Source organism: Sturnira hondurensis, unplaced genomic scaffold (genome assembly GCF_014824575.4).
Source record: "Sturnira hondurensis isolate 20B ecotype Veracruz unplaced genomic scaffold, ASM1482457v3 Scaffold0023226, whole genome shotgun sequence".
NCBI lineage: Eukaryota > Metazoa > Chordata > Mammalia > Chiroptera > Phyllostomidae > Sturnira > Sturnira hondurensis.
In genome coordinates this window covers 178808-250896 of record NW_028095857.1, presented here as the reverse complement: position 1 = coordinate 250896, position 72089 = coordinate 178808, and the positions used below count along the sequence as shown (strand labels likewise).

General features: G+C 39.7%; 1 pseudogene; it reads left to right on the top strand.

Annotated features, from left to right (window-relative positions):
- The first annotated feature begins 17757 nt into the window (after positions 1 to 17757).
- LOC118980728 (ATP-binding cassette sub-family F member 2-like) lies at positions 17758 to 68048 on the top strand (annotated as a pseudogene).
- Positions 68049 to 72089: the final 4041 nt, after the last annotated feature.

The following is a 72089-nucleotide window of genomic DNA, read 5'->3' as shown; positions in this document are numbered from 1 at the left end:
GATTGATGAGCTTTGCCTGTATTCCTAAGCAAATTAAACCCAATAAAGCCCATTGAAGAAAAGGCTCAAGGCCCTTCTCCTCTAAGAGACTGGCTACCTTTCCTCCCCAAGCAGATCATGGCTTGGTAGACTTATTCTCATCCACAAAAGATGGAGGTGGGCTCTGTGGGCAGAGCCCTCCCACACCCCCCACTAGTTGTCATTGTGCTCTCCATCTATGAGTTTGTCTCTATTTTACTTGTTAGTTCAGTTTGTTTATTAGGTTCCACATATGAGTGTAATCATATGGTATTTGTCTTGCTCTGACTGGCTTATTTTTCTCAGAATTATGATTGTTATATGGGGTCTTTTGTGGTTCCATGTAAATATTTGAAATATTTCTTCTACTTCTGGGAAATATGTCATTGGAATCTTGATAGTAACTGTGGTAAATCTGTAGATTGCTTTGAGGAGTATGGACATTTTACTTGTGTTAATTTTCCTTAGCCATGTACATGGTATGTGCTTCTACTTACTTGTATTTTCTTCGAAGTCTTTCTTCGGTGCCTGATAATTTTCTGAGTACAGATCTTTTACATTCTTGGTTAGGTTTATTTCCTGGTATGTTATTCTTTTTGAAGCAATTATGAATGGGATTGTGTTCTTAATTTCCCTTTCAGTTAGTTGGTTATAGGCATACAAATATACAAATGATTTATGAATATTAATTTTGTATGCTGCTACTTTTCTGAATTTATTTATCTTCTCACATTTTCTTGGTGGAATCTTTGGGATTCTCTGTGTACAGTATCATATCTTCAACTACTGATAGTTTTACTACTTCCTATACTGTTTTTCTGCCTTTTATTTCTTCTTCAAGTCAAATTGCTATGGATAAGACTTCTGGTGCTATGTTGATTAAGAGAGGTGAAAGCTAACATCCCTGTGTTGTCCTCAATCTTGTGGGGAACATCTGTAGTTCTTTCCCACTGAGTATGATACTGGGAATGGGATTGTCATATATGGCCTGTATTGTGTTTAGGTATATTCCTTCTACTCCAACTTTACTGAGAGTTTTTGTCATAAATGTGGACTTGTTTTATCAAATGTGTTTTTCTACATCTATTAATATGACCATATGGTGTATCACATGTATTGATTAGCGAATGTTGTACCAAACTTGCATCCTGGAATAAACTCCACCTGATTATGGTATATAATCTTTTTGATGCATCGCTGTATCTGTTTTCTAATATTTTGTTGAGGATCTTAGCACCAATGTTCCTCAGGGACATTGGCCTATAATTTTCCTTCTCTATAGTGTCCTTATCTCATTTTGGAAATAGGATAATGCCGGCCTCACAAAATGAGTTTGGAAGCCTTCCTCCTCTTAAATTTTATAAAATATTTTAAGAAGAAGAGGTGTTAATACTTCCCAGAATGTTTGGTAAAATTCACCTGTGAAGCCATCCATTCTAGGGCTTTTGTTTGTTGGGAGGTTTTTAAGTACTGCTTAAATTTTACTATCTGTAATCTTTCTATCCAGATTCTCTCATTCTTCCTGATTTGGTTTTGGAAGACTGTATGTTTCTAAGAATTTTTCCATTTCATCCAGGTTGTCTAGTTTGTTGGCGTACAACTGTTCATGATATTTACTTACAACCCTTTGTATTTTTTGTGTCAGTAGTTATTTCTTCTTTATGGTTTCTGATTTTATATATTTGTGTCCTTCTTCTTTTTTTCTTGATGAGTCTAGTAAAAGATTTGTCAACCTTGTTTACCTTTTCAAAGAACCAACCCCTGTATTCATTGATCTCTGTTATTATTTTTTAGACTCTATTTTGTTTATTTTTGCTGTGATTTTTATTATTTTCTTCCTCATACTCACTTTGGGCTCTGTTAGTTGTTTTCTTTCAAGGTCCTTTAGGTGTAAAGTTAGATTGTTTATTTGAGCTTTTTCTTGTTTTGAGATAGGCCTGTAATACTATGAATTTCCCTATAAGGACTGCTTTCCCAGTATCCCACAGACATTGGATTGTTGCGTCCTCATTTACATTTGTTTCAAGGTATCTTTTGATCTCTTCTTTGATTTTGTTATTGACCCATTCATTGTTTAATGACTTGTTATTTAGCTTTCATGTCTTTGTGTGCTTCTCACTGATCCTCTTGTGATTGATTGATTTTTACTTTCATAGCATTGTGGTCAGAAAAGATGCTGGATATGATTTTAATCTTCTCAAATTCATTGAGACTTGTTTTGTGTCCTAAAATGTTGTCCATCATAGAAAACGTTTCATGTGCACTTGAAACAGATATATATTCTACTGTTTGGGGATGAAATTCTCTGAAGATATCAATTAAATCTATCTGATCTAGTGTGTCATTTTAGGCCAACATTTTCTTGTTGATTTTTATCTAGAAAATCTATCCATTGATGTCAATGAGATATTAAAATCCACACCTATGGCTCTTTCTGCTGTTTTCTCCCTTTATGTCCATCAAGATTTGCTCTACATATCTAGGTGCTCCTATGTTAGGTGCATAAATATTTACTAGGGTTACATCCTCCTGTTGGATTGTTCCCTTTATTATTATGTAGTGCCCTTTTTTTCTTTTACTATAGCCTTGGTTTTAAAGTCTGTTTTGTCAGATATAAGTACTGCTACCTCAGCTTTTTTCTTCCTTTCGATTTGCATGAAATATCTTTTCCCTTCCTTTTACTTTTAGTTTGTGTACATTTTTAATCTGTGGTGGGTCTCTTGGAGGCAACATGTATGTGCATCTTATTTTCTTATCCATTCAGCTACCTTATGTCTTTTGGTTAGACCATTGAAACCATTTACATTTAAGGTGATTATTGATAGATATGTATTTATGACATTTTCTTATTAGATTATTTTTCTGTTTTATTTTCTTTCTCTTTCCTACTTCTTCTTTTTAATGCCAGACCTTAATATTTGTTGTAGTACTTGTTTGGTGTTAAACAACTAAATTTCTGCAGCTTTTACTTGTCAGGGGTGTTCCTTATTTCTCCTTTGATTTTCAGTGATAGCTTTGCTGGGTAAGGTACCTTAGTTTTAGGTCCTTTCTTTTCACCAGCTTGAATATTTCATATCACTCCCTTATGGCCTGAAGTGTGTGTCTTGAGAAATCAGATGACAGTTTAATTGGTGCTCACTTGTACCTAACCACCTGCTTTTCTTTTGTAGATTTTAGGATTCATTCATCTATCTTTAGGCCTTTTAATTTACTTATGATGTGTCTTGGGATAGGTCTCTTTGGGTCATACGTGTTTGGGACTCTCTGAGTTTCCTGGATTTCTGTCACTTTTCCTTCACCAGATTAGAGATATTTTTGGTCATTATTTCTTTAAATAATTTCTCAATCACTTGCTCACTTTCTTCTCCTTCTGGTAGTCCCATGATGCATATGTTGTTATACTTCATGTTGTCCAAAATGATTCTAAAGGTCTCCTCATTTTATAAATTCTTTTTTTTTTCTTTTTGCTGTTCTGCATGGGTTTTTTTCTACCTTCTCTTTCAAACCACTGTTGTGATCCTATGATTCATCTAACCTACTGTTTATTCTTTCTAGTGTATTATTTACCGTAGATAAAACATTCTTTATTTCTGGCTTGTCTTTTTCATGGTTTATGTCTTTTTTCATGTTTTATGTCTTTTTTTGTCCTTTTGAGTATCCTTATAGTCATTACTCTAGACTCTCCTAAATTGCTTGACTCCATTTCATCTAGTTTATCTTCTAGAGAATTCTCTTGTTCTTTTATTTGGAGTCCATTTCCTTGCCTTCCCATTTTGGCTACCTCTTTGTATTTTCCACCTCATTTGTTAAACTGATCAGTGATACAGTTTCAAACTGTAATAAGCAGTCAGGCTTAAGCACCACAGGGTTCATAAGAGTAATTTCTATAGGCAGAGCTATTGCTTCCCCTCAGATTGATGCTACTTGGTGAAGAGTTATCTATCTGAGAACAATGACTTATGCAGTATGTGAAATGATTCAGCACAGGAATCCTGGTGGCTATTCATTCAATTCTCTCCCCAGACCTACAAGTTACAAAGCCTCTTCAAGCATCTGTAGTCTACTCTGCTCTTCCTCTGCTGGACCCTGGAATAAGTGGCCACAAACGAAATTTTATACATCAGCCCTTTAAGAGGCTCTCTGCTTCTCAAATCATCTCTCCCTGGCAGATAGAAACTGTGCTCCTTTTTTAGTTGGACATTATTTGGGTTCCTTTCTGCCTCTGGCACTGTAGGCTGGGGAGACCAACTTGGGGTTTAGACCCCACAGTTCACAGGGGGAACTCCTAAACCACTGAAATATTCATGTGGCAGAACTTCAGCTACTACATGTGAACCCAGCAAGCCCTCTTGTGCTTCCTCCACACTCCCTACCAGCCTCATTGTGGTGAACTGTTTCTTTTCTGTCTGTCCTTTGTTAGAAGGCTTCTCTGTAGCTCATGTTCAATTGGGTATTCTGGATGATTTTTATACAATTTAGTTATAAGTCCAGATTGAACCTAGAAGGGGGTTAGTGTAGATACCACTTACTCCTCTGCCATTGTGTAACTCCTCCAATATTTTTAGTTTAGATGTAATGTTGTATATGAACTGCAATACACCAAAATGAAGGTTTTTCATGAGTGTTTAATTGGCCTAAATGCCAAACATTTCACACAGAGGTGCCAGGCTAAGCAACTGCTTCCATAAAACTATAGTTTATACCAAGATAAAAAGCCTTGTTTTCTTTCCTCTGGTTACTAGCAAAACTTGCTTCTCTCCCTGGGTATTTTCAAACTGACCACCACATGGCACACAGCATTTATTATATTTTTAAAATTTATTTATTTTAATACTTGTTCAAGCACAGTTTTCTATCTTTAACTCTTACCTCAGCTCAACAGCCCCCCCAGCACTCCCAACACCTTCCCACTTCCACCCCTATTAGTTTCTGTCCATGTGTCCTTTATACTTGTTCCTGTAAACTCTTCCCCTTTTCCCCTGAAATTCCCTCCCCTGTCCCCTTTGGACACTATCAGTGTAATAGTGTAATACACTATTACAATGTATTTGGTTATATTTTGCTTGTTTGTTTGTTTTGTTGTTTAGCTTCCTGTTAAAGGTGAAATCATATGGTATTTGTCTTTCACTACCTGGCTTATTTCACTCAGCATAATGCTTTCAAGTTCCATCCATTCTGTTGCAAAGGGTAGGAGCTCCTTCTTTCTTTCTGCTGCATAAAACTACACTGTGTACATGTACCATAATTTTTTGATCCATTCATTTACTGATGGGCACCTAGGTTGTTTCAAACTCTTGGGCATTGTAAATTGTGCTGCTATGAACATTGGGGTGCATATGTTCTTTGGGATTGGTGTTTCAGGGTTTTTAGGATATAATCCTATCAGTCGAATTGCTGGGTCAAGAGGCAGGTCGATTTTTATTTTTCTTAGAAAATTCCATACTTTTTTCCATAGTGGTTGTACCAGTCTGCAATCCCACCAACAGTGAACTAGTGTCCCCTTTCCTCTACAACCTCTCCAACACTTGTTTCTTGCTTTGTTTATGATGGCCATTCTGACCACTATAAGGTGGTACCTCATTGTGGTTTTAATTTGCATCTCTCTGATAGCTAAGGATATTGAGCATCTTTTCATCTTTTCCTCTGTATGCCCTCATTGGAGAATTGTCTGTTCAAGTCCTTTGCCCATTTTTTAATAGGGTTGCTTGTCTTCTTAGAGTGGAAACAGTAAGTTCCTTGTATATTTTGGAGATAAAACACTGTCTGAGGCATCATTGGCTACTAAGATTTCCCATACAGTTGGTTGTCTTTTTATTTTAATACTGTTTTCTTTAGCTGTGAAGAAGCTTTTTATTTTGATGAGATCCCATTTGTTTATTCTTTCCTTTATGTCCCTTGCTCTAGGGGACATATCAGTAAAAATGTTGCTGCATGAAATACCTGAGATTTTCCTGCCTATGTTCTCCTCTAGGACTTTAATGTTGTCACAGCTTATATTTAAGTCATTTACTCACCTTGAATTTATTTTTGTGTATGGTGTAAGTTGGTGCTTGAGTTCCATATTTTTGGCATGCTGCTGTCCAGTTCTCCCAATAGCACTTGTTGAAGAGGTCCTTTTCACTACATTTTATGTTGCCGCCCACTTTGTCAAATATTAATTGCCCATTTAAACTTGCGTTTATTTCTGGGCTCTCTGTTCTGTTCCATTGGTCTATGTGCCTGTTTTTATGCCAGTACCAGGCTGCTTTGATTACAGTGGCCTTGTAATATAGTTTGGTATCAGTTATTTTGATCCCTCCTACTTTCCTCTTCCTCCTTAAAATTGAAGCTGCTATTCAGGGTCATTTATGGTTCCATATAAATTTCTGAAGTGTTTTTTGTATGCCTATGAAATATGGCATTGGTACTTTAATAGATATTGCATCGAATCTTTAAATTGCTTTGGGTGGAATGGAGATTTTGATTATGTTAATTTTTCCAATCCATGAACACGATATATGTTTCTATCTGATTTTGTCTTCCTTTATTTCTTTCTTCAGTGTTGTGTAATTTTCTGTGTAGAGGTCTTTTACATCCTTTGTTATGTTTATTCCTAGGTATTCTATTTTTCCTTTTCCTATATAAAATGATATTTTTTTCTTGATTTCTGCTTCTGCTGTTTCATTGTTATTATACAAAAGTGCCTTTGATTTCTGTATATTGACTTTGTATCCCGCTGTGTTCCCAAATTCATTTATTAGGTTGAGCAGTTTTTGGATGGAGTCTATATGGTTTTCCATGTACACTATCATTTCATCTACAAACAGTGACAGTTTTTTCCCCTTCTCTTTGATTTGGATGCCTTTTATTTCCTTTTTTGTCTGATTGCTGTGGTTAAAACTTCCAGTACTATATTGAATAGAAGCTGTGAAAGTGACAACCTTGTCTTGTTCCTGATCTTAGTGGAAAAGATTTTAGTTTTTGCCCATTGAGTATGATGTTGGCTGTAGGCCTGTCATATAAGGTCTTTATTATGTTGAGGAGTGCTCCCTCTATCCCCACTCTGCTGAGTGTTTTTATCATTAATCGTTGTAACTTATCAAATGCTTTTTCTGCATCTATTTATATGATCATATGATTTTTGGCTTCACTTTTGTTTATGTGATGTATTACATTTACTGATTTGCAAATATTGAACCATCCTTGCATCCCTGGGATTAATCCCACTTGATCATGGTGTTTGAACTTTTTAATGTATTGTTGGATGCGATTTGCCAATATTTTATTGAGGATTTTAGCGTCTATGTCCATCAGCAATATTGTCCTGAAGTTTCCTTTCTTTGTTGTGTCTTTATCTGGTTTTGGGATTCAGATGATGCTGGCTTTATAAAAAAAGAAAACTTTGGGAGTCTTCCAGCATTTTGGATATTTTGGAATAGTCTTGAAGAATAGTGATTAGCTCTTCCTTAAATGCTTTGTAGGATTCTCTGGTGAAACCTCTGGCCCAGGGCTTTTGTGTGTCAGGAGTTTGTTTTTTTATTACTGCTTCAATTTCATCTGCTGTTATTGGTCTGTTCAGGCTTTCTGCTTCTTCTTTATTGAGTTTTGAAAGATTATATTTTTCTAGAAATTTCTCCATTTCACCTAGGTTTTCAAATTTCTTGGTATACAGTTATTCATAGTAATTTATTACAATCCTTTGTATTTCTATGGTGTCAGTTTTAATATCTCCTCCTTCATTTCTGATATTGTTTATTTAGGTCCTCTCTCTTCTTTTCTTTTTTTTTAACATTTATTTATTTTTAGAGAGAGAGGAAGGGAAGGAGAAAGAGAGGGGGAGAAATATCAATGTGTCGTTGCCTCTCATATGCCCCCTACTGGGGACCTGGCCTGCAACCAAGGCATGTGCCCTGACTGGGAGTCGAACCAGCGACCCTTAGGTTCACAGCCCACGTTCAATCCACTGAGCTACACCAGCCAGGGCCTCTCTCTTCTTTTCTTGATGAGCCTACTTAATGGCTTGTTGATTTTGTTTATCTTTTAAAAAAACAGCTCCTGGATTCATTGATCCTTAGAATTGTGCTTTTAGTCTCTATGTCATTTAATTCTGCTCTAATCTTGTTTTTTTCCTTCCGTATACTTCCTCTGGGCTGTGTTTGTTGTTGTTCCTCGAAATCTTGTAGGTGTGGGGTTAGGTTGTTTCTTTGAAATGTTTCTATCTTTTTAGGTAGGCCTGTATTGCTATGAACTTCCCTCTCAGGATTACCTTCTCTGTGTCCCATAAGTTTTGGGTTGTTATGACTTCATTTTCTTTTGTTTCAAGATTTTTTTATTTCTTCCCTAATTTCATTCTTGACCCATTCATTGTTTAGTAGCATGCTACTCAATCTCCATGATTTTGAGTGTTTTGGGCTTTTTATTTGGGGGTAGGTTTCTAGTTTCAGTCCCTTGTGGTCAGAGAAAATGCTTGGGATGATTTCAATTTTCTTGAATTTCTTAAGGCTTGTTTTGTGTCCTATCATGTGGTCTATCTTTGAAAATGTTACATGTGCATTTGAAAAAAATGTGTATTTAGCTTCTTTGAGATGAAGGACTCTCTACATATATATCAGTTAAGTCCATTTCATCTAGGGCTTTGCTCAATGCCACAATATCTTTGTTCATATTTTGTTTGGGAGATCTGTCCATTTTTGACAATAGGGTGTTAAAAATTCCCTACTGTATTTGTGTTGCTTTCCATATCTTTACTGAAGTCCTCTAAGATTGTCTTTATATATTTGGGTGCATATATATTTACAAAGTTTATATCTTCATGGTGGAGTCTTCCCTTGAATATTATGAAGGGACCTTCTTGGTCTTTTTTTATGGTCCTTTCTTTGAAGTCTACTTTGTCTAATATGAGTATCGCTACCCTGACTTTTTTTATCCTGTCTCTTTGCTTGGAAACTATTTTTCCAGCCGTTCACTTTTAGTCTTTGTAGGTATTTTGTCCTGAGGTGGGTCTCTTTTAGGCAGTGTATATGTGGGTCATGCTTTCTTATCCATTCAGATATTCTATGCCTTTTGATTGGAGCATTTAATCCATTTACATTTAAGGCTAGTATTAATAGATACTTATTAATTGCCAAGTTTGTACCTGTGTTCCTCTCTGTCTTTCTCTTTTCCTTTTCCTTAGAGTAGTCCCTTTAGCATATCTTGCAGAGCTGGTTTGTTGGAGGAGTATTCTTTTAGACTTCTTTTGTCTTGGAAGCTCTTTATTTGACCATCTATCTTGATTGAGGGATTTACTGGGTAAAGTAGCCTTGGTTGCAGGCCTCTGGTTCTCATTACTTGGAATAATTCTTGCCATTCTTTTCTTGCTTGGAGCATTTTCATTGAGAAGTCAGCAGCTAACTTTATTGGGGCTCCCTTGTATGTTACTTCCTGTTTCTCTTCTGTTGCCTTTAAGATTATCTCTTTTGAGATAATCTTAGAATTTTGAGATAGAATTTTTTGAGATAGTCTTAGAATTTTGCCATTTTAATGATGATGTATCTTGAAGTGAGCCTCTTTGTGTTCCTCTTAATTGGATCTCTCTTTGTTTCCTGGATTTGTGTGACTTTTTGTCTCATCAAATTAGGGAAGTTTTCCATCATTACTTTTTCAAATGGGTTTTCTATTCCTTGCTCTATTTCTTCTCCTTCTGGTATCCCTATTAATCAGATATTATTACAATTCATATTGTCTTGCATTTCTCTTAATTCCTCTTCATTATTTCTGAGGCTCTTTTACTTTTCTTGCTCTTTCTGGCTGTTTTTCTCTACTTTGTCCTCCAACTTGCTGATTGAATCTCCTGCTTCATCGATCCTGCTTTTGATTTCTTTCACTATGTTCTTCAGTTCAGTAATTGTATTCTTCATTTTCTCTTGGCCCTTGCTGATAGTTTGTATTTTCTTTTTCATGTTGGTATAGTTTGCAGTGAGCTCATTGTAGTTCCCCTGTAGTTTCTGGTAGCTCATTGTGAGCTCTTTGAACTTTCTGATAACCAGTGCCTTGAATTCAATATCTGATAGTTGACTTGCCTCTATTTCATCTAACATTCTTTCTGAGGCTTCCTCCTTTTTTTCATTTTAGGATTGTTTCTTTGTCTTCCTATTGTTTGTGAGACTCTTTTTGTTAACTTAAACAAATTAAATTTATTTGTTCTGGCTCCTTGGGTTTATTGTGTGAAATCTGTTGTCAAATACCTGTGACATTTACTGGTGTAGTCTCCTTGATCTCCCAACCTCACTGGTCTTGGGCTATCCTTTAAGTTGGCTCTGTGTTTGTCTTTGGGTTTTTATCATTTTGGGGTCTTTCTTCTGTGGATCCTTCCCACCAGCTAGTGAACTGGTGGTCACTCTGTCTATTACCTCTTGTATTTGTTTTTTTTTTTTGTTTTGTTTTTTTTTTTGCTGGTGAGGGCAGGTGGTGTTGAAGCTATTTCTTTTATGGGTACAAGGTTTTCAGGATTCTCTTTTACTCTTGTTCAATTGTTTGAACTGGGTAGTTTCTCCACTATTTAGCTGTATTTCTAGATATGTTGTGGATAGAGGTTTGTATGGGTTCCACTCCCTCCTTCATCTTCTTCTGTTATTATCTATTGGTGGTTCCTTTATTGTTGTGTTTCCTCTTGCAGTGAGTACCCTGGTGTTTATCATTTTTACTTACTCTTTTTTTGTGGTCAGTTGGAGGGAAAGCCAAAATGGTTTGTGACTGCAGGAGAGTATTCTATGATTTTACAGTAACTGCCAGTAGAGAAGAGATAGGAGATCCTTTGGCTATGGATAGTGTTAACCAAGATCTTTAACCTAACTGGCCACTTTTAAGAAAGGATAGAAAGAAGATAAGACTCTTATTGTGGAGAGAAGAATTGTGAGTTGGATCTAGGAAGCAGTGAGGTTGTGGGAGGTCAGATTCTGAGGTAAGGTGAGAGTAAAGGATAGTAAATAAGCATAGTGCGTGAGAGAATAGAGCTAACCTCTACAGTAATAGAGTTCAGGAAACTGTGAAGTGGGCTAAGATCCAGAAGGGGTGATGTGAAGTATTTAAAATTGTGTGGAATAGCTATTATTTACAATAATATTAGAACAACAGTGATATGACAGAATCTATGTGATCTGGATAATATAAATATGGGGTGTAGAAATTTGAGTAGTGTGCTAAAGGAACACAAGTGATGTGAAGGATAGTAGATTAGCAATACGCTGTGGAAGAGAAAACAGAGGAAACCGGTCAAGTGATACAGTATAATTGTAAGGTTATGACAAAATGGAAAATGCAACGAGGTGTAAAGCAGGATGTTATTGCTTAAGGCTGTGCTCCCCGCCCCCAGAATGTTCCAGGAAGATGGGATGAGTGGTTAGCCAAGTAAATAGCCAAATAAGGTAAATATGTGGAGCAAGGCAGGCCGCCAGAATCTGCCCGCCAACGAGTAACCCCGCCAATCAAAAGAAAAAGCTGTGTTCAATTGCACTAATTGCTAACAGCCACATCTGCTTCTGGATACTGCTTGCTTGCTGCGCTCTATAAAACCCCTGTAGTCTGTAAGCCAGGCGCGACTTCCATATTGCAGCTCTGAGGAGCTACGTGACTCTGGTCACAGTTGGGGAAGTTCGCCCCTGCGCAGGTAACGCTTTTGGCCAATAAATAACATCACGAGCTCTAAGTGCCTGGACATTTGGTTTCTCGCCATCCAAATACAACATTTGGAGGCCCCAGCGAGATTTTAACTTCCCGCCGGGGAGGTTTCGTCCAGGAACCGAAAGAGAACCGCCGGGCCCGGTAAGTTTTTGGGAGGATCCTCATTTGGTTTCGGTGGTCTAGACCTTCAGAGCCCCGAGGTGGTAGGCGAGACATCGCCGGAAGTCCACCCTGGGGATTCCCAAGGAGAGGACGCTCTCGGGAATCGGAGCTAGGCTCCCGCGACAAAGTCGCAGTTGGTTTCATTTTTCGCGCTGCGCTACGCTGCGAGACGTATGCCTGAGAACCGCGGTTCGCCTGTGTGTGATCAGAGAGTTTGTTTGTCCGTGTGTTTCCTGCTAACTTTAATTGCTGCCCTCCTTATTTTTATTTCTGAAGTCCCCAAGGTTGTCCAGAGGACCAGTATGGGACAGGGAGGCTCCACACCGGACACTGCCCTCCAGTGTCTGCTAAATAATTTTTCTGATTTTCAGAGACGAGCCCAGGGTTATGGCAGACCACCACCGGATCCTGAAATCCTCCGGACTTTCAGTGAGCTGGAGTGGCCAACCTTCGGTGTGGGATGGCTGTCAGAAGGAACCTTTCACCTACCACTCCTCTTCGCCATCCGAGGAGTGGTCTACCGGGTCCCCCACCCAGACCAAATGGTGTACATAGATGTCTGGGTAGACATCGCCACTGACCGTCCTGGATACATCCACCGGTGCCAAACTGATGGGCGGAGGAGGCGGTGGGCGGTGTGTGTAGCAGCGCCACGGGGCGGGATTAACCGCCCCAAGGGGGGACTTGGGCACCCACCGCAGTCAACAGACGGGAAGGAGAAGCCTAGGTTATATCCAGTATTGCAAGGGGACTCAGAAGATCTCCTAGTCTCGCCTACTGCCCCTCCACCCTACCCCCTCCCGAGACCAGATACCATAGAGAGGGGGGAGGTGCAGAGTCCCCCCCCACACCAGAGGAGGGAGTAGGTACGGGGGCGGGGGGGGTAGAGATGCAACCTCAGGGTGGCGCCGCCATTTTGCCCCTCAGAGGTACCACCACACCCGGATGCACCTGTGCGGGCGCCGCCGCGGCTAATCTATGTCCCCTTCTCCACCAGTGACCTATATAACTGGAAGCATCAGAACCCTCCGTTCTCGGAAAAACCACAGGGTCTGATATCCCTATTAGAAACCATTTTCAGAACCCACCAGCCCACTTGGGATGACTGTCAGCAGATACTACAGACCCTCTTTACCTCAGAAGAACGGGACAGGATTATGAGGGAGGCCGCGAAGGCAGTCATGGGGGAGGAAGGGGAAACTGCAGCGGGAAGAAGGGAGGTTCAAGATATACTGCCTGAGCAACCCCCCAATTGGGATTCGAACTCCAGTGGGGGAAGGGAGGCGCTCCTCCAGTACCGCCGGGCTCTACTAAGGGGGTTGAAGGCTGCAGCCAGGAAGCCGACGAACTTCAGTAAGGCGAGTGAAATAATTCAGGGTAGGGAAGAGTCCCCTGCAGCATTCTTAGAAAGGCTCATGGAAGCCTATAGGGTCTACACCCCTTTAGATCCCAGGGCCCCAGAGAATAGGCGACTACTAAATATCGCCTTTGTGACTCAGGCAGCTCCAGATATTAGGAAGAAACTACAGAAAATAGAAGGCTTTGAGGGAGAAAATATCAGCAAACTGGTAGAGATAGCCCAAAAGGTATATGTGAACAGAGACGACCCCGAGATAGGGAGGGCAAAAGAGGTCGCCAAGATTTTGATCGCTGCTCAAAAACCTCCCCACAAGGGGCAAAGAGGGGAAAGAACACATAAGAATCAGAGGCAACCGCTAGACAAGAACCAATGTGCGTTTTGCAAAGAAAAGGGACACTGGAAGCGAGAATGCCCGAAATTGCAAGCAAAGAAAATGGAGCAGGAGGCGGGACCCGCCGTATTGCTCCAAACCTTGGACTGACGAGGCCGGGGCTCCATCCCAGTAGGCTCCCAAGAGCCCATGGTCACACTAAATGTCGAGGGAAAACCAATAAATTTCCTAGTCGACACGGGAGCCACTTTCTCTGTCTTAAAGCAACCACAAGGGCGAGTCCAAAAGGCTACTACCAAAATAGTAGGAGCAACGGGCAAAGAAGAAGCCTATCCGTGGGCAACTGCTAGAATAACAAATTTGGGCTTGGGCACCATAACGCACTCTTTTTTAGTCATTCCAGAATGTCCCTATCCACTGCTCGGGAGGGATTTGTTACAAAAGCTCCAGGCCACTATCACCTTCAGGGGAAATGACCAGCCCAACCAGGATCGTCCCCTGGAAGGAGAAACCGAAGTCCAGCTGGAGGTGACTGTACCCATATCAGAAGAGTATTTGCTTGCTACCCTCCTAGAAGGTAAGGAGGGGGAAGAAATCCCGCAGGACATGCTCTCCGAGATCCCCGGGGTTTGGGCGGAGTCCAACCCGCCCGGACTGGCGGTACACCAGCCCCCAGTGGTAGTCCAGCTGAAAAGCACGGCCAGCCCGATAAGGGTGCGGCAATACCCTGTGCCCGCACGAGCGAGACAGGGAATAGCCCGGCACCTAAAACGTCTCCTAGAGGCTGGCATCCTGTGGGAGTGCCGATCAGCTTGGAACACACCACTGCTCCCAGTCCAGAAGCCTGGGACCCAGGACTATCGACCAGTGCAAGACCTGCGGGAAGTAAACACCCGAGTAGAGACAATACATCCCATAGTGCCCAACCCCTACACCTTATTAAGCTCGTTGCCCCCTACCCACATTTATTACTCGGTACTAGACTTAAAGGATGCCTTCTTTTGCATCCCGCTGGCGCCTAAGAGCCAGGAGATTTTCGCATTTGAGTGGGATGATCCAGAAAACGGACTAATAGGGCAGTTCACTTGGACGCGCCTGCCACAGGGCTATAAAAACTCTCCTACTATTTTCAGTGAGGCCTTGGGAAAAGACTTACAGCCTTTCCGTACCTCCCACCCCTCTGTAGTGCTCCTGCAGTATGTGGACGACCTACTCCTCGCGGCAAGGAGTTCAGAGGAGTGCAAGACTGCTACAAAGGATCTGCTGCGAGAACTGGAGGGGATGGGGTACCGAGTGTCAGCCAAAAAGGCCCAAATCGCCAGACAAACTGTAAGTTATCTGGGCTATAATTTACAAGGTGGGCAGAGAATGCTATCTAGCCAGCGGATTCAGACTGTCATGCAAATTCCTGAGCCCACAACCAAAAGACAAGTACGGGAATTTCTGGGAGCCGTGGGATACTGCAGGCTCTGGATATTGGGCTTCGCCGAGTTGGCACGACCCCTCCATGAATTAACTAGGGGAAAGGAGGACTCCTTCACATGGACAGAGAAAGAAAGACAGGCTTTCCAGGCATTAAAGGAAGCCCTAACCACAGCTCCAGCCCTAGCTCTACCAGATATGACTAAACCCTTCCAACTATTTGTGGCTGAGAAGGGGGGGGGGTAGCCCTCGGCGTACTAAGCCAAGAATTAGGGCCCTGGAAAAGGCCCATAGCCTACTTGTCCAAGAAACTTGATCCAGTAGCCTCAGGCTGGCCAGCATGTTTAAGAGCCCTGGCGGCGACCTCCGTCCTGGTAAAAGAAGCCAGTAAACTAACACTAGGCCAGGACATCCAAATAATTGGAGAACATTACTTAGAACAAGTTTTGAGAGCTCCACCTGACAGATGGCTGTCAAATGCAAGGCTCACCCAATACCAAGCCCAACTCCTGAATCCACCAGCTGTGACATTTTTGAAAACAACAGCCTTGAACCCAGCCACCCTGTTGCCCGTCCCAGATTCCACCGTGATGCATGACTGCTCACATGTATTAGACGCTGTGTCAGGCTCCCGCCCAGATATGAGGGATCAGGCTTACGAAAAGCCAGATCTCACCCTCTACACAGACGGGAGCAGCTATGTTGAGGATGGACAGCGCTACGCGGGAGCAGCGGTGACGACAGAGACAGAGGTATTATGGAAGAAGGCGCTGCCCGCTGGGACTTCAGCGCAGAGGGCTGAGCTGATTGGACTAACTCAGGCCTTGAAAATGGCAGAAGGTAAGGTTGTAAATATATACACTGACAGCCGGTATGCCTTTGCTACAGCACATATCCATGGAGCCATATATAAGGAGAGAGGCCTCCTGACTGCAGGAGGTAAGGACATTAAAAACAAGGAAGAGATTTTAGCCCTCCTTGATGCCATCTGGCTCCCCGCCAAGGTAGCCATAATTCACTGCAGAGGGCACCAAAAGGGCGAGACGCCTGTCATCAGAGGGAACAACCTCGCAGATGCGGCGGCACGGGAAGCCGCCGCCCAGAAAGAGTGTGCTGCCCCTACTTCCCCACCCAAGCCTTCCTCCTCATCCTAAATATACTACAGAAGAACAACAACTCGGGAAAGGACTAGGGGGGAGAAAAGATCAGGCTGGGTGGATCATCTTGCCAGACTCCAGGATATTCCTACCCCAGGGTGTGTTAGGGAAAGTAATACAAGATATTCACACTAGTACCCATTTAGGTCAGAATAAATTAGAAAAGTTAGTCAGAAAATATTATACAGGACCAAGCCTAAGAGACATTGTTCACTCAATAACCGCGAGGTGTCAAATCTGTGTTAAAGTTAATGCCCAAAACAAGAAATTGCCTCCACTCATTAGATATAGAGGGAAATTCCCTGGAGAACTATGGGAAGTAGATTTTACCGAGATGACCAAAAGCACATCCAGATATAGATACCTCTTAGTATTAGTGGACACCTACTCTGGGTGGGTAGAGGCCTTTCCCACCAGAGGTGAGACTGCGTCTACAGTTTGCAAAGTATTGCTAAGGGAAATTATCCCGCGGTATGGAATACCCCTAGCCATAGGATCAGATAATGGACCTGCTTTTGTGTCCAAGGTTTCACAAGAACTTGCCACCAGGCTAGGGATTAATTGGAAACTCCATTGCATATATAGACCCCAAAGTTCAGGACAGGTAGAGAGGATGAATAGAACCCTAAAAGAAACTTTAATTAAATTAAAAGAGGAGACCGGCGAAAACTGGGTTGAGCTACTCCCTTTCACCCTCTTCAGAGTAAGGTGCACCCCATACATTAAAACATGGGCGCCATATGAAATTATGTTTGGACAACCCATACCCCTAGTTCCCAAACTCACCACAGAGGAAATAGAGCTGGCTAATTCCAATTTCCTCAAGCCCTTACAGGCTCTACAAAACATCCGCCGTGAGGTGAGGGTGCTGCAACAGACGTCTCACTCAGAAGGACAAGGGGTAGAGTCGCCAGAGCCTGGACAGTGGGTGTGGATCCTAAATCACCGGCGAGGGAACTTGGAACCTCGCTGGATAGGACCCTTTCAGGTACTGCTCAGCACCCCCTCAGCCGTCCGAGTTGCTGAAAAACCCTACTGGATTCACCTTGCCCACATCAAACCAGCCCTACCACCCAAGGACGACGACGGAGCATGGTGCGTTCAGCAAACCCCCGGACGACCACTTCAGCTGAAGTTCTCCAAAAAGTAGGACTCTTACTCCTCCTAGGGGTCATGCAGTGCTCCGGGCAAGAGCTCCAAGAATGGGTAATAATTAGAACAGCTGATGGCACTGTGATTGCCACCAACTATACTTGGAGAACACCTGTCTCCCTGAGGACTGATTTCTCCCAGTTTTTTGGTGACAGACTCTGTGATGATGGCAGGCTGCACTCGATAAACCCACTGTAGGTCCGGCAGCCAGACCTCCCCATGGTCCTCCATCCGTTATCCAGCCTGGAGGAAATTCCCTTGAAAATAGCTCCCTATCTACTACCCCACATTCCGAAGGGATCTCAGTTTTGACTCCCCACCATCCTCCAGAGGGGACCCACAACCGAGGGGAATCAGCTTTAGACTTGCTAGATAAGATTTTCCCTTTCTTCAATGATACTCAACCCGAGATTACCGAGTCATGTTGGTTATGCTTAAGCCCAAGACCCCCATTTTACGTAGGAATAGGAGCCAATACCTCAGGACTAATTTTGGATTCCGTCCCCGTGTCAACCATGGAAAATTGCGAGGCAGACGGGTCACTCACCCTTGCCGAGTTTCACGGGAACGGAACCTGTTACCTCCTGGAGGGCTATAACCTAACTTCTTCAGACTACAGCAGTTACTGCCTTGACCAAGTGCCTGTAAATATTAACAAAACCAAAGAACCTAGGTTTCCCCAAGCACCTGAAGGAGTATGGTTCATTTGCACCCAAGGAAAACTCCTATCTCAGACTTTTTCTAGGGACATATCCTTACTCCAAGACCAAGTAGTGTACTTAGAAAGACAAGTTGATTCCTTGGCAGAAGTAGCTTTGCAAAATAGACGAGGCCTAGATTTATTATTCCTCAAACAAGGGGGTTTATGCGCCGCCCTAGGGGAAGAATGCTGTTTTTATGCAAACCACTCTGGCGTCATAAGGGAAAGCATAAAAACACTCACCAAAAGACTTAGAGAAAGAGAAAGTGAACCAGACAGCCCCAATTGGTTTGCTTCACTGTTTAGAACTTCACCTTGGCTTACCACCTTAGTGTCGGCCTTAGTAGGTCCCCTCTTACTCCTCCTGCTGACCCTGACCCTAGGGCCAGTCATTCTCAAAAGACTCCTTGCATTTATCAAAGATAGGATAGACGGGGTCAAACTTATGGTCCTGTCCCAACCTTATACAATACTACCCCAAGAAGAACAGTCAATGGTTTGACTAATAACCTTGAGAAGGGGGGAATGTAAGGTTACGACAAAATGGAAAATGCAACAAGGTGTAAAGCAGGATGTTATTGCTTAAGGCTGTACTCCCCGCCCCCAGAATGTTCCAGGAAGATGGGATGAGTGGTTAGCCAAGTAAATAGCCAAATAAGGTAAATATGTGGAGCAAGGCAGACCGCCAGAATCTGCCCGCCAACGAGTAACCCCGCCAATCAAAAGAAAAAGCTGTGTTCAATTGCACCAATTGCTAACAGCCACATCTGCTTCTGGATACTGCTTGCTTGCTGCGCTCTATAAAACCCCTGTAGTCTGTAAGCCAGGCGCGACTTCCATATTGCAGCTCTGAGGAGCTACGTGACTCTGGTCACAGTTGGGGAAGTTCGCCCCTGCGCAGGTAAACCTTTTGGCCAATAAATAACATCACGAGCTCTAAGTGCCTGGACATTTGGTTTCTCGCCATTCGAATACAACAATAATGAGCCAAGCTTAGAAGACTATACAGAAAGGAGTACAAAAATACTATTAAAATAAGAGATGTAAGATAATGAAAAAATGATAATAATATAAATATGCAGTAGCTTGTATTTTTTCTGCCATAGCAAAGTAAAATTTGTCTCACTGTCTCAACTGTTGGGATGCTCCATTTTTGGGTCCAACTCTGGTCCTTTCACAGTTCCAAGTTTTTTGTCTCACTTGTGGGTATCAAAGAAAAAAGAAAAAAAGAAGGCAGGAGAAGTGAGGAAGAAGAAATAAAATTGGAAAGAAAGGAAGGAGGAATAAAGCAAGAAGGAAAGAGAGGAAAAAGGTATTGAAAGATAAACAGTAATAATTTTTTAAATAAAAGATTTTTAAAAATCCACCTGTTGTTGATTTCAAACTGGCCAAGCAACTTTTTTCTGGTCTTTCTGGCTGCAGGAGCTGAGGGGCGATTGGTGTGGCCTTTCTTGTGTACTCAGCCAGTCTTGAAAGTTCTCTCCTAAGAGCTAGTCTGGCGCCTCTCCCCAGTGCCCCAGGCGGGGGATCCAGGTCTTCTCTAGTGCACTCTTTCCCTGGGTGTCATTGCCATGGCTGGGGTGTTTGTGGGTGCAATCACCTCTCAGGCTTCTTGGGTCCTTCAGGCTTGGGAGTGAACCCTTATCAGTGCTATGGGGAAAGAAAGAACTTCTGTGCAGCCTCAGGATTGCTGCCTGGCTGGGTGGGCGGGAGTAAGACAAGAGGCTGTCACAAGAGAACCCCCCAAACACTTTTACTTTTTGAGAAATCTCTCCTACTCAAGCCTGCTGCTCAGTACATCCCAATTCCCCAGCCAGACCGGTGACTATGTGGGTCAGTGCTCATCATTTCAGGGCTCTCAACTCTCCTAAACTGGTATCCACAGACTCTGCAGGTTATCATGGCCCTTGTGTGTTTTCCTCTTTGTCCTTATTCCCCTCTCTTCAACTTCAAGCAACAAGGACTCTCCTGGTGCTGCTCAAACCCTGCTTGGCCAGGGAAGGAGGGAGCAGTTGACCTGGCTCTCTTCCAAGGACTCTGTGGCAGGCCTGGGACTCTCGAAGAGTCTGAGGTAAACCCAGCACTGGGCGCCAAGCACTGAGCTCCAAGTGCAGGGCACTGGGCCCCAGGCCTGGGGCTACAGCCCTGTCTCTGTGCTGGTCCCTGGGACCTTATTGTCCTTATTGTCCTGCAGTAATCTCCTTAACTTCTGGTTTTTCAGTGGTCGATACAATTTGATCTCTTATTTTCATATATGCTGGGGTACTGTTGGATGTTTGCTCTTTTCCTCCTTAGATCATCCAGGGTTTTCTCCTGTGTGTAGGAGGAAGTGGAATCTGCTCCCTCCTATTCCATCACCATCTTCCAATCTTCTCACATCTCACTCCCAAGTCCAGCACGTGGCATTTAAAATGTGAAATTACAGCTTAATATTTCTTTGAAGATAGTATGAAGTTAAAAATTAAAAATTTAAACATCATGAGATATTTCATGTCCTGTAGAGAAGAAAATGATATTACCAGTTAAGAGCTAAAAATCTATAAAATTCATTTTATTTCTAGAAAATACTGTCTAATCCATTGGTGGTATTTAAGATAAATGATAATTCAGGTATAAATCATCTCCTGGTGAATTCAATATGTTATTGGATGTTAGTTGTTTTCTTCTCCTCTTTTATTTTCTACTCCTTTCTTTTGCCTCTTTTTGGTTATGTCCTAGGGCATAGTTTATATTTAGCTGCTACTCATATATGCCATCATATCAGTTGCTAAAATAATGATATACTTCATACTAGTTCCTGAATGGCTGCTGTTTTGCACTGCTCATGCACAACCTCACTACCATGAGGACCTTTATCTTCCTTTCATAGGTCCCATCATTTGTGGGACCCTGTAACTAAAAGGTTAGGGAGTCATAAATTTTGGCATTGCAGTTGTTATTCCAGGACACTTTTTCCAGTGATATGGCTGGCTTCTGTTCTGATGAGTTGGTATCTATGCTTTCCAAGTTGCTACATATTTTTGAGTCTGTTTTTCTACCTCTCCACATTTAAAAGAGGTTGGTCAGAGATGGTTCCAAGCAACGTTTATTTTCAGTGGCCCCACTTGACCTTGGAATAACTTCCCCTGCTTCCCACCTGCTTGTTGTGCCTTAGCTCTACCACTCTACCTAGCAAATCATACCTATGCTATACTCAAATATCTGACTTATTTACCTGTATTATAGTGATATTGTTTGATAATGTCTGAATGTGTTGTTCTCAGGATTATTTGAATTTCAACAGATAACCCATGGAAAAACATTTTAGTAAAAATTAATGATTATAACCATCTTCCATTTTATATTTACTGACGGCCAAAGAATATATTAGTTGCTTTAGCTGTACTGAGTCTAATTCTAATAATCTGCAGATTGTAGATGAGCAAACTGAGTTTCGAGAGCCTAAAATCACAGTGAGGGTGACAATTAATATTCGGACTTAAAATCAGGTCTGTCTGTCTCTGAAACTCATGTTCATATATTACCACAACACCCAATAGCTGAATTTGGGGTTCAGCAGCATAATAGAAAGAAAGGGGTTTTAATGATTGAGGCTGAGCAAGAGCAATAATACCAGTAATTCCACCCTTTATATTAGATGAATAAGGGAGTGCCTCCTCTGCCTCCATCTAAGAGTATACTTAGGCTGAATTGGAATCTGAACAATTTGAGAAAAAAAAAACAAAATAGTGTTTGTCTGTGGGGGAGCTTCCACTCACAGAGCCCTCCTGGCTGCCGCAGATGAGAATAAGTCTACCAAGACATGATGTACTTCGAGAGGAAAGATAGCCAGTCTCTCAGAGGAGAAGGTCCTTGAGCCTGTTTCTTAATGGACTTTTATTGGGTTTCATTTGCATTAATCATTGTCAGGAACTAATGATCGTATGAGAGATAGCAACATTCAAAGAACTGTAAGGGCTTATTCTGAGTCAGGGTCAAATAGATAGAGCGACACCAAAGAGCCATAAAACTGGGAAACAAACTCATTTTATGTATGGACTTCTATCATTTAAATTGAGGGCATTCTCTTTTTTCCACTTTATTTAATTATTGTTCAAGTACAGTTTTCTGTTTTTTACTCCCATCCCAGCCCACCCCCCAGTGCTCCCCACCTCTATCCCATTTCCACCCCCCTTAGTTGTTGTCCATGTGCCCTTTATACTAGTTCCTGTAAATCCTTCCTGTTTCCCCCCTGAAATTCCCTCTCCTCTCCCCTCTGGTCACTGTCCCTCTGTCCTCTATTTCAGTGTCTTTGTTTTTATTTTGCTTGCTTGTTTGTTTTGTTGTTTAGCTTCCTGTTAAAGGTGAGATCATATGGTATTTGTCTTCAAACACCTGGCTTATTTCACTCAGCATAATGCTCCCATCTATCCATGCTGTTGCAAAGGGTAGGAACTCCTTCTTTCTTTTGGCTGCATAGAATTCCATTGTGTATATATACCATATTTTTTGATCCATTCATTTACTGGACAGCTATATGCAAAAAAAATGAAACTCGAGCACCAATTTACACCATACACCAAAATAAATTCAAGGTGGATAAAAGACTTAAATATAAGCCATGACACCATTAAAATCCTAGAAGAAAACATTGACAGGTAAATCTCAGATATTTCACACAGCAACTTTTTTACTGATATGCCCCCTAGATCAAGGGACATAAAGAAAGAATAAATAAATCAAGATCTAGATCTCATCAAAATTAAAAGCTTTTGCATGCCTAAAGAAAACAGTATTAAAATAAAAAGAGAACCAACTGTATGGGAAAACATATTTGCCAATGATACCTCAGACAAAGGTTTAATCTCCAAAATATACAAAGAACTTACACAACTCCACTGTAAATTGAGGGCATTCTTAGCAAAACAGACTTCATAGGATTTTATGCATTCATTCTTAGGCCTGACTGACCTAGAAACAGCCCATTCCAACACAGGGCCACATCCACCTCTAGCATTGTTTCAGGCTTAAGTCAGGCAGGGGGAGTAAGGCAGCCAAGAGATCAGGAGACTTTTTACAGATAGAATGACTGAGTTTATGAGGAAGCTGAAAGGTGAAGGTCATTCACTCCTTTTCTATCATCCCATAAATCCCTCCCTGATGGCCTTCATGATGACTGTACCTGTCTTAGGTTGTCCCTCCTTTGAGGAATCTTACCCTTCATTGACTAACCAGTCATCTTCCTGGGGCCAAGCAGGGTGAAGTAAAGGGGGCAGAGGCTGCATCCCTTCCAGGAAGATCAGCTTTGTCTCCTTAGTGGCTTATGGTCCCAAGGTCCTTTACTCAGCCTTAGCCACAGGGGTTACAGCTTCTGAAACCAGGCAGAGCAGTTCCCAACATTTGTCACTTAATCACAGAATTATAGTCTTATATTTGGAAGATACTTTAAAAATAATCTAACTTCTGTAACAAATACACTATGACAGATGTCCTTCAATAGCATTGTGACTATTTTCAGTGATGAGATACTTTGTCCCTCAGAAAATAAGTCATTCTATCATGGGACATATTTGTTTATTTTTTTCTTATGTTAAGCATAGAATAGCTTTCAATATGTTGAAATCCTTTAAATGTATGCACACATATGATAAAGTAAGAATAGTAGCTATAAGTGTGTGTATATATTTATTTTTAAAGTATATTTTATTGATTATGCTGTTACAGGTGTTCATATTTTTCCCCTTTGCCCCACAATCTCCCAATAGCCCCCTCCCTCTGGCAATCCATGTGCCTTGGTGTGACCCTCTTTGGGTCCAATTTATTTGGGACTCTCTGTGCTTCCTGGACTTGTTTGTCTATTCTCTTCTGCAAATTAGAAAAGTTTTCTTTTATTATTTTTTCAAATACATTTTCAACTTCTTGCCCTTCTTCTCCTTCTGGCACTGCCATGATTCAGATGTTGGCATGTTTATAGTTGTTCCAGAGGTTCCTAAGCCTCTCCTCACTTCTTAAAATTCTTGTTTCCTATTTCTGTTCTGTGTGAATGCTTATTTCTTCCATTTGTTCCAAATCTTTGATTTGAAACCTGTCCTCCTTTTCTTCATTATTGATTCTCTGTATATTTTCCTTGGTCTCACTTTGTATAACCTTCACTTCTTCCTTTATTTTGTGGCTGTACTCCGTCATTTCATTGTGCATCCTGTTCACTAGTGCCTTGAACTCTGCATCTAAAAGGTTGACTATCTCCATGTCACTTAGTTCTTTTTCTGAAGTTTTGATCCATTCCTTCATCTGAAACTTATTGCCCTGTTCTCATTTTGGCAGCCTCTCTATGTATCTGTGTGTTAGGTAGAGCCACTTTGACCCCCATGTTTGACACACCGGTTACATGGTAAGGGGTGGAGTTGTAGATATTCATGAGGGCAGGGCAGCCTACCTCATTCTTTTGTGGTGCTGTACATGAGGGAGGGGTCAAAGAAGGAACAATGCCACATTCTCTGCTCTAACCCATTTCCAGTTCCTTCACCTACTTCCAGTATGTTACTGGTGCCCTTCTAGCTGTTGCCTGGTTCTGAATTAGAGAGTGGGTGTGTTTGTGTACATTCTAGGGTCCTGTGGGTCTTTTAAGAGTACTCTCCTATGGGACCAACAGTTTATTCTGTGATCCCAACCCCTCCCCCCTAGTTTTTATAGACAGAGGTTATACACTTATTTTCCTAGTGCTGGAAACCTGGACTGCAAGGTCTGATCCAAAGCTGGGATCTCTCACTCCCCAGTTGCCCCCCACACACAGTTTTTTATCCACAACATGTGAACATCCACCACTTCTGTTGCCTCACCCTCTCCACACTGCATCCTCTTTGCCCCTGACTTCTCATCTCTACCCCTCCTTACCCATCTGGATGAATATTTCTTCTACAATGCTTGGTTGTCCAACTTCCATAACATTTTATTTTCTGGCAGTTCTGGTTGTTTTTTTGTTTTCAGATTAGTTGTCATCCCTTCCTATGGTTGTGCAAGAAAGTGAAGTATGTCTGCCTACACTGCTATCTTGGCTGTAAGTCTCTACATTTATACATTTCTTATGTCTCCCCTTTCCATATTAAGCATTACAAGTATTTTCAACTTTTCCTTATGTAAAATTACTTTTAGATTAAATATTATATTCAGTGTATCTACAATTGTTTTTCAAGATGTGCAATTCTTGTTTTGAGAAGAAAAAGGCTATGTGGTCAAATAAGTTTGTGAGATGTTGGACTAATGTATTTCCTGCAATATTTTCATGATTCTTTGAAAAATTTATATGTATTATGTTTTCTCAACTATGGAGCAAAACTCTGATTCTTTTGATTCTGACTTTGATTCTCAGGCACTTCCTATGAGTTTAATAAATACATGTTCTTCACAAAGTAAATGAGTGATGGGGAGGAAGAAGGAGAAAAAGTGAAGAGGAAGAAGGAAAAAGGGAGAAATAATCAAAGCTATTAGGTTTGAGACTCTCTGAGATTACTTTTAAGAACACAGTTTCTAGGTAAGGTGTGTGATATTGACAAGTGTTTCAAGAAGTGGATTCAGAAGTGTTTCTAGGAGTATGTCTAAGCAGATCAGATATACTGAAACATTTGGAATCATTGATGATTATATGGGCACCAGAATGATCTACAATGTATTTTCAATATCTCTTTCTGGTTCATCTCATCTCAAATGATGTCTGCTAACAACATTGTGCAAAACATGAATGTTACAGTGGTGGGTGTGATAGCTTTTGAACTGTACTTGAACTGAACTTGGAGAAAAATTGATACCACCATAATTTGTTTTAGCAATTTAGCCAAACTTAATCTCCAGTGTATGGTTGGGGAATTCTAGAAACAGAAGTGTGAGAACTTGACTAACAGCATGGCGGTCTGGAGGAATACAGAAGATTAAATACTTGGAGCTTCAGTTTTACCTCCACCAACTAAAAATCAGGCTCTCATATCATTTGTATCTTATGTTGATGAAGCTGTGAATTTTGGATGTATGATCCCACAAGATTGGCTACCTACCAGTAAAGATAAGTACCTGTCTCATGTGTACCACAAATGAAACCATTCCAAGTGGCAGCAGATATCAGATTTAAAACACACTCACTAGTGGAACTGCTCATGACTGATGAAGAATGTGATGCTCAAAAAGTTAATAAAACTGTGCACTTGGAACAACTTGTTTTCACAACAAAGTTGTAATATGATACATATGTATGGACAGCTCAACTAACTGCTAAAAATGTTTGGCCCTTTTTCCACTGGTAAAACCAACTTAGTTTCAGCTCCAGCTTGCAAATGTTCATGCTTGTGCTAATTAGATCAATGAAAACTCTCCATTCAATGATTGTATTGATAAAAAATAAATCTGGTGTAAGAAAGGAAAAATTATTATAAAAATATCATGGCTTAGACTGCAAAGGAGTTCATGAAGTAACTATTTGTTAAATCCATTAAAAGAGAATAGAAAGTAGGGATAACACCTACTCTAGTAGTTCTTAACAGTAACACCAACACAGTGATTGCATACAATGGCAATCTGACCAACTTTATTCATCAGCAAGCTTTAAGAGGCAGACGGATTAGAGTTATCACCAACATGAAGACACAGGTAGAAATGTTTCACTTCCTCACACAACCGAAAGAAGGACAACAATCAATATAAAAAAATAAACAATCAGAAGTACCAGAAAATCAAAAACAACAGAACTCTGACAACAAAGAAGTTAAAGAAACATTCACCCAGGCTGGTAGGAGGGACGGAGACAGGACATGAGCAGCCAAATGAAGAGGATGAGCAGAGGCAGCACACTGCACCGGTGAGGCGGGGCTGGCTGAGAGGACTCACAGCAAGATGGAAGACTGCATGGGCAGGGCAGGGCAGGCTAAACAGAAAACTAAAGCCTCAAAGCTAGCTGTGAACTACTGCAGGGGTTGACATGTGGGAGAAACTCCCAGTCTCATGCAAGAGAGTTCCTTCAAATGTGGGGCTAGAGCAGAGCAAGTGAGCAGCATTGTTCCCTCTCTGGCCCTCCAACCCCCAAAGAAAGCACCACAACACAGCAAAAAGAGTTGCCTGGCCCTGGAAAATAACTTAGAATCTGCCCCCTTACAACACAGCAGGTGTGCCCAGACAAAGAAATGTGGCCTAAATGAAAGAACACATCAAAGATCCAGAAAAAGAGCTAAGTGACAAGGAGATAGCCAACTTATCTGATTCAGAGTTCAAAACACTGGTAATCAGGATGCTCACAGAACTGACTGAGCATGGTCAGAAAATGAAGGGAGAAATAAAGGCTACCCAAAGTGAAATAAAGCAAAATATGCAAGAAACCAACATTGAAAGGAAGGAAACCAGGACTCAAATCAATGGTGTGGAACAAAAGGAAGAAATAAACATCCCAACACAACATAATTAAGAAACAAGAATTCAAAAAAAAATAGGAGATGCTTAGGAATCTCTGGGGCAACTATACACATTCCAATATCCAAATCATAGGGGTCCTAAAGTAGAAGAACAAGAGAAAGAAGTTGAAAATTATTTGAACAACTAATGAAGGGAAACTTCCCCAATCTGGTGAAGAAAATAGACTTCCACTTAGCCCAAAAAGCTAAGAGTTCCAAATAAATTAGACTCAAGGAGGAACACACCAAGGCACATCATAATTAAGGTATCTAATATTAATGAAAAAGAATCTTTTAAAAAGCATTTTTATTTAATTATTGTTCACGTACAGTTTTCTGTCTTTTACTGCCATCGCAGGCCACCCCCCCCCCAGTGCTGCCCACCTCACTCCCCTATCCACCCCCTTCTTTGTTGTCCATGTGTCCTTTATACTTGTTTCTGTGAATCCTTCCCCTTTTCCCCAGGAATTCTCTCCCCTCTTTCCTCTGGTCCCTGTCACCATGTTCTGTATTTCAGTGTCTTTGGTCATATTTTGCTTGCTTATTTATTTTGTTGTTTAGCTTCCTGTTAGAGTTGAGATCATATGGTATTTGTCCTTCAACACCTGGCTTATTTCACACAGCATAATGCTTTCCAGTTCCATCCATGTTGTTGCAAAAGGTAGGAGTTCCTTCTTTCTTTCTGCTGCATAGAATTCCATTGTGTAAATGTACCATAGTCTTTGGAACCATTCATTTACTGATGGGCAACTAGGTTGCTTTCAACTCTTGGCTATTCTAAATTGTGCTGCTATGAACATCAGGGTGCATAGGTTCTTTTGGATTGGTGTTTCAGGGTTCTTAGGATATACTCCTAACAGTGAAATTGCTGGATCAAAGGCATGTTCATTTTTAGTTTTCTTAGAAAATTTCATACTGTTTTCCATAGTGGTTGTACTAGTCTGCAATTCCACCAACAGTGAACTAGGGTCCCCTTTTCCCCACAACCTCTCCAGCACTTGTTTGTTGCTTTGTTTATGATGGCCATTTGGACTGGTGTAAAGTGATATCTCATTGTGGTTTTAATTTGCATCTCTCTGATAGCTAGTGATATTGAGCATCTTTTCATGTGTCTCTGGATCCTCTGTAGGTCCTCCCTGCAGAAATGTCTGTTCAAGTCCTTTCCCCATTTTTTTTGAATTGGGTTGCTCGTCTTCTTTGAGTGGAGTCATGTGAATTCTTTGTATATTTTGGAGATTAAACCTTTATCTGAGGTATCACTGGAAAATATGTTTTTCCAAGCTGTTGCTTCTCTTTTTATCTTGATACTGTTTTCCTTAGCCATGCAGAAGCTTTTAATTTGGATGAGATCCCATTCGTTTATTCTTTCCTTTATGTCCCTTGCTCTAGGGGACATATCAGTAAAAATGTTGCTGGGTGAAATATCTGAGATTTACCTGCTAATGTTTTCCTCTAGGATTTTAATGGTGTCACGGCTTATATTTAAGTCTTTTATCCACTTTGAATTTATTTTGGTGTATGGTGTAAGTCAGTGCTCAAGTTTCTTTTTCTTTTCTTTCTTTCTTTCTTTTTTTTTTTTTTTTTTTTGCACATAGCTGTCCAGTTCTCCCAACACCACTTGTTGAAGAGGCTATTTTTACTCCATTTTATGCTACTGCCCCCCTTGTTGAATATCAATTGTCCATAGAGACTTGGGTTTATTTCTGGGCTCTCTGTTCTGTTCCACTGGTCTATGTGTCTGTTTTTATGCCAGCACCAGGCTGTTTTGACTACAGTGGCCTTGTAATACAGTTTGGTAACAGGTAATGTGATCCCTCATACTTTGTTCTTCTTTCTCAAAATTGCAGCTGCTATTCTGGGTTGCTTATGGTTCCATATAAATTTCTGAAGTGTTATGTGTCCGTGAAGTATGCCATTGGTACTTTAATAGTTATTGCATTGAATCTGTAAATTGCTTTGGGTAGTATGGACATTTTGATGATGTTAATTTTTCCAATCCATGAACACAGTATATGTTTCCATTTGTTTGTGTCTTCCTTGATTTCTTTCTTCAGTGTTGTGTAGTTCTCTGCATACAGGTCTTTTACCTCCTTAGTTAAGTTTATTCCCAGATATTTTATTTTTCCTTTTGCTATATTGAATGCGATTTTTTCTAGATTTCCGCTTATGATGTTTCACTGTTAGTATACAAAATGCCTTTGATTTCTGGATATTGACTTTGTATCCCGCTGTTTTTCCAAATTTATTTATTCATTCGAGCAGTTTTGGGGTCGTATGTATAGGATTTTCCATGCACACTATCATGTCATCTGTGAACAATGACACTTTTGTTTCCTCCTTTCTGATTTTGATGCCTTTTATTTCCTTTTATTGTCTGATTGCTATAGCTAAAACTTCCAATACTATATTGAATAGAAGTGGTAAGAGTGGACAAACTTGTCTTGTTCCTGATCTTAGTGGAAAAGCTTGTAGTTTTTGCCAATTGAGTATGATGTTGGCTGTAGGTCTCTCATATATGGCCTTTATTATGTTGAGGAATGCTCCCTCTATTCCCACTTTGCTGAGTGCTTTTATCATAAATGGGTGTTGTACCTTATCAAAAGCTCTTTCCGAATCTGTTGATATGATCATGTGATTTTTGTCTTTGCTTTTGTTTATGTGATGTATTACATTTCCTGATTTGTGAATACTGAGCCATCCTTGGATCCCTGGGATGAATCCCACTTGGTTATGGTTTATGATCTATTTAAAGTAGTGTTGGATATGATTTGCAAATATTTTGGTGAGGATTTTAGCGTCTATGTTCATTAGTGATATTGGCCTGAAGTTTTCTTTTTTTGTTGTGCCTCTACCCGTTTTTGGATTTAGGATGATGCTGGTTTAATAAAAGGGGTATGGGAATCTTTCCACATTTTGGATTTTCTGGAATATTCTGTGAAGAATAGTGGTTACCTCTTCCTTAAATGTTTGTAGATTCTCCTGTGAAACCATCTGGTGCAGGGCTTTTGTGTGACAGAAGTTTTTTGATTACTGCTTCAGTTTCATCTGCTGTTATTGGTCTGTTCAGGCTTTCTGCTTCTTCTTCATTCAGTTTTTGAAGATGACATTTTTCTATAAATTTCTCCATTTTACCTAGGTTTTCAAATTTCTTGGCATACAGTTCTTCATACTAATTTCTTACAATGCTTTGTATTTCTGTGCTGTCAGTTGTAATCTCTGCTCTTTCTTTTCTGATTGTGTTTGTTTGGGTCCTCTCCCTTCTTTTCTTGATGAGCCAGTTTAAAGACTTGTCTTTTTTGTTTATCTTTTTGAAAAAACAGCTCCTGGATTCACTGATCCTTAGAATTGTGCTTTTAGTCTCTATGTCATTTAATTCTTCTCTGATCTTTGTTATTTTATTTCTTTTACTTGCTCTGGGTCATCTTTGTTGTTGTTCCTCGAGTTCTTGTAGGTGTAGGGTGAGGTTATTTGAAATGTTTCTGTCTTTTTAGGTAGGCCTGTATTGCTATGAACTTCCCTCTCAGGACTGCCTTCACTGTGTCTCATAAGTTTTGGGTTGTTATGTGTTCATTTTTATTTGTTTCCAGAAACTTTTTCATTCCTTTCCTAATTTAATTCATTGTTTAATAGCATCCCATTCAATCTCCATGATTTGGGGGTGTTTTTTAGCTTTTCCCTTTTGGGTTAATTTTCAGTTTCAGTCCCTTGTGGCCTGAGAAAATGCTTGGGATGATTTCAATTTTCTTGAATTTTTTGAGGTTAATTTTGTGTCCTGTCATATGGTCTATCTTTGAAACTGTTCCATGTGCATTTGAAAAGAATGTGTATTTAGCTTCTCTGGGAGGAAGTGCTCTCTCTATATATATATCAGTTAAGTCCGTTTCATGTAGGGCATTGTTCAGTGCCACAATATCTTTCTTGATATTTTGTTTGGAAGATCTGTTCATTTTTAATAGTAGGGTGTTAAAATCTCCTACTATAATTTTGTTGCTGTCAATATCTTTCTTGAAGTTCTCTAAGATTTTCTTTATATATTCGGGTGCTCCTATCATGGGTGCATATATATTTACAATGTTTATGTGTTATTGGTGGATTCTTTTCTTGAGTATTATGAAGTGACCTTCTGGGTCTCTCTTTATGGCCCTTTTTTTGAAGTCTATTTTGTCTCATATGAGTATTGCTACCCCACCTTTTTTTTTCTTGTCTGTTTGCTTGGAAAATTTTTTCCCAGCCCTTCACTTTTAGTCTGTGTAGGTGTTTTGTCCTGATGCGGGTCTCTTGTAGGCAGCATATGTGTGGGTCATGCTTTCTTTTCCATTTCGCTATTCCGTGTCTTTTGATTGGAGCATTTAATCCATTTACATTTAATGTTATTATTGATAGGTACTTATTCATTGCCATTTTTCTACCTATGTTCCTTTCCGTCTCTCCCTTTTCCTTCCTTTCCTTAAAGCAGTACCTCTAACATCTCTTGTAGAGCTGTGTTGGTGGAGGTGTATTCTTTTAGACTTCTTTTGTCTTGGAAGCTTTTTATTTGGCTTTCTATCTATATTGAGATCCTTACTGGGTAAAGTAGCCTTGGTTGCAGGCCTCTGGTTCACATCACTTGGAATATTTCTTGCTATTTTTTTCTTGCTTGGAGTGTTTGCAATGAGAAGTCAGTAGCGAACCTTATTGGGGCTCCTTTGTATGTTACTTCCTTTTTCTCCCTTGCTGCCTCTAAGATTTTCTCTTTACTTGGAATTTTGCCATTTTAAAGATTGCATGTCTTGAATTGGGCCTGTTTGGGTTTTTCTTGATTGGGACTCTCTGTGATTCCTGGATTTGTGTGACTTTTTCTCTCATCAAATTAGGGAAGTTTTTCCTCATTACCTTTTCAAATAGGTTTCCTTCCCTTGTTCTTCTTTTTCTCATTCTGGTATTCCTATCATTTTGATATTATTACTTTTCTTATTGTCTTGAATTTCTCTTAATCCCTCTTCATTTTTTCTGAACCTTTTTTTTTTTGCTCTTTCTGGGAGTTATTTTCTACTTTGTCCTCTAGCTCAATGATCTGATCTTCTCCTTCATCAATTCTGCTTTTGATTCCTTCCAGTGTGTTCTTCAGTTCAGAAATTGTATTCTTCATTTCCTCTCAGCCTTTGCTGATAGTTTCTATTTCCTTTTTCATATTGATATAGTTTGTGGTGAGTTCATTGTAGCTACCCGGTAGTTTCTGGTAGCTCATTATGAGCCCTTTGAACTCCCTGATAACCAGTTCTTTGAATGCAATATCTGATAGTTGACTTACCTCTATTTCATCTACCATTCTTTCTGAGGCTTTCTCCTTTTCTTTCAGTTGGGGATTATTTTTTGTCTTCCCATTTTTTTGTGAGACTCTTCTTGTTAGCCTCAACTTCTTAAATTGATCTGTTCTGACTCCCTGGGTTTATTGTGTGACGCCTGTGGTAGAGTACCTGTGAAATTTAGTGGTGCAGTCTCCTGCAGGTATCTTGATGTTCTCCACTTCCACCTAATCCTTTTTTGTGTGTGTGTGATCAGTTGGAAGGGGAGGCAAAATGGTTCATGACAGCAGGAGAGTATTCTATGATATTTACAGTCACAGCTGGTAGAAAAGAGATAGGAGATCTTTAGGGTATATATAGTGTTAAACATAATCTTCAACCCAACTTGCCACTTTTAAGAAAGGGTGTACCAAAGATCTGTCTCTTGTTGGGGAAGGAAATCTTGTGAGTTGGATCTAGAAAGCAGTGATGTTGTGGGCAGTCAGATTCTGAGGTATGGTCAGAGTAAAGGATAGTAAATAGGTGTAGTGTGTGAGCAAATAGAGTTAACCAGTAGAGGAACAGAATTCAGGCAACTGTAACATGGGCTAAGTTCTGGGAGATGCGTTGTGAAATACAGTTGTACACAATAGCTAGTATTTACAATAATATTAGAGCAACAATCATATGACAGACTCTATGTGATCAGGATAACATGAGTAGGGGGTGTAGAACTTTGGGTAGTGTGCTAAACAAACACAAGTGGCATGAAGTGTAGAAAATTAGTAATCCACTGTGGAGGAGAGAACAGGGTAAACCTATCAAATGATACAATATAACCAGACAAGGCAAAGACGCCTATACAGAAAGAGGAGGAATACAAAGATACTATTAAAATATAAAAGAAGTGAGAATAATGAAAAAATAATAATACAAATATGCAGCAACTTGTTGCTTCTCTGCTATAGCAAAGTGAAATTTGTCTCTCTGTCTATACTGTTGGGATGCCCCATCTTTGGGTCCAGATCTGCACTCTTCACAGTTCCAAGTTGTTTGTGTCACCTGTGGGTAAAAGAAAAACAAACAAAACAACAACAACAAAGAAAAAGGCAGGAGAACGGAGGAAAAAGTGATAAATTTGGAAAGAAAGGAAGAAGGAATAAACCAGGAAAGAAGAAAGGAGAGGAAAAAGGTATTGAAAGATAAAACAGTAATAAGATTAAGAAGATACAATATTACTTTAAAAAAAAAACACATCTCTTGTTGGTTTCAAACTGTCCAAACTGATTTTACTGGCTGAAGCTCTAAGGGCAATTCCGGTGGTCTTTCTGCGAGCACTATCCCAAAAGCTAACCTTGCGGGTCTCCCCAGCACCCCATGAAGGGGGTCTAGGTTCTTTTCAGAGCACTTGCCCTGGGAGTTCTCACTGTGGACTGGGGTGTGGGCGCCTATGCACCAGCCAGGCTGTCTGGGTCCCACGGGATCTGACACGGTCCTTCCCAGTTCCGTGGGGGATCTCAAGGGCTTACACCCATCCTTTGGATCGCTGTCAGGCTGGGTGGGGAGCAGGACAAGTGTCTGTTGCAGAAGAATGCTTCAGATTACTTTCAAAAAATTTTCTCAAGAAAGCATGCCTCTTGGCAGATCCTAATCCCCCAGCCAGACCGGTGACTATTGGAGTCAGAGCCCAGCAATGCTCCTCTCGATTCTCCTGGGCTTGCAACCACAGAGTCCATGGTTGAACATGGCTCTTTGTCCTTATTACCCTCTCTGTAAACTCAAGCAGAAAAGTCCCTCCCCAGTGCTGCCCAACCTTGCTTAGATGGGGAGGGAGGGAGCTGATGACCCGGCTCACTCCTAAGGACCCTGCAGCAGGCTCGAGGTTCCCAAAGAGTCTGCTGTAGATCCGCCAGGCACTGGGGCTCCCAAAGAATCACTGGCAGACACACTAGGCACTGGGTGCTGGTCACCAGCTGAGGCCGCTGGGCACCGGCCAAGGTTGCTGCTGCTCTCGTCTTTGCTCCAGTCCCTGAGACCCTACTGACCTGCAGCTGTTTCCTTACCATCTGTTTTTTTTTTTCATATCCGTTACAATTTCTGGTCTCTTATTTTCATATATGCTGGGGAACTATTGGCTGTTTGTGCTGTTCCTCCCTAGATCTGCCAGGATTCTCTCCCATGTGTACAGGGAAATGGAATCCGCTCCTTCCTACTCCATCGCCATCTTCCCTCCCCCAAGAGAGAATCTTAAAAGCTGAAGGAGAGAGTTACCTACCAAGGAGTGCCCATAAAACTATCAGCTGATTTTTCAAAAGGAACCTTTCAGGCAAGAAGGGACTGGAAAGAAGTATTTGAAGTCATGAAGGGCAAGGTCCTACATCCAAGATTATTCTATCAAGCAAAGCTATCATTTAGAATGGAATGACAGATAAAGTGCTTTATGAATTAAGTGAAAGGAGTTCGTCATCACCAAGCCCTTATTTTATGAAATGTGCAATGGACTTATCTAAGAAATATAAGATAAAAAACTATGAATGGTAAAATGACAACAAACTCACAACTATCAAAAACTGAACTTAAAAAAAAAACAAAAACAAAAACCAAGTAAACAACTAGAATAGGAACAGAACCAGAGAAATGGAGAAAATGGTTTTTAGTGGGGGGGAGGGGGGAAATTACAAGTAATAAAAGCATGGTTGGTAGGCATAAAATAGACAGGTAGAGCCCTGGCTGGTGTAGCTCAGTGGATTGAGCACAGGCCTGCGAAACAGATGACCGTAGTTGGATTTCCAGTCAGGGCACATGCCTGGGTTGCAGGCCAGTTCCCGCCAGCAGGGGACTCACGAGAGGCAACCATACGTTGATATTTCTCTCCCTCTCTCCTTCCCTTTCCCTCTAAAGATAAATAAATAAAATCTTTAAAAAAATAGACAGGTAGAGGTAAAGAATGGTATATAAAACAGAGAAGACAAAGAACTTATATGTATAACCCATGGACATGAAGTAAGGGAGGGGAAATTCTGGAAGATTGGGGGGTGCAGGTGGAAGGAGGATAAAGGGGAGAAAATGCAATTAGAAAAATTGCAAAAACATAATAAAATATACTTTAAAAAAGACACAGATCGATTAAACTTAAGTTTGATACTTGCTTATCTGGTAATTGGGTAGTCACTGGTGCTCCCAATAAAGGAGCAATCTTCAGAGAGGGTAAATGCCTCTGTAGTGATTAGTGGATCTCTGTCATTGATCACATCATAAAGAGATGTAGTCCCAGCTTTTATATTGATGGCATAGCTTTTGAAGTTGGTGAATCAATATTACACAACACACTGATGGTATCAGATGTTTTCTCTCCTGTAAGGAAGATTTTCATCCTCTCAAAGACCATGTTTGAGGGTTACTCTCTTCTATTTTTTCTGACTTGATGCACTAATCTTGGGTGAATGGCTGAAGGACCATTCCCCCACTAAGACTGGTAACACGTAAAATGGGTAGTAAAGGAGTTTCTTAATCTCTGTAACAAGGTTTGGTTTCTTTGGAGGGAATTAAATATACTTCAACTTCTGCTCTTCAGGTACAGACTGCACTAAGGGTTGTCTGGAATAGCTTAAAATAATTTGAAGAAGAATCCAGCCAGTGGCTTACTATATGGAGAGATTTGTATTCTGTACTTGAGAGTGAAGAGCACATATCAATTTCTTATCTTCACTAAGAACTTAAGAGGTGTAATATACCAAGACTCTATTCTGAATGTCATCACTCAGTGATTGCATGCCACTCTGCTTCAGGTGAGTGTCCTACTGGTCAAATCATCCTAAACTGACTGGAGTGGACGTAAACCCTTGAGAGATCTGTTAATAGAGGCATTGGTTGAAAAATAAAAAGGGAAAATAATGAGCATGACTTTCCTGTTAGTATAGGCAAAAACACATTTATCTTCAAAAACTGAAACACCATAAACTGTTCCATTGTCTGCTGCTAAACCCAAACCAGATCCTAATTCAAATATGGCTCCTTCTGGATATAAGGATTTCAGTCTTATATCTTTTAATGTGTGGATTTAGGTGCATGCAAAATGACCAGGTCCCATGAACAACAGTGTAAGTGTGGGCAAGCCTGGTGGTGTTGGAGGTAGTCTGCATATCACTATATAACCTAATATTTCAGGTAACTATTTCATTTCAAAACTACTGGAATTATTTAAGGTGAAATGATAGTTCATTGTAATAAAATTTAAGAACTATCATAAAAAGCTTCCCATTCTCTCTTTCCATCTTAACCAATCTGAAATCTCATGCTTACAATCTATTCCTTTTAAAAATAAATCACCGTCATATTAAATCCTTTGTGAAGTGTAAATATTTCATCTGTTCATTTTAATGCAGCAGATTTTTGGATAAAATATTTTCATTCAACTTTATTTTATTATAACATTGATGAGATACCATGGGAACTTAACTCTTGTCTATATCAGTTAGCCTGTACAATTTAGCCTGAAATTGGTTTCATTGTATGCCATTTTGCTTAAAGTCACAGAATCCATCAATGGCATTAAGTGAGGACTTACTGTATATAAAACATCAGCATTTTATCATGGCTTCATTTTTCACTCACTTTTGTCAACAAGTAATTGTTGTGCACCTATTATAGGCCAGAAAGTATGCCAGGTGCTACAGAATACATATAAATGAAGAAGATATAGACTCTACTTCTAAGTAGTAAAAACACAGTGAAAATGACACATATATACAGGTATCTATAATGAAGCATTGAAATCAGCCTTGGCCAGGTTGCTCAGATGGCTGGAGTGAACCCCATACACCAAAAGGTTGTGGGTTAAGCTCCCTGTCAGGGCACATGCTTGGGTAAATCAATAATCATATGCTTTGGTGAGGGCGCAAAAATTGAAACTAATAAATACTATAAGAGAGAATTATAAGTGTGATACTAAAACTTTAGTGGCAAGTTCAGTTGGTAAGATGATTCAGTCTTTCATTTTATCATTTTTAAAGACAAACATTTATAAAAGACCTGTTATGCTGGGTTCAGAGTAGATATATTTGAAGGAGTTGCTTCTTGTTCTCAAGGGGATTTTTAGAGGCAGTCAGTAAACAAATAAGCAAATAAAAACAATAAAGTAAATAAATAATTAGCTATGTGGAATGAGCTTTGAAACACAAATGAAGGTAATCTCAGCTAGTCCAAGGTGGACCTTGTGGTGGGGGGAAGCTTTATGAAGGAAGAAAGTCTAGGGCTGAGGACTCAAGGAGAGGGATAAATAAAAGTCACTGCAGGAAAAGACGACAGGTGGTTTAAAGGTACAGAGGCATGGGAAATCCAGGAAATAAAAGATCTCTACATGAGGCAACAGAAGTAATGGGGCTTAAGATCATGAAAGGCCTTGGACTTTTTCCTGAAAGAGAGTTAGAAAAGAGTTTTATGACTAGGGAGAAATCCAGTCCTGAAGACATCAGTGTAATTGTGAATTGGGAAGATGGGAATAAAAAGAAGGAGATAAAAAAAAAAGTGGGAGAAAACAAAAGATAGAGAAAAAGGAAAGACTGAAAACAAGAGATATAAGGAGAGCAAGTCTCGGGGGCATGATGTGGTGGGTTTCCCCATTCTAAGAAGCAGTAGAGAGCAATGAGAACCTAAATTTTCATTTATTTATTCATTTATTAAGTAAAACAAAAATGTAATGTTACCAGAAAATGCTAAACACTATTCTTTTTCTCCCTAAATACTAGTATTTTTAATTAACTTATAATTGGCATACAACTTTATGTTCGTTATATTAGTTTCAGGTGTACAATGTAGTGATTTGACATTATTACATTTTACAGTGTGACCATCCCACTAATTCTAGTAACCATCTGTCACCATGTAAACTTGTTAAAACATTAACTATATTCCCCTTCCCCTTTTCAGCCATCTCCTCAACCCCAACTTTCTGGTAACCATTCCTTTGTTCTCTGTTTCTCTGGGTATGTTTTTGTTTTGTTCATTTGTTTGTTTTGCTTTAGATTCCACATATAGATAAAACCAAACAGTATTTGTCTTTCTCTGACTGACTTATTTTACTTAGCATAATACCCACTAGGTTCATACATGTTGTCTCAAATATCAAGATTTCATTCTCTTTTGTTACTGCATAATATTCCATTTTACATATACCACACCTTTGTTATCCATTTTTCTATGTATGGACACCTATGTTGGTTCCATATCTTGGTTATTTCAAATTATCCTACAATAAACATAGAGTTGCATTTATCTTTTCTAATTAGAATTTCATTTACTTCAGATAAACACTCAGAAGAGAAATAGTTAGGTCATATGGTATAACTATTTTTATCCTTTTGAGGTAACTCCATAGCATTTTCCATAGAGGCTGCAGCAGTTTGCTGTCCCACAAACAGTGCATAATAAATCCTTTTTCTCCATATCCTTGCCAACACATGCTATGTGTTACATTTTTTATAATAGCCATTCTGATTAGTCTGAGTTGGAATCTCACTGTGGTTAGGACTTGCATTTACCTGATGATTAGTGATGTTGAGCATCTTTTCATGACTTTGCCATTTGTATATTTCCTTTTCAGGCCTCCTACCCATTCTTCAATCAGACTATCTTTTATTGAGTTGTATGAATTCTTAGATATTCTGGATATCAACATCTTATTGGCTATAACTTTTAAGAACGTATTCTCCCAGTCAGTAGGTTGCCTATTGTTGAAGGTCTCCTTCCCTGTGAACATTTTTTTAGTTTGATTTAACCCTTTTTGTTTCTTTTGCTCAAGGGAATGTATCCAAAAAGATATTTCTCAGATTGATGTCAAATAGTTTACTCCCTATGTTTGCTTATAGGTCAGGCCTTACATTTAAGACTTTAACATATTCTATGTTTAGTTTTGTATACGGTGTAAGAGAGTGGTCTTGTTTCATTTACTTTTTCCATGTATCTGTACAGTTTTCCCAACACCATTTGTTGAAGATACTGTCATTACTCCAATGTATATTTTTACTTCCTTTGTCATAGATTACTTTGCCATGTAAGTGAAGGTTTATTTCTTGGCTGTCTATTTTGTTCCATTGATCAATATGTTTGTTTTGGGGCCAGTGCCATGCTGCTTTGATTATTATAGTTTTGTAATATGGTTTGAGATCAGGGAGCATAATACCTCCAACTTTGTTCTTCTTTCTTAAGATTATTTTCACTATTTTGGGCTTTTTGTGGCTCCATATAAATTTTAAGATTATTTGTTCTAGTTCTAAGAAAATTGAAAGCATATTTAAAGATGGTGACACAGATTTTATTTAGGTCAGAGTGATACATATAGAGACTACTGCTATGGAATTTTATGAGGGTGGGGGTGGAAAAAGATAGGATTCAATTCCAAATATATCATGGCCAAGTGGGAATTTTTAGCCAAGGAGTGAGGTTGGGGTCCTAGAGTTAAGAATAAACATCAGAGTTGAGAAGGGATTCTGGCTAATCCAAACTAACAGAATTCTTGCTGAAGACAATGCAATGTGATCAGGCATCACCTGGAAAATAATGGAGAACAAGAAACCTGATCAGGTATTGAGGGTGATCAGATATTGAAGGTGGGGGTTCTGGTTTAACTGACTTATCAGTGTTGTTGCTGAAACTGAACTTTACAGGGAAATGCACAGATGGGACTGGAAGATGTTTCAGGAGTCTGACTAAAGTTTGGTCAAGCAAACAATCTTTAACCATATTTTTCCAATGGGTCAAAGCCCATTGGAACTTTTTTATTGAGTTAGGAAATGTAAGAATGGTTCCAGAGTTTAAAAACATTTTAGGAACTGGTCTAGGTTAAGGAGGCATAACAACTAAATTCAACAAAATATCAAATTAGCTCTTGGACCAGAAAAAAATAAAACAAAAACTCAATGAGACTGTTGGAATTTGAATAAGATCTCTACATTAGGTGGTAGAATTTTATGAATATCAATTTTCTATTTTTATAAGCATATTGTTATGCAAAAATTTAACATTTGAGAAGCTAGATAAAAGGTACATGAAATTTATTTTATTAATCTTGTTTTTGCGACTTTTTAAAGTCTGAAATGCTCTCAATATAAAAACAATAAAATAAACATTTAATTTATTAATAAATTAGATCTCAGATATGTGTTCTTACAAAAATAATTTTTTAAAAAGATATGTAACTTAGTGCCAAAAGGAAAATTACTCATTCATCAATTAAGTGTTAAAGCTGTGAGAAGCAGCATAACTTTTCTACGGTTGCACAGACCTTAAATCTTGGTCTCCAAACACTGTGGTTCTCTCTATAATACCACATCCTATTTCATGGCTACTTCTCTAAAAATATGAGGCCACTTGAATGAGTCAGCTATTTACATTTCACATCTTTTTCAGAGATCAGAGAGGATGGTAATAGCAACATATATTTACCCTGAAGAGAAAAAAGATAAATGATTTGCCCTGGAAAATGGATGTTAATTCCTGTTTAAAGAAGAATACCCTCAGAAGTGGTTATGTGTGAAGGTTTCCAAAGGTGAGGATTTATATTGATGAAAGAACCTAATTACAATTTAAAAATCTAAGAATTACTAAAATTCAAAGAGTAAACTGAAAAGTCATATAGTAAATAAAAGTATTATAACAGAATAATAGTAGTCATGGATTGTGGCTTAAATGAGTGGTCTTTATACCATTTGATGATTTTTTTCTTTTTTTATTTAATCTTTATTGTATTTCTCCTATCATCATTTAGTCTCCTTATATTCCACTCCCTCCAGCAATCACCTCACTGTTGTCCATAAGTCCCTTTACCTTTTTGCTTGGTCCCTCCACATTGTAAACTCACCCCCCACCAACTAGCTGTCATCTCCTCTCTGTATATGAATCTGTCTCTGTTTTGCTATTTAGTTCAGTTTGACCATTAGATTCTACATACAAGTGAAATTATATGGTATTTGTCTTTCTCTGGCTGGCTTATTTCACTTAGCATAGTGTTCTCCAGGTACATCCATATGTCACAAAGGGTAAATGTTCTTTTTACACCCAACTAGTATTCCATTGTGTAAATTTCCCATAGTTGTTTTATCCATTCATCTACTGATGGATACTTGGATTGCTTCCATATCTTGGTGATTGTAAATAAATCTGCAATAAACATAGGGGTGCTTATATTCTTTCACATTACTGTTTTAGGTTCCTTGGGCTATATTCCCAGAAGTGAGAACACTGGGTCAAAAGATAGATCCATTTTTTATTTTTTTTAGGTATCTCCATACTGCTTTCCACAGTGGCTGCACCAATCTGCATTCCCACCAATAGGGCAAAAGGGTCCCTCTTTCTTCACATCCTCACCAACACTTGTTGTTTCATGATTTATCAATGATAGCCATTCTGACAGTGTGATATGGTGTCTCATTGTGGTTTTAATTTCCATTTTTCTGATGCTTAGTTACATTAAGCATCTTTTCACATCTATTGGCCATCTGTGTGTCCTCTCTGGAGAAGTGTCTATTCAGATCTTTTACCCTTTTTTTAATTGGGTTGTTTGTTTTTTTGGTGTTGAGTTTTGTAAGTACTTTATAAGCTTTGGATATTAACCCTTTATCAGATGTATCAGCAAATATCTTCTCCCATTCTATGGGTTGTCTTTTTATTTGTTGATGATTTCCTTTGCTGTGCATAATCTTTTTAGTGTGATGTGTTCCTATTTGTTTATTTTTTTGTTCCCCTTGCCAGGGGAGATATAGCCAATAAAAATTGTTATGAGCAATGTCTGAGATCTTGCTGCCTATGTTTTCTTCTAGGAATTTTATAGTTTGAGGTATGATATTTAATTCTTTAATTCATTTTGAATTCATTATTTTGTGTGATGTAAGAAGGTAGTCTAGTTTCATTTTTCTGCATGTATCTGTCCAATTTTCCCAGCACCATTTATTGAATGAACTTTCTATAGCCCATTGTATGTCCTTGCTTCCTCTGTTAAACATTATTTTAAGTATTGGGAATATTCTTTTCATTTCTCTGGAGCTCACAGCCTGGTGAGCATGCAAGAATTAATCAAATAATCAAACAAAATATGTACTTAGAAAATAAAATATGTGTTATTAAGAAGAGATGCATGTTCCACAAGACCACATAGCAGAAATGTATGATTAGGTTCTTTGGAAGCAAGCACTGGAAGGAGGAGTATTGGAAGGATGTGAAGCAGCTCATTTTAAACGTAGAAAGGCTGATGAACCAGGGGTGGGTTAAGTGAGAGAGGAAGCAAAATTTCTGCAAGCGTCCAGGTAGCTTGAATAAACAGACAGGGTCTTCACATGAATTAGCTTGATTTTCCATCTGCGCAATGTTGCTTAAGGTACACATTTCTGTGAAGGAGAATTGGGTGGCGTAGTGCAGGTAACAATCTCATTACTTGGTTAGGGAAAAGAATATTACCTTGATTGAAAGTCCTATCAGTTCTGCATGCAAGGAGGGAAGAAAGTTCTCAAGAAAGCCAAGCTCTGTTTCCCAGAAGCTTAATGATTTTTACTAGAGAGGATAACTAGAATAAACCTTAGGAAAAATTTCCTGGAGGAGAATTATTATTGAAGTGAAATATAAGGAATGAGGAGAATATAACTAGAGAAAAATTAGGTGTGCATGTTATCGGGGGGGGGGGGGTTAGGCAAAGAAAATGCACCATGTGTATTCACTTGAAGGGCTAATTAAAGACAAATCATCTCCTTAAAAATGTGACTTGTGGGTTCCCACTCAATGTTATACATGGATTACTCATTAACAATCATCTCCATTATCAGCATCAGTATCACTACCTCTAAGTATGGGAATAAAGTACACAGTCTATGAAGGTCAACAAAATTATCTACATGTTCTCCCTTGCTTATGACTTTTAAGAAAAATTTGGTGAGCCCTGGCTGGTGTAGCTCAGTGGATTGATTATGGGACTGCGAGCCAAAGGATCGTGGTTTGATTCTCAGTCAGGTCACATGCCTGGGTTGCAGGCCAGGTCCCCAATAGGGGACACATGAGAAGCAACCATACACTGATGTTTCTCTCCCACTCTTTCTCCTTCCCTTCCCCTCTCTCTAAAAATAAATTTTAAAATATTAAAAAAATGCCCTGGCTGGTGTAGCTCAGTGGATTGAGCACGGGCCTGCGAACCAGATGGTCGCAGTTTGATTCCCAGTCAGGGCACATGCCTGGGTTGCAGGCCAGTTCCCGCCAGCAGGGGACTCACGAGAGGCAACCATACATTGATACTTCTCTCCTTCTCTCCTTCCCTTCTCCTCTAAAGATAAATAAATCTTTAAAAAAGGAAAAATTTGGTGAGAACTACTGTTTTGAAGACTAATTTCCCCATGGTGTAGTCTATCACCTTTGTTATAAGTAGAGGATTTCTAGAAAGGGGATTATTGTAAACTGTGGGACAGCAGGGAGTTTCTCTTTACCTGTTATTGGAGTGTAGAAGTAGAATTCACTATGACCCTCAGAATATTCATAATGCATTCTTGTCTTTTTTTTTTCAAACTATGTACATAAATACCCCTTACTAGGCAAAAATACCATCATTCTGGAGACTGGAGCAGCTTCTCTATACCACTTACTGTGTGATGCTGACCAAACCAGATTGCTTGTCTGTGGTTAGGTTCCTTCATTTATGCTAGTGTGATGGAGCATACTTGCAAAAAAAATTGCAAAAATTAATAGTTTATTTATTTTATAGACAAGTAAAAGAAGGTCTAGAGAAGCAATGAGACCTGCCAAGTATCACACAATTTCTTTTTGACAGAGCTGAATTTAGAATACAGGTCTGGCTTTTATTCACCATGCTTATACTGGGAGAACTTCCATATGTACTGTAAAGAAAACATTGTATGTAAAAATAAACCATGGTTTTGAGACTTAGAGGTAATAATTTAGCTATGTGACTGTGGACGATCATTTAACTTTTCTAAATACCATTTTTCTCATTTTTAAAAGAGGATAATAATGCCCAATGAAACCCATTCAGGGTTATTTTAAGGATCAGAAGGGGGGTGGCATGGGATGGGAGTAACAGACAGAAAACTGTACTTGAAAAATAATTAAATAAAAAACTCAAATTAAAAAATAAATTAATTAAATTAATTAATTAAAAAGGATCAGAAGAAAACAACATACATATGGCTAGTTTGCACACCACAAAGTGAAATGAAAATATATGGCATTACTATAATAAACTACATTTTGAAAAATTAGAAAATTGAAGCTCTGAGATGCTGAGTGACTTAACCAAGTTCACAGGGTCATTTTCTGTTTAAGGAGATCTCCGAACTTCAAGCTCATTTACCTTGCCTCTGAACTCTGCACTCTCCCATTTAGCTGAAGACACAAAGTGCCATATATATTTTTTTAATTTAGTCTTTAATTAAGCACTACCTAGAGTGTTACAATATGGTAAGAAATGTATAGTTCTTTATAATTAACTCTATTTACAAATCCCCATCTTGTTAAAACTGAGCAAGAAAAGAGTCATAATATGTAAACTAGCTTATTGAGTAAAATAATTAAGAATGTTTTCCAAGTTCAATTTTGACCTTCAGTTAAAAGGGTGGAACATTTGCCAAAGTTATTATATAACCACGCAGACTGGGATTTGACTGCTTGTCACCTTTTTATGTGATCCAACAATTAGTGCTAATGAAAACTGGTTTTTATTAACAGAGTTCCAACTTTAGGGGTTGCTGAGAGCACTCCTGCTCTGAATCCTTCTCTCTCACAAGATTCAGAACTACTCTTGCTCTCCAAAAGACCACAAGTGAAAACCATACCCAGAAGTTCCCCATTTCCTTGTCTATACTTAAGCCTGTACACAAACAGATCTCCATCATCTCTGGAATGTGTACCTGTGGGTTTCAGACTCTCCATCTTCTTGCAGCAGCTCCCTCCTTCAGGATCTGGGGTGCACTTCTCTCAGACTCCATGTACAACTTCAGTAACAGTGTGCCGTGCAGCACTGGATCATGGTGTCTCAGATGCTGGAGCTACCCAGGGCATGTGCCCCACTGTGGGTCCCTGCCTCAATGAATGGGCTCCTAACCATGTGGGGTCTAAGCCCCTGGTGCACCCAGTATCTGCCTGGTCTCATGAATGACCCTATCATGCAGGAAGTAGGGCCAGAGGCCCAGAACATCCAAATACTAAAAGCTCAGAGAGAGAGCTTGCACTAAGCTCCAAAGCAAGAGAGTTGTGAACCCCCAAACCAAGAGAGAGAGACTTCTCCATACCAAGTGCCCATGCAAGAGAGAGAACTTAGACCTTTTTGCACTTTTACTTTTAAAAGGCCCTTCTGAAATCACACATGTTCAGGAAGCCAACGGGTAGCAAGCTTTTCCTACAGTGTTCAATGTTTGCCATTTTTGTCAGCTCCTCAGTGTCTTTGACCCTCTTTCAGTTACCATTTAATAAAGGCAAAAGTTTCTCAGCCACACACAGGCACACAAGCATCTGTTTATCCAGGACTGTGCCTTAAGCACTGTGTCTTCTGCTCCATGGGCTCCTCCCTGTCTTGGAGAAGGCATGATATTTTTAATCTGTCACCTCAGCAGCCTTCCTATCCCCCTGCCTTTTTCCTTTGGGGGTAGGGTTCCCTTGGACCTGAGGTCTCCCCTATTTTCTAAGAACCTCTATTCCAACCTACCCCATTACAATTATGCAGCTTAGAAACGTAAGAATTTCCTCCTTCTACTGTATCTAATATTGACAATAATATCTCTCCTGATAGAAATACTTCTAATGCCACACAAGAAAAGGAGAATATAATAACTAACCAACTGATCCTTTTCCTCAAGCCAGAGAGTCTGTAGGCTCTCCGGGAGGATGCTGTGATTAATCCTACCATTTCACTATTGTTCTTCCCTTATGTCATGCCAATACCATTGTTTTCTTTACCATCAACCATCATTGTCATCCTCATCCTCTTCATTATTGATAAGATTTATTGAGCATTTGCTGTGCCCCTGGCATGATATATGGTGTGCTACATGCATGGTCTCATTCAAACTTTACTACAGCCCCAAGAAGCAACTATTATAATTATATCAGGTTCTTAAGGGCAAACCAGGTGTATCTCATACATCTTTGTACCCCCAGAGTGCTTCAAAATACAGACTGTTTTTATTTCCTCTTCTGTAAAATAGAAATAATGAGAGGACCCTCCAGGTGTTGCTAATAGGATTATATGAAACACCATAAAGCATCTAGCAGCATGCCTACCACATAGTGCACCCTCAAATAATAGTTATCATTCAGGGTGAAATTAAAAACACGTTTGTTTGGGAAGCTTATGGTGGAGAGTAACCCCCACAAACCTGGAGATGAGAAATTTAAAAAATTTCTTAACCAGTTTAGTCTTTCAATGTAACAGTGGGATGTATCAAAATCCCTGAAAATGTTGCTTCATAGGGTTTCTATTCCTTTCTAAAGATTTTTTTAACTCAGGCTAAAATCTATATACTTCATTCTTAAAAGGTGCTGTTACCAAACTTGCCCAAACTGTAAGCAAGCAGACCAGGACCCATACACATAGCACCTTGGTGAAAGACCCAATAATTAATGCCGTAAGGAGCAAATCTTTATTTACATCATTCCAGCCCCGGGAGAACCTAGAGCACTCATGCTCTAAGCCCAGTTTAGAACACCTCAGCTCAGAGCTGCCCCCACCATGAGATCCAGTACTTCCCATGCTCCCCACTAGGCTATGAGTCAAAAGCCTCAAAAGTTTCCCATTTCCTTATCTTAAACTGGCTATGCAAACAATTCTCCAGTCTCTCTGGATCAAAGTGGCCATCATCACACAGCAGCTCTCTCCTTCAGAATCTGGTGTACACCTTCATCAGCCCCTGTTTGGTAGTCCAAGAAAGCATGTTTTGTGTTACTCTGGGTCATGGTGAAACTCAGAAAAGGCACAAGTCTTAATAGGCCAGGTAAAAATCCATGCATAGCAGTACAGGATCTTGCAAGTAAGTCTTTTACAGCTCCCCTGGCCACATGGCTTCCTTCTTCACTATAAATAACATCTAAGAGAGGAGAGAGAGAGTGAGAGTGCACCCCTCATGGTTCTCTTACTTTCTTCCAAACCACATGGTCAAGAGAGCCCCACATGACTGCTGTGCTTGAGTTTAAATCCTCACCCTGCTTCTCCTCCGTAACCCCATTTCCAACTCCTTCCACAATTGGCTACCTCTGCCAGCCCTCTGATTTCTTCTGCCTTTCTCTGGCTGCCATTGTTAGTCTGGGCAGGCTTGGCCCCATGACATAAGGAACCACCTTCCTGCTCTTAAGCAGGTACTGTAAGCCCCTCTGGCTACCTCACAAGTCAAAATCTTCCTGGCTCCCCCTCCAGCTTCTGCCACAGCTACTTAACATATCTATGAAGCTAGCAAGCTGCTATTGATATGCAAAGTAGCTCTCCACCAGTTCATCCACTACCCCATCCCCCAAGTGATGGCTGTGGGGGACTTCCTAATTTTTGACACCTCTATATTCCCTGTTACAATGCTAATTAATGCAATTCTCTAAAAATAACTTTAATTACAAAAAAGCTACATACTGCATAATTTTAATTAATAACACAAAAAAGGTCTTAGGTTCTATGTTAAAATATGTACAAGGGGGCCCCCAAACCCTGGAATTTATTTATAAAATTATGAATTTATTCTACAAGTTTAAACTTCAGTCACTTTCAAAGTATTCTCCATTTGATACAATACACCTACTGAGACATTCTTCCACTCCTCAAAACAGATTTTGAACTCATCAATTTTGATGCCTTTTAGTGTTTCTCCCATTTTTTTGTTTCTCTTCCCCCCTCATCGATAATACTTTCCCTCTGAGGACTTTTTGACCATGCCATGGATTAGCTGCAAGGCTGTAGCTGTACAAAACAGCCCTTCATGTTCCTGCTCCATGTGTCCCTCCCCTCAACTCACACCTGTGGGTGAAAGGGTGAGAACATCTTATATGTCTCTCCAATATTTCCTAGACACCTTGAGTTTTGGACCCCATTCCAAATTGCTTTTGGAGGCCCCCCTCTTGGCTGTATCCTGTATCAAGGTGAGATTGGATGAATAGGAAGGGTGGGGCATGGAGGTCATGCCATTATTTGGTCAAAAATTGATGAACACTCAGGGTGGTGTGGGCTGCTACACTTGTAAGTCATCCATCATGAAATGGGTAAACACGTTGAAAAAGTCTTGAAAAAATTCACTGATGTGGAACTCAGCCTCTTACAACAACACCAGCTAGTACATTGATACAGATAGGTTCCTAAAACACTCACCAAGTGGGGGAGGTCTGAGCTAAAAGCGACCCACCCTCCAGAAGATAATTAATTTTGGGGGGTCCTCCTTGGTATAGTGTGTGCCATATATGTATATACGTATAAGTATAGTCACACATATATATTTGTGTGTGTGAGTGTTATAGACAAGAGAGTGGTTAAATACATAAAAGCTCTGGATTAGTTCCATCCATGCTGTTGCAAAGGGTTGGGACTGGAAAGCATTATGCTGAGTGAAATAAGCCAGGTGGTGAAAGACAAATACCATATGATCTCACCTTTAACAGCAACCTAAACAACAAAACAAACAAGCAAGCAAAATATAACCAAAGACACTAAAATAGACAACAGGCTGACAGTGACCAGAGGGGAGGGAATTTCAGGTGAAAAGGGGAAGGATTTACAGGAACTAGTATAAAGGACACATAGACAAAAACTAAGGGGGGTGGAAATGGGAGGGAGGTGGGGAGCAATGGGGTGTGGGCTGGGATGGGAGTAAAAGACAGAAAAGTGTACTTGAACAATTAAATAAATAAATTTTAAAAATAAAAGCTCTGGATTATAGATTAATTTTTTTATGTTTTCAGGAAATTTTTGAACATTTTACATTGCACCTATATTATTTCCTATTTATAAAACCTACTTTCTTTTCAAAGAAAAGAGGAAGGGAGAAAGAGAGGAAACAGGTTAAGTGATAGGTAGCCTGCGGGCACACCTTAGTTTCTAAGGTTCGTGCACTCACAGTCCCACCACACATCATATGAAATCTTACTATCATAACAAAGCGACTGCATAGCTGGCTCCAGAGACTCTTGTCATTTTCTTGAAAAGCCATGATTCATATAACTTGCTCCCAAACTGAGCAGAAATTTTGCTCATTTATAGTCAAATTTGAGAATACAATTTTAGTGTAACTTAACATTCATGGAGGGTTTACTGTATGCCAGCCTCTACCACTCTACATAAATGCATGCATGTAATCCTCAAAATAACCTCAAGAGTTAGGTTCTCTTCATCAGGAAACATTAATCTCCCACCCTGCAGTGAGCACTGATCGAAGCATTTGGGAAACAGTGAACAAAACCAAAATATCCTGTGAAGCTTTCATTGTAGTGATGATAGCCAAATAATGCTGCCAATTTACAAATACAGTAACAGGTTCAGAGAGGTTAGGAAACTTTCTCAAAGTCACAGACAGTAAGTTTTGGGCCTGTGATTTGAATGCAACATCCCACCCCCAATAGTTGTGCTTTTAATTGCTGCAACTTTCTTTTAGAGTTCCTTTGGAAAGATTATCCAGGAGAACTTGGAATGTGCAATTATTGAGGTGAATCCTGGTCCCGAGTATAAATTCACACTCTGACCTGTACGTTATGCATAAATTCAATCACTTCAAGTTTCTTCTTGAAAAACTTTGTCTTTGAGATCACATGTCATTTGGTTTGAATAAGAAGAGACAGAATAATCCCCAAATTCCAAGTATTCCTAGATATATGTATATTACTTATATGTCATAAATACTAGTTAAGGAATGTGATAGGTTTAAAAATGTACTCTGCCCAATTTCCTCGTCAAGTGGATTGTAGAGACAACTCTTATAAACTAAATGTAATCATGGTTTATAGAAACAGAAAAAGAAAGCCAAGAAAATGTGTCTCTTCTTCTCCTGCCTTGAAACTGAAAATGTTTACACCTCTCAATAGCTCAACTATTCAACAAGAATGGAGTCCAGACTGGTCTGCAGGGCATATTCTGGAATGTAGCTATAGAAAGATTCTATAGTTCTCTGCACACAAGATTTGTGAAGTTCAATATTTGAAAAGGTTACACTGAGCTGGATTGTGCCAGAGCACATTCCTTTTAAGCTTTTGCTAGTTAATCTGTATGGTTACAGTTATTCTTAGTTGAAAGAAAAAATATCCTGAGATAACATATGAAAAATAAAATGACTAAACCAAGACATTAAACTTCTAGCTGAGGCCTATTAGTTATACTTACCTTGAGCCTTTGAATAATTTGAGTGATTTAAGTTTAAATGCAAAGCTAACTCCCATGACTCAATAAGCAGTTGAATCTACTGGTATCCCCACAAAAGTGGGCTTTGAACTAGAGCTGAAGAGGCTAAACACTATCATAGGTCCGTCTGAGCCTTGGGCTTGCTCATATTGAGGTATTTCAAATGAAGTAGCTATAAGGAAAGGTGTTACCAACCCCATCTTCCCAAGATTTAAAACAGTGGTTTTTTTTCAAAAGCTGGGACCTCTAACTTCTTCGTGGTCTAACCACTGTATGTAGCATATAGTTTCTAGCATATAGTAGGCTCTTAATAAGTGTCTGTTAGATGAATGACTCAGTACATATTTTTTGATCCTTTAAGCATTAATGAAGAGAATTTTCTTTACAGCTTCTATATCCATAAGGAGTTTTCATGCTATTTCCACAATACCCTTGAGAAAAGTAAAAGAATGTTTATTAACTCTATTAGATTTATGAAAAGATAAAAAATTGCTCAAAAATTGACTTTAGTTCAAAGTGTTGATGCAGAATATCACCAAAGTAAAGCCTCTGGAAGAAGAAGAACATGAGTCACAGGAAAGAGAAGTAAAAAGAAGGCCATGGNTATATATATATATATAATTTTAATTTTAATTTTTATTTAATTCTTGTTCAAGTACAGTTTTCTGTCTTATTTTCCCAGCCCTGCCCCCCAGTGCTCCCCACCTCCCTCCCATTTCCATCCCCCACCTTAGTTATTGTCCATGCGTCCTTTATACTTGTTCATGTGAGTCAGTCCAAGGTAATATATTTTATGTGAACAGTGTTCCTTCCACAATCTTGAAATAGTTCCTTCCTGACGTATAAGTAACTTTCAGCCTCTTCTTTTGCTAATGGTTACAAAAGCTTTCAGAGATGGTTTGTGAAGAATACAGGGCTATAGACAGCTGTTCTTTATTTCTCCTGAAAGTATAGCATCCTGTCTTTCTGACCCTGAGCTTGCTTTTTGTTCATTGCTAAGCAGAACATGCAACAGAATAATGGGTTGGTTTTCAGAGTTCTCAATAGTGCCCTTTCTTACTGCTTTCATTAAAATAATGAATGTCTGTCTTCGATCCAGTATGACTGAAGGTTAATAGATAAGCTCTTTTCTGGGAGGGGTTGTCAAGCCCTGCTGTGTACTGCTGATAGTTGTAGCCATGGAAGGAGCCCATTAGAACCAGCCTGATTAGCCCTGTGATTATTCCATATATGATATAATCAGGCTGAAATACTATAACAATGAAGTGTCTGTCTTCTTTCAAAATGAAATACAAATAGTAGTAGCAAAAAAGGAGGGCTGAGAAGAAGGTGGAATTCTTCACACGCAGTCAGTCTCCTGTGATCCTATAAGAGTCTGGTGGAATCTTGGTTCTACAGAGGTGGCAAGGCTAATTTAAATTATACACATTAAAAAACAAATTCAACAAAACCAACTTAAGCAATATTGGGACTAAGCTAGGGTATAAACAGGCATACAGACAGAGACAGGCACACAAAAGGCTTAGTATGTTTAGTAAATCCAATAAAAAGAAACATTCTAAACCAGATTTTTTAAAGGCTGTCCTTTTATAAGCACAGTGTGACAGATGTTTACCTCCTCTCCTTCTAAAGATGCCACATGGACTGAGCTATGAAAACTCAATCCTACCCAATAGCCTTGTTTTGCAAATTTTCTCTGTAGGTAAGCACTTTCCCAAGAGTATATCAAAAGGTTCATAGGCGCATTAACTCTGTCAAGGCCGTTAGAATTTTATCTAGCAAAGTACTACATTTGCACAAATTTGTCACTTGGTCAGCAGCCTAGTACCTTTGCATTTCTTTAACAAAGTACCACAGACTGGGTAGCTTAAAGACAACAGAAATTTATTTCTCACAATTCTGGAAGGTGGGAAGTCCAAAATCAATGCACTAACATAGTTATCTTCTAGTGATGTTCCTCTTCCTGCTCCATACTTGGGATCTTCTTGCTGCATTCTCACATGGTGGAAGGAGCAAAACAGCCTGCTACAGCCTTTTGTATAGGACCTTAATCTCATTTATGAGAACTCTTCCCTCCTGACACAGTTAGCTTCTAAATTTTTCACATCCTAGTGTTATCATCCTTGGGAGGGTTAGGATTTCAACTTGAGTTTTAGAGAGACAAACATTCAGATTATAGGAGCAAATTACTAGTATAACGCTCAGATCAGTGTATCCTAATGGTCTTCAAAAGTCAGTTAACTTCTTAAAATTTTAGCCTTATAAGGACATATTTGCCACCAGGAGAAGGGTGGCAGCAACAGAGACCATAATAATTTTGCCAAACTGACAGGAAGTTCTTTATTGTTTCACTCTGAACCCATTCACTGTCCTCTCCCATGACTCACTGCTTAGTCACCTGAGTTATTACCAAACAGCTAATTTCTCTCCTCAGTGCACAGATATGCTCTTTTGCTGCCATCAAAATGCCATCAGCCTCTGCTTTTCTGCCAAACCAAGTCTCTCCTTTGTCTCAAAATTCTACTGGGAGATTTACTTTCTGTAGCAAGCTTTTCAGCTGGCCTTATTAAGATATGGTCACTTATACTGTCCAAACTTCCATTTCCATCTCTATGGATTATATGGCACTGATAAGTGTATGTCTGGAGAAGAGAACATATAACACAAACACACTCATATACACCTGCATGTTCATGGATATTTAGATTAATTGCTGTTGATGGACTATGTTCTATGTTATTTCAGAAGTTCCTGTTTGGCAACTAGTTGCTACCTTCATGTTGCCACTGACTAATATGTAGAGACTGATTAAGAGTTTGGAAAGGAATGAATTTCTAGAAACAGAAACATCAGGAAAAAATTAACCAAAAATTTTTAAGTCTTTCCATTTTTATCTTTTATTTTGGCTTCTCTTTTGTTCCTCATAAAACAATACTCCCTGAGTTCACATCACTTTGCACAAATTCCCTTAAAATGCTGTCATACTTAAGAGCCTATTCATTCCCTTTCTTGAATCACAATCCTTAGCAGTAATGACAAACATTTTCATGTTTAGGACAAACAATTGTAAGGAGAAAGCTGCTCACTTCTGTTTAGATCTAACTAATTAAAATAACATAAATATGCATGTAGATGCATGCAAACATACATATGCACCCATATATAAAGTTGTGGTTGACAAAAAAATATGTTTAGACCCAAAATTTTTATTTCACTTCTCTGAGACATGGAAGTGCATTCAGGTTTAAGCATTGACATTTTTCCAGGTAAAAATCCATATGTAAAAATAAACATATATTTTAGAATAAAAGTAGTCGGCTGTACATTCAATACAAATAGAAGCTAAAATTGTAGACACTATTTCTATTCTTTATTTAGGCTCATGTATTACCAAGTATTACTCATGTATTACAAGTTACTTTTTGTGATAGAAGTCTGAAGAGTGATAGGTGCAGACACAATAATAATTCTGCCCAAGTGACAAGAGACAGTTTAGTCATTGTCCCTCACTGAACTCATTTACTTCTTATTATGGAATCCTGTGACAAAATTGAGTAAAGCAACAATAACAGAATGACTTCAGAAACAAAGGGCCATGCAAAAACTTGAAATCTTGGAAGGTGGGATTGAATATTTACCACATTCAGTAACCATTCATGACTATTCTTGATGCTATCAAATGAACTATATATGTGATTTACTATGAAACAAAAATTCTACCCCGAAAACATGAGTTATGTCTTTATCTCCTAATCTTCTCTTCTGTTTTAGAAAACAAGGGATTTTTGTTGAATTCTATGAGGTAGCTTTATAAAGGAAAGAATAAACAAATGGGATCTCATCAAAATAAAAAGCTTCTGGGCGGCTAAAGAAAACAGCATTAAAATAAAAAGACAACCAACTGTATGGGAAAACATATTTGCCAATGATACCTCAGACAAAGGTTTAATCTCCAAAACATACAAAGAACTCACACAACTTCACTCTAAGAAGACAACTATCCCAATTAAAAAATGGGGAATGGACTTGAACAGACACTTCTGCAAGGAGGACATACAGAGGATCCAGAGACACATGAAAAGATGCTCAATATCACTAGCTATCAGAGAGATGCAAATTAAAACTACAATGAGATACCACTTTACACTGGTGAGAATGGATATCATAAACAAAGCAATAAACAACTAATGTTGGAGAGGGTGTGGGGAAAAGGGGACTCTGGTCCACTGTTGGTGGGATTGCAGACTGGTACAACTATTATGGAAAACAGTATGGAATTTTCTCAGAAAACTAAAATTGGACTTGCCTTTTGACCCAGCAATTCCACTGCTGGGATTGTATCCTAAGAACCCTAAAACACCAATCCCAAAGAACCTATGCACCCCAATGTTCATAACAGCACAATTTACAATAGCCAAGAGTTGGAAGCAACCTAGGTGCCCGTCAGTAAATGAATGGATCAAAAAACTATGGTACATTTACACAATGGAATTTTATGCTGCAGAAAGAAAGAAGGAGCTCCTACCTTTTGCAACAGCATGGATGGAACTGGAAAGCATTATGCTGAGTGAAATAAGCCAGGTGTTGAAGGACAAATACCATATGATCTCACCTTTAACAGGAAGCTAAACAACAAAACAAACAAGCAAGAAAAATATAACCAAAGACACTGAAATAGAGAACAGGCTGACAGTGACCAGAGGGGAGAGGGGAGGGAATTTCAGGGGAAATAGGGGAGGGATTTAGAGGAACATATATAAAGGATACATGGACAACAACTGAGAAGGGTGGAAATGGGAAGGAGGGGGGCAGTACGGGGGGTGGAATGGGATGGGAGTAATAGAAAACTGTACTTGAAAAATAATTAAGTAAATTTTAAAAATTTTAAAAAAATACAAAAATAAATAAATAAAGGGAAAATGGAGAGAAATACCTGATTTCTTGAACTGATAATATTTTCTGTTGAGTAATTCTCTGATTATCATCAAGCAGTGTAATTTTTGATCATTAGAACTTTCCAAAATAATGTATCAAATTTATTTACTACAGCTGGTCCAACCTCATTATGGAAATTTGAACATAAAATGTAAATCATCACTTGCTTAATCAATCTTCTTATATTGTCCAATATTTATTTATATTTTAGGTATATTTAGTATTGACTCACATTTTATAGTGCACACACTTTTTTCCCTGAGCCTGATACCATGAGTTTTAGGTCCACTTTTTTAAAATCTGTTATATCTCCCCACTTCTCACCCACCAAACAATCATTATATACTGTATCTTGTCAAACTTCTAATGGTATTGGGGACATGATGAGGCTTGACCATTTAGGGATAAAAAAATGACAGAAACAATGTGTGGTTTCCCTTAGCAACTGCTGAATCACATGCTATTTGTGTTATCTGTGAGCTGCATGGCATCATCCTCTTTGTAAGAAACAGAAACATGTACATATAGTACACTCCATGATAATTTTTAGCTAATCACATATTCTACATTAATAGTAACCCAAGAAGCGGAGCACATATTCCTTTGGTTTCACTTTCCTGTTTATTATATGGATATTTCAAAATGTAATACTTTATTTTTTTGCTTTAAAAAAAACTCCCCTGAACAACATTTTTGTGGAGAAAATAAGAGGCAATGAAGTATTAGATTTGATCACAATAGCAGTCTGTTTAAAATAGCAGTAACTACTTCAGTCAATATTTTGAAAGTCTCCCTAGTACAGGAATCTGGCTTTCAGACTATTTGTCTCCAATTTCTTGATGTGCATATATTAATTTTTCTCCTTTCAAGTCCACAGCACAGTGTTTGTCGTAAGGGGACATTGAAACAGACATATCAATTTTAATTCTAAATATTCTGAACACAATTAAATATTGTTTGAAAATTTTATTGGCTGAGAGGAAGGTGTTTAGTGCCAATTGAGCTATTTAGATTTTTAATAGTCTCACCTCTGGAAATTGTTTAAGTATCTCTCTGTGGGTTGACTGACATACCTGCCTTTTTAAAAAGGCAATTATAAGAAATTAGTAAGACTTTTTCTTTTATCCTTCAATATGTTAATATATAATAGGCATTTATCACCATAAAAATAAATAATATTTTTCAAGGCTTACTGTCAAACAAAAGACTCCACCTGAGGTACACTTTTTTTAGGTAAGGATACATTGATATAAGCTTACCACTTTAAGAATGTCTCTTTAGTGAGAAATTGTGCAGTTTTTAGGGTCATTCAATGTTTTTTGGTTTTACCTCCTTCTGGTACATGATAGGATTGTATTGTACATCCTAGCTCCTTTGAGTTTAGTTCCTGCCACATGATTTTCTTTCACCAACACAATGAGGAGACAGGACATAGGTCACTTGATGGATGAAGCCTAATCAGTTTGTGTTCAGTTGGCTTTCCCATTGCTTGCCCTTTAATCAGTTGTAGAAGCACATGTGGAGTCAGAGCTTCTATCAGCTCAGACTCCTGTGTTACTACTCTGAATTCAACAAGACCTGAAGCTAAGATTTGGAGAGCTTTCAGTCACTGCAACTACATCTAGCACAATTTGATAGATAAAGATGAAAAAGAAACAAAAAAACCCTCTAATGCTATTAATATTAAATCACTACATAGGAGGTTAGATTGCTTTTGTTTCATCTTTGGGCTGAACAGCTGAGAATGAGGTTGTAGCTTCTCCCCAGGAACTCTGTGGTAGATTACAAACATCGCTGTACTCCTTATCCATGCCCTTTGGCATGTTGTTTTTCAGGGTTTTCTATTCTGATTCTGGGTTTAGCCATATGATCTCCCTTGGAATGTCAGGAAACATGACTCAAAGAATCTTGAAAATCATTGCACAATTGCACATGCCTTCTCTCTTCTTTCTCTTCCACTGCCATCAGAAGATGCCTGGGATAACCTGCTGCATGATGAGAGGTGGTTAAAGAGAACCACATTGCCCTGTTCATTCCAGCCAATGTCAGTTTAAATAAGAGTACAGTCAGTCAAATCCAAGACGTGAGAAAACCCAACCAAAATCAACAGAGCACTTAGAAAGCCATTCTAGTCATTTAGAACATTTAGAACATTCAGAACATTTATTGTTCTGCCAGCGAGGCTTTGTGATCATTTGTTGCAGAACATTATTGTGGAATTAGTGATGTTATATATCCTTCTAACCCCTGCTCCTCATCCCCAGTTTCCACAGGCCCCTCTGAAACATCATCCCCCTAGGAAAACTCCATACTTGCCATTTCTTCACAAGTTTCCTTCCCACCCCTCTTTCGAAAAATAACTGCCTTTGGATATATATGATACGAGTTACTTTTTGCAAGCCTGGCAGTACTTAATTTTCATCTTTTTAGAATTTTTTGTTCTACTACCAGGCATATTGGCTGTTCTTACCTAGTTACCCTCCTTGTCATGACATTGGATTAAAATAAAAGTGTTCTACCCAAACAGCATATGTGTGTGCATGTGTGTGTGTGTGTGTGTGTGTAAAACATTATGCATCTTGGGAAATTCCCCACATGCAAAAATGTTTCCAAACCTGAATACTTTTCATTAATCAAGTGTTCTGTACTCTTCTAATCCAGACAACTAGCTCAGTGGGAGAATTAAACCTGTATGTTTTATACCTCTGCTAATACTGAAGTAGATCATTTCTTTTACTTTGCCCTACAACTGAATATAAGGCAAGAAACTATTAGGGCACAAATAGGATCTGAAATTTTAGTAACATTTTCCAATTTGTTCACAGTTTGTTTCCTCCTCCTAGAATTGCATTAAAGTAATATTTAATTGGTTGCATTCATATACAAGAAAGAAAAATATATTTCTAAGAAAATTTTTAAACCAAAATACAAAAAAAGATTTAGCATATCCCAGAATATATTATTATTTTACATATTTCTTAAGACTTTATGAATCTATTGTGGTATTTTTGCTGATGAAAAGTCTCATCCTTATTCAAAACATGTTAATAGATGTTAAAAGGAGAGCTTTTGGATAAGTCAGTATTATGTTGAATCAAAATTACTTCCAATAGCCAGAGCCCACCACTATATTATTTAAATACTTTTTAAAGGTTTTAATCCCCAGATTTGTAATGTCCTTTCAAAAATATGAAAATGCAACAGAACAACTATCATTCAAAACCATCAGGAAATTGAGCTGTATGAAAGTCCAACAGCTAAGGAATTAAAGAAATCACATTCATCCAGATGGGTAGAAGGAGTGGAGGGGTGGAGATGTGGAGATGAAGAATGGGCTAGTCCCACACCCATAGGTGGTATAGATAAAACAGAGGGATATCTCAGGAGCAAAGTATCCCAGCCCAACACCAAACCACACAGCCCAGGGTTCCAGTGTCAGGAAGATAAAGCCCCCATAAACTTTGGCTGAAAAAAACAGTAAGGGTTGCATCAGTGTAAGAAACTGCAGGATTCTCAGGCATCTCCTCTTGGAGGGTTCCACAAAGGCACTTACTCAGATTCGCTTCCTCTGGACTCCAGCACTGGGGCAGCACCTTGAAGGATACCAGTGGCATACAGGGGGGAACTAAAGCATCCAGATCATGGCAAGAACTGGGGGACAGCTTCCTCCTGGACAGAACTGCAGACACTGGCCATTGTCCCTTTTCTGAGTCCTCCTCCACACAGATCCACAGGGAAGCAGCACCATATCTGTCTTAACTAACCTGGCTGTCACAGTTACCCTGCCGTGAAGATTACCTGAGGCTCTGCTCCATCCAACTTATCAGTTCACCCAAGCTGGTAGGTAGCAGTGGCCTTTTCACATGAATGGCTTGACTACTTGCAGGCTTCAGACTTTCCTAAATCCACTCAAACAAGCAACATCTGAGTCCAGCCCCATATCTCTTGCTGCGTGGCCACAAGTCTGGAAAGCAGCAGTCAAGCACAGATTGCTTTATAGCTTATGCCAAAGAGCTCCAGACAGAACACAGGTAGTGGCTGACCTTGGCCTGTACCACCCAGGAAAACCCAGAGCCTATGCACACAGTGTACAGCTACAGATGGCATCAGAGTACCACCACCCAACCACCTACATAAGCCATGAAGGGAGGTGGCTTCTGGCCAGTTGTCAGAGCCAGTCCTACCAGTTATGTGACCTGAGTAAATCCCCCCATTGACCTGCTGAAAGCAGTCAAGGCTCAACTATTAGAGGAGGGAGTACTCAGATGACATGGAGACAACACTTTGAGCACCCAGATTGGGGGATAAGGAATGCATGTCACTGGATCCTACAGGACACCTACTTCCTTAGGACATGCTACCAAGACATAGAGTCAAAGCAGTTCTATCTAATACATAGAAACAAATACAGGGAGGCTGCCAAAATGTGAAGACAAAGAAAAATGGCTCAAATGATAAAACAGAACAAAACTCCAGGAAAAGAAATAAATGAAGTGAAGATAAATAATCTATCAGATGCCGAATTTAAAACACTGGGTATAAGGATACTCAAGGAAATCAGTGGGTACTTCAACAGCAAAAATGGTCCAATCAGAAGTGAAGGAGACAGCCCTGGCTGGTATAGCTAAGTGGATTGAGTGTGGGCCTGTGAACTGAGGGATGGTGGTTCGATTCCCAGTCAGGGCACATGCCTGTGTTGCAGGCCAGTTCCCAGCAAGGGACACACAAGAGGCAACCAATACACTGATATTTATCTCCCTCTCTCCTTCCCTTCCCCTCTAAAGATAAATGAATAAAATCTTTTTTAAAAAGGAAAAAAAAAAGAAGTGAAGGAGACACTAATTAAAATAAAGAACAATTTACAGAGAATCAACAGTGGAGTGAATGAAGCCAAGAACCAAATTAATGATTTGGAACATAAGGAAGAAAAAAACTCCAGTAAGTACAGCAAGAAGAAAACAAATCTAAAACATTGAAGATAATGTAAGGAACCTCTGGGACAACTTCAAGTGTTCCAACATTCACATCATAGGAGTGCCAGAAGGAGAACACATACAGCAAGAAATTAGAAACATATTTGAAAATATAATAAAAGCAAACTTCCCTGCTTTGGTGAAGGGAATAGACATACAAATCCAGGAAGCACACAGAATCCCAAACAAGATGGATACAAAGAGGACCACAACAAGACACGTTAAATTAAAATGCCAAAGGTTAAAGATAAAAGAGAGAATCTTAAAAGCAGCAAGAGAAAATTAGATAATTATATACAAAGGAGTTCCCATAAGACTGTCAGCTGATTTCTCAAAAGAAACCTTGCAGGCTAGAAGGAATTGGCAAGAAGCATTCAGAGCGATGAAAAGCAAGGACCTACAACCTAGACAATCTAACAAAGCTATCATTTAGAATTGAAGGGCAGATAAAGTGCTTCTCCGACAAGCTAAAGCTAAAGAAGTTCATCATCACCAATTATATGAAATATTAAAATGATTTATTTATGAAAAATAAGATAAAAAATTTGACCATTAAAATGTTAATAAGTGTATAACTATCAACAATTGAATCTAAAAAACACAGAAGCAAAAAAAGGAAAACAGAAACAGAATATTAGATATGGAGAACATTCCAATGTGGCCAGTTGGGAGAGAGGTCTGGGGGAATGGGAGGAATAGGTGAAGGGGTTAAGAAGTACAAATTGGTAGTTACAGAATAGGCAGGGGGATGTTAAGAGCAAGTATAGGCAATGGAGTTGTCAGAGAACTTACACAACCCGTGGCCATGAACAAAGGAAGGGTAATAGCTGGAGGGAGTGGAGGTGCTGGGTGGAATGGGGCAAAGAGGGAAAAAATTGGAACAACTGTAATAGCATACTCAATAGAAAAAAAGAAAGAAAAAACATGAATGTGCTTTTTATTTTCTCATTCATTTTTTTCTTTCCTCATCTGGAAAGAATTAATCCCTCTCTTTCCCTTAAATATATATTACAAGCTATAGGCTGACATGATTGCATTCCTACTTTTTTGTTTTATCAACATCAAAGTTGTATCAGTGGCTCCCTAGAAGTAATTTTAGCTATTTTGTACAACCTTTTGGGTAGGGTTACAAAAGCCCAATCTTAAAAAAAAAAAAAGTCAAAGAGACTTTTTAACCTCTAAAGAGATAAAGAAGAGAGACTAAGGTTTTGTTCTGTTTCTCTTTCTGCTGTGATATCAAAGAGCAAACAGAACATTTTTGAAGTTGTCTCACTCTGCATGCATTACTGCTTCCATAATGTGCTTAGTAGGTATGTATATGGATAGCTTCAACTAATTTATAAAGTGTAATAATTTACCTGACAATAAAACTGCCATTTACTCATTGTAAGCCCCCCAAGTCTATCAAAACAAATCATGAATTTGGAGCATCATTAAACACTGAATATTTTCATAGAAAATCAGTGCTTGGATATTTAACACAGGTGTTTCTGTAATTGTGCCACTTTAAGAAAATTAAATGCTCAATGGCCCTCAAGCACTTCCACCTGTCTAGTGTTTTGGTCTATTATTAGTATACCAAATGAAATATAAAATGTGTAAAATTTTAACTGATTGAAGACTTGGTTTTGTTTATTCTGATTCTGGTTATACATTTCTTGTCACTACTTTCATGTTAAGTATATTTTCACCCCCTGAAAATGAACTTAAACTTGGTAATGATATATTTAGCAAGAGATACAGGTGTTGTATTCAAATTAAGACCTTGATTTTAAGGAACAAATAGTCTTCCATTCTATAAATCAAGTCTTTAAGAAGAATAAAGCAAGCTAGAAAGCAAGTGGTCTATGGCAGCAACATACTTTCATGCTATACTGTTCTAAACAATGGCTGCAATTATAGTTCATTGGAGTAGGTAAAATGATTTTATAAATCATTCAAAGGCATTTTTTCTTCATAGTATGTGGGGGTGACTATCCTCGCAAGTCTCCCCAGCCACCACGGATGAAAGTAATCATGACTGAGACAGGATGTTATCTGCTTGGGGAGGAGAAGTGGCCAATTTCCCAGAGGAAAAAGGCCATAACCAGTGGCCAATTTCTCAGGGGAAAAAGGCCAGCAACGGCCAGTTTCTCCAGGGAGGAAAAGGCCTCAGGCCCCTTCCTCCAGGGCCTTTTATTGGGTTGTAATGCACAGGAACACAGGGCGGCAAGGATCAAACAGTAGATAACATTTCAAAGAAATCTGAGGACTTAGTATGAGTCAGAGTCTGTCAGGAACAGTTTTAGGATTTCTTGCTGGAACCCTTAACATATGAATGAAAACACTCTTAGCAGAGCAGATTTCACAGGTTTATCATGAAATCTTTGTGACGCCAGATTTTTCCTCAGGACACTCTCTAGCAAGGCAAGGAGCTGCACCCTCCCCAACAGGTATTCAGGCTTAAGGGGATTAGAGCCAGGAAGCGTTTCTCCCAGAGAACATGGGCATTCGGACTGTCAAAGCGATGGGGAGGGGGGGGGCAGAGTCCATTGCTCTTTGTTGCAGCCCCCTCCACCCTGAGTCCTTCCATGAAGGCCTCCCAAGTGATCCAGTCTGTCTTAGGTTGCCCCCCACTGTGAGGGGTCTTACCCCCTCATTGACTTCCAACCAAGCTTTGGGGGCAGGGAGAGGAAACTGAGGCAGGATTTGCTACCAGAGACAAGCTTTGTCTCCTACAGCTGGCACTCCAAAGATCGTCCCTCCCCCTTAGCCACAAGGGGTTGAGATACAATTCCTAGAACCAGGCAGAGCGGTCTACAACAATAATATACCTGCTTCTTAGTGTTTTTTCTCATTGTTGTTCAAGTACAGTTTTCTGCTTTTTGCTCCCACCCCTCCTCACTACCCCAGCCCTTTCTACCATCCCAGCCCACCCCACCTCCTTCCCCCATTTCCACCCTCCCTTGTTATTGTCCAACTGTCTTTTTAAATCATTTCTGTAAACCCTTCACCTTTTTCTTCCATTATCCCCTCCCCTCTCCCCTCTGGTCACTGTCAGTCTGCTGTCAATTTCAAAGCCATTATTTGAGCACAAATAGACAGGGAGAGAGGAGGGGGTGTTACCTTATATTGTACTATGAGAAAATGCAAAGCAGAAACAGAGTAAGATTAGGTCCCTGCCCACTCAAAAACTACCATCTAGTTTGGAGTGCAAAACTAAATGAGGAACAATTAGCAAACAAGTGGATACTAAAGTTTCACAAATGAGGTGAAACTGAAGGTGAAATTTAGAAAACTTGAACAGAAAAATATTTTCTGGGAGAGGGAGCAATTAGCACTAGCAAGGGCTTGGAGGCAGTAATAAACGAAGTCCTTGAAAATTTAGTTTGAGAGCCTGGAAATGAGATATCAACTTCGCTGCTTTTAAAAGGTTTAATTTTAGTAATTTTATTATCATTTATTTCTAAGCATTTAAAACTTTTTATTATAATTTCTTATTTGTTTGATGGGTGATTTGGACATGCATTTTTCATTTCTGAAACTATCAGTGCCCTTTCTCTTTTTGTTATTGATACTCCAACTTCATTGTACTATCATTAGAAATTAATCTGCATGATATCAATTCTCTGAAATTTTTATAGCTTAGCTATATGTAATATGTATTAAGCTTTCATGAATGTGTTCTTATGAAGAAAAGGCATACCTATCTTCTAACTGTCCAGTTCAGGATTTTCTCTATATATGCCCATTAAATGAAATGTACTAATTATACTGTCTAAATCTTCCGTAGTTTTAGTAAAGTCTGTCTCCTTAACATACCAATTGAGAAAAGTTTGTTGAAACCTTGCACTATAATGATAGATTTGAATATTTCTCCCTGAAATATTCAAAGAGTTCTATGAGATTTTCACATAAATCTCATAGGAGGTACTGGATGCTGAAAAGATGGAGATGAGGCCTCATGGATCCTACAAGGACTGGGTTTCACTCTTGCCATGCATCACAAGAAAGTAAAAGATTTCATTGGGAGCTGGAAGATGAGGGGTGCCATCACCAGAGCCCTCTTCATTTAGCCTTTCAGGCTGCTCCTAGACAAATATACCCATCATCTGGATCTCAATTCTTGTGGGTGGTTGGAAGAGAATCTAAAAGCTTTTAAGTGCACCCTGGTCCTCATCTCTCATTCCCAGGACTTTCTGAATTGTGTCTGCACCAACATCATTCACATGCACAACAAGAAACTGAACTATTCTATGGGTGATTATGATGAATATGTGAAGACATGTCTGGAGCTGGAGAATCAGCTGAAGTTATTTCACTGGAAGCAAGATCAGATTGCTCACATGAATAACTACATTGCCAGGTTCGGTCATGGCAGTGCTGAGGTTAACCTGCTTGCCCAGAACAAGGAGAATACAGAAAATGATGGCATCAGGAATGACAAGGCTGTGAGCAACAAGATATTGTCATTTTACTTCCCACCATGGAGTAAGATTCCACGCGTCATGATGGAGTAGAATGACAGCTTCAAGTATACAAAAGATGGGCCTTGCATCTACAACATTCTAGAATTTGATATTGATCTTGACATAAAAGTAGTTTTGGCAGGGCCCAATGGAGTGGAGAAGTCATCTCTTCTGAAGCTGCTAATTTGATAGCTAATATTAATAGACAGGATGGTACAAACATATTCTCACATCAAGGTCATCAGCATTTAAAAAAGCCCCTTGACTTAGACTGTAGGGGACTGGTTTGTATTGGTCTGGCAAATGTGACTCAGCTCTGTATGGAAAACCTACAGAAGCAAGGTGATGGGCAGGAACCAGACCTTCAAACCGAGTTTTCCCTTGGGAATCAAGCCTAGAAAATGCATACAGACTGTCATGGCTTGCTCTTGCTAAAACTCCATCACCCTGGTCTAAAGCAACAAATGTGTATTGTATATCTTCAAGGTAATATCCAAAGCCTGTATGAGATTTCGCAAGGACAAAGCTAATCAGCTCATCACCATTCCGCTCTGCATGTTATTTTCATTTTCTTGATTGTACATAGAATGTAGACAATAATATTGTGTGTAATAGATAATAAATCTTTCTCTGATGTAAGACCCAAGGGAAACAATAAAAGCCTGTCTAGGCAAGGGTCGGGCACTCCCATCTTGAGGGAGTGGCCAAGGAATCCATAGGCACTCCCCCCTTGAGTGGCTGAGACATCCATTGGCACTCTCCACTTGAGAGAGTAGTCATGCTGTTCCTTTTTCCCCCTCAAGATTGTTGTTGCCTGTGCATTTATCCTCATTGTCAGCCACAACAGGTGGACTCTGCTGGCTGGAGTCTGCCACATCTGGCCCCTGAACATGGACGCAAAGGCTATCAGCCAAGGCTATCAGCAGTCGTTGTGGTCAACACACCAACATGGGTGGAACATGTGCAATGGTCCAGGTTAGGGCAAACGACCCCAAGTGCTTTTCAGAGGGCATAGGGTGTGTTGTATTTTAGGGGAAAAGGGTATCTTTCCAAGGTTGCCCTCTCATGTGACCACACTCTCTTTAGTAAGCAGGAGCCTTGCTCTCTCTCTCTCTCTCTCTCTGGCAATTGCCACACCCCATGGGCGCAGGTTGAGCATTTAAAATCCATATGGGTGCTCACCACAACAAAGCTACCCATGACAGGCCATGCCAGGAGAGGTAGCTTGGGAGAGAGAGCAATGAATTGTCCTTTCAATTAGCTTATTTTTTTGCAAGCACCTGTGTGCATTCTTTCTTTAAAAGCTGCCTTTTGTAGCCCTTTTGACTATGCCTTTTCCCTCTGCCTGCCTGTGAACATAAAAGCAAATAGTGAATAAGTTTCAGTTTCAACTGGACTCCGAAGATTGCTTTGAAAACTCAGAGGTTAGTTAACAGAGATGTTCGTGAGTGTCTGAGCTTCTTGCTGAGGCACCAAAGATAAGAGGCATTCCTCCCTCTAGCTTGAGATCTCAGGCATTCCTATGTGAGTAGGGGCCTTGCAGAGGTGACTGAGGTCAATCCCTGAGAAGTACAGGGGCCTCATATGGAATTCCAATCACAGTAATTTAACTCTCAGCTCAATCAGGGAGTGTGATATAAAGGTTATCATTATATCATCATCCTCAAAAAGGGCGGGGGGGAATTGTAGGGGACCGGTTTGTTTCAGTCTAGCAAATGTGACTCAGCTCTGTATGGAAAACCTACAGAAGTAAAGTGGTGGGCAGGAGCCAGACCTTCAAACCGAGTTTTCCCTTGGGAATCAGGCCTAGAAAATGCATACAGACTGTCATGGCTTGCTCTTGCTGAAACTCCATCACCCTGGTCTAAAACAACAAATGCGTATTGTCTATCTTCAAGGTAATATACAAAGCCTGTATGAGTTTTCCCAAGGACAAAGCTAATCAGCTCATCACCATTCCCCTCTGCATGTTATTTTCATTTTCTTGATTGTACATAGAATGTAGACAATAATATTGTGTGTAATAGATAATAAATCTTTCTCTGATGTAAGACCCAAAGAAAACAATAAAAGCCTGTCTAGGCAACGGTGAGGGCGCTCCCCTCTTGAGAGAGTGGCTGAGGCATCTGTAGGTACTCTCCCCATGAGAGAGTAATTGTGCTGTTCCCTTTTTCTTCACAGAATTGTTGCCGCCTGTGCATTCATTCTCGTCTTCAGTCACAATAGGTGGACTCTGCAGGCCAGAGTCCACCACATTAGACCTCTTGCCTTTGCAGTACACAATGAAGTGCTATTCAGAGATTAAGAAGAAAGAAGAAGTGAGAAAGATCATTGGGCAATATGGTCACACTAGGAAACAGCAGTTGAGCCTGATCGGGAACCTGTCTGATGGGCAGGAGTGCCGAGTGTGTTTGGCCTGGGTGCCCAGGTAGAACCCCACATACTGTTTCTGGACAAGCCCACAACCACCTGGATGTTGAGACCATCAACATCCTGGCAGATACTATCAATGAGTTTTAATGTGGTATGATGCTGGTAAGCCATGATATCAGGCTCAGTCAGCAGGTCGCACAAGAAATCTGGGTCTTCAAGAGGCAGAAAATCAACAAGTGTACTGGAGACATGGCCTTCAAGGAAGACCTCAAGTCTAAGATAGCTGGCCAGGAGCCTCGGACCATCAGGAAGACCCACAAATGTATGTACTCCTGCCTTGTCCAAACAAAGTAGAATTCCTGGGGAAAAACAGTTCCGCATTGCTGCAATACGTATTCCCAGACCCTCCCTTGTCCCCACATACCACAACTAAACTCTGTGATCCTATCTGTAGCTGGAGAATACCTGTCCTTCCAATTATATTTATGTCTGGACTCAGATGGCTGTTTCCACCAGCCCCTTGCTTATTCCTGACACCAAGTGATGCAGTGAGAGGCACCTGAGAGTTATCACAAGGGTCCACACCCTGGTTGGCCCATGAAGGAGCTTAGAATCCTGATTTTCTGGTTTTTGATGATGTTGGAGGAATAACCATCAGCCTACCACCTCCATTCCTTTGTGCTTCTTTTTTTAAAATATATTTTATTGATTATGCCATTACAGTTGTTCTATTCCCCCCTTCATTCCCCAACACCCTGCACATCCCTCCCCCACCATTCCCCCCCTTTAGTTTATGACCACGTGTCTCAAGTTCTTTAGATTCTGTATTTCCCCTACTATTCTTGCCCTCCCCCCTATCTATTTTTTAACTACCAACTATGCTACTTATTCTCTGTACCTTCTCCCCACTTCTCCTCCTCCCACTCCCCTGTTGCTAAACCTCCATGTGATCTCCATTTCTATGGTTCCTCTCCTGATCTAGCTGTCCTCTTGGTTTGCTTTTGTTTTAGGTGTGGTTGTTTATAACTGTGAGTTTGCTGTCCTTTCACTGTTCATATTTTTCATCTTCTTTTTCTTAGATAAGTCCCTTTAACATTTCATGTAATAAGGGCTTGGTGATGCTGAACTCCATGAATTTGACCTTACCTGAGAAGCACTTTATCAGCCCTTCCATTCTAAATGAAAGCTTTGCTGGATAGAGCAATCTTGGCTGTAGGTCTTTGGGTTTCTTGACTTGGAATACTTCTTTCCAGCCCCTTCTGGCCTGTAAGGTCTCTTTTGAGAAATCTGCTAACAGTCTGATGGGAACTCCTTTGTAAGTGACTGTCCCCTTATCTCTTGCTGCTTCTAGGAGTCTCTCCTTCATTTTAATTTTGGCTAATGTAATGATGATGTGCCTTGGTGTGTTCCTTCTTGGGTCCACCTTCTGTGGGACTCTCTGAGCTTCCTGGATTTCCTGGAAGTCTATTTTCTTTGCCAAACTGGGGAAGTTCTCCTTTATTATTTGTTCAAATAAGCTTTCCACTTATCACTCTTCCTTTTCCGGTACCCCTATAATTTAGATGTTGGAACGTTTAAAGATGTCCTGGAGGTTCCTAACACTCTCCTCATTTTTTTTAAATTCTTCTTTCTTCATCCTTTTCTGTTTGGTCATTTTTTTCTTCCTTCTGGTCCACTCCATTGATTTGAGTCCCAGTTTCCTTTCCATCACTATTGGTTTCCTGTGCATTTCCCTTTATTTCAATTAGTTTAGCCTTCATTTGTTCCTCTAATTTGTGACTAAAATGAACCAGTTCTGTGAGCATCCTGATCACCAGTATTTTGAACTATGCATCTGATAGGTTGGCTATTTCTTGGTTGCCTAGAGTTATTGGCTCTGAGGCTTTGAGTTCTTCTTGAGCCATAATGTTTTGGTCTGTTTGAGCCTTCTACGTATGAGGAGCAGAGCCCTAGGTGTTCACCGGGGTGGGGGGCAACTCAGTCACTGGGTTGTGACACTGTATGTGGGGGTGAGGTCAAAGAGGGGCAATGGCGGTCCCCTCTGCTGCTTCCTGCTGCTTGGGTCTGCGAGTTCCATCTCACTGCTAGCTCCTTTGCTGGTTTATTTGCGTGCAAATGTGTGATGGCAGTCAGCCTGCCGCCTTGCACCCTCGCTAGGTCCGCCCATTGCTACCCCGCACCTGGGATCCACCAACAGCTGACTACATACTGAGGTCCGTTCGGCAGATTTGTCCTGCCCAACCCCGCTCCGCCGTTGCCTCTGCCCATCTTACTGGTCTGGCTCAAAGGTTCGTTGTTGTCGGACTTCTGTATCGTTCAATTTTCTGTGTTTTGGTTATTAAAACTTTGTTTTCTTTAAACTTGGTTGTGTGAGGAGGCACAGTGTTTCCATCTTGGCCAGAAGTCTGTGCTACTTATTTTGAGCTCTGGATCAGGGGCTTCATACTGATTAGTTTTTTGTTTTTTTTGTTTTTTAAGATTTTATTTATTTATTTATTTACTGTTTGTTCATTTTTAGAGAGGAGAAGGGAAGGAGAAAGAGAGGGAGAGAAACATCAATGTGTGGTTGTCTCTGAGATGTCCCAAACTGGGAACCTGGCCTGCAACCCAGACATGTTCTTGGACTGGGAGTCAAAACCATGACCTTTGGTTCACAGGCCCACACTTAATCCACTGAGCTAAAACAGCCAGAGCTGGTTTTTAAATAATTATTTAACAGTATGAGTTTTAGACCTGTGTGATATCTACAAAGGGTAAAATTTTTTTAAAAAGCAAAAAATAAATAATTTAAAATTTGGTAAGGAAGTAATACAATAAAGCTGTACACCAAGGAGTGCGGGGTCAATAGCTAGAGTGACCGTGTATGCCTCTGAAGGAAGGAGTATTTTATCATTGACATAGATTAGAATTTCTGGCACATAGTATTAATGAAAAGTGGACATGTTGTCACTTTTGTTATTGTTTTTAAATTCTTTATAGACAATATACTCCCTTATTGCTATACCTAGGGTAGACCATTCCCACTGTTCCTCATGATATGCCAGCAATAGTTGAATAAGCCTTTCAAACACTACATAAGAAAGTGCTAAAAATATAACATTACTAACTAAACTGTATTGCTGAGAAGATGAAGAAGAAATCAGGAGGAAAAGGAGATGTATTAATTTTATCACTGCTTCTAGTATAAAACTAACATTTACAGTTTGAAAAAATAAAGGACCAAGATCATACACAAAGTCATTATAAATATAATTAGTTTTACTTGAACAAAAATACAAATTTTAAAGTATCAAATGACCTATGAATAAAAAATAGAGCAAAGCAATCTGACACACTTTTCACTTTACTGTTAAAAAAAAAGGAGATCCAAACTGATAACAGAATAGCTAGCTGGAAGCTCCCTTCTTGTGCTGCCAGAGCTGGATCAGATATGAAGTCATATCTGACATGGACCAGATATGAAGTCATAACACAGAGTGGAGAGTGAGTGAAAGCATTTGTGAGTGAGCACATATGCGGACTAGAGTGTGGTGATACACAGGAGGATGCAGGAACCAGGGTATTCCAGTGGAACAATGGCCCAGGCTTTCTACTTGGATCACCACCACTGTCCAGCCCAGCACTGTTGCCTCCACAAAGTCAAGGCAAATGTAAATCAGCTCAGGACCCATGAACTACCAGGAAGGTGAGAAGTCCTGCGAGGTGTAGATCCAGAAACAGCATGAGGGGAAAAGGCAGGCCCAGGGATGAAGATCTCTGGAGGGAGCAGGGTCGGCACGCCACCACTGCCTTGCACTATAGTATGGCTATGGGGCCTTTCCCAATGCCATATGGAAAATACTCAGAGAGAAATTCTATCTAAAACTGTTGGAGGCTCTGAAAGGAGGTGGACAGCCCTAACCTTGAAAGACTGTCTAGGGGAAAGGGAGTGGGTGGAGAACAGAACCACTAGCAACTGGGACTACAGTGTAGGGGCCATACAGAAACTCTCTTAAAATGAAAGCTGAGGCAAGATCCTAGGCTTCTCAGGGACTAGACCTCCCATGCCAGTGAGTATGGAGGGGTTAGGGGTGCAGTGGCTTTGCTAACCAAAAACTCAGAGGCAGAGAATACACTGAAGGAATGGGAGGGCTCAACCCAGCATGGCTCATCAGTAGAGGGGAGGTCACAGTGGAGAATTCAGGTCAAACCTCCTGTGAGAGTGGCAGGTTGGGTCTGGAACGCAGGAGATGAAAGCCTTTGAATTGCTGCAGTCAGTCAGAGCCTTTCACAGAGAGGTGAATCAACCCCCACCTGTGGGATTAAGGGCTCTGAGGACTGGCGAAGACAGGCTTAGGAGTTTCCTACTGCATGCATTTCTTCAAAGGGAAGAGGAAAAAACACTAACAGTTTTCT